A 72089-nucleotide genomic window follows, 5' to 3' on the forward strand; every position below is an offset into this window, starting at 1 on the left:
GTGCTCCCATGGGCAATGCCCCCAGTCCTTATTTTTTTTTTTTTTTGCCAGTCTTGGGCCTTGACCTGAAGGCCTGGGTACTGTTCTTAGACACTTTTTGCTCAAGGCTAGTGCTCTACCACTTGAGCCACAACACTACTTCTGGCTTTTTTCTGTGTATGTAGCACTAAGAAATAAGGCTTCATGAACAGTAGGAAAGCATTCTACCACTAGGCCATATTCCCAGCCCTTTCTGTTCTGTTTCTGAGACTGCGTCTCTTTAACTTTGCCCAAACTGAATTCAGACTCAGAATTTTCCTGTCTCTAGCTCCTGAGTCACGGGGATTGCAGGTATATACCAATGTGCCCATCTGGTCTCACCTTGAAGGTCTTCATAGGTAATAAACAACTCCCATTTTATAAGTGATAAAATGCAAACTCACTTGTCTTTCCTTACTCAAATAAATTTGTGAGTCTATGGCAGGAATACAATGAAGCATATCACTGTGCTGCCACTGTGATAATTCTCCTCTTTAATTCAAGTATGGGGGGAAGAATAATAACTTGTTGCTCTTCTTGCTTTTGAGAAAGGCTACATGACTATCTTTATTGAACTTACACTTTTTGAATTTTGGATACTTGTGTAAAAGTATATTCCAAATACCTTTAAAGCATAGTCAGTTTGTAAGGCTGGTTAATTTGAGGTAAGGGTCTCAAAGATTTGTCTCCCAGGGCTGGCTTCAAACTGAGTTCCTCAGACCTCAGGCACCTAAGTAGCTAGGATCGTAAGTGTGGGCTTCTTGAGCTCAGCCTCACCATGATTTTTAGTTGCTCAGATAAAGCATCTCACGAGGCTGGCGTTCCATGCAGGAAGGCAAGGCTCGACCTCTACAATCTCAGAATATGACACAAAGCAGTAAGTGTTCATATCATACAAATAAACAATAAATTAGTGAGCAAAGACTTAATTGTTTAAGCATATTTAAAAGGATGTACAGGTATTTTCTTGGTGGTACTGTGAGAAAACCTCACACTTGCTAAGCAGCACTCTACCTCTTCAGCTATGCACCCAATTCCTTCTCCAGTTTTTAGAATTAATTGAAATCTAACTTGAAAACAAATGTGAAGAATTCCTTCAAATTTGACTTTTAACGTTCTAATTTCATTCCAGCTATCCTTCTGTGTGCTAAATTCTCAGCTTTCCAGTGATCTGTGTAGAGATTTGATTGATCACTGGCCTAAAATCATGGAGTAAAGTGAGTTTAGCAATGAAAATCTCTGTGTCCATATTAGGATGGAACAATATTAAAACCGGTCATTTAAAAGCCTTTATATCTACTGCCTTTCCCTGACAAGAGGGAATTTAAAAATATTTTAATTAAATTAAAAATATTCTTATTCTCTAATATTTAGGTGATTGCCTTAGATAAAAATGCATAAAAAATCAGGTGCAGGTGGCTCACATCTATAATCCTAGCTACTCAGGAGGCTGAGATCTAAGGATGTGGTTTGATGTTAGCCCAGAAAAGGAAAATCCATGAGATTCTTTCCTTTTGTTGGTCAAGGGGCTTGAACTCTGAGCCTGGGCACTATCCCTGAGCTCTTCAGCACAAGGCTAGTGCTGTACCACTTTGTGCCACAGTGTTACTTCCAGCTTTCTGGTGGATAATTGAAGATAAGAGTCTCAAAGAATTTCAAGCCCGGGCTGGCTTTGAACCAAGATCCTCAGATCTCAGCCTCCTGAGTCACTAGGATCACAGCATGAGCCACCACACCTGACCATGAGATAAGATCTTATCTCTACTTAAAAAAAAAAAATCAGAAGTGGCACTGTGGCTCAAGTAGGAGAAAACTAACCTTGAACAAAAGAAGCGCAGGGACAGCACCCAGGCCCAAAGTTCAAGACCTAGGACTTTTTAAAAAAGAAAGCATAAAAGCTCAAAATTTAATATGGGCTTGAAAATATAGAAATTATGTTTCTTTTCCTTTTCATCTTAATGCATATTTTCAAAAATGAAACAAATAGTTACATTTATGTGTCAGGAGCCATTATTTAAATTAGTTTTGTTATTCTAATTTAATTAGATAAAATTGTCATTAAATAAAGCTCATTAATAAACTTTGATATTTGGTGGTCGATTTTGTAGAGTGTATTTTTCATTTGTTGCTAAAACTCACCTTTCAGTTCATAAATTCTTCTAATTGACATAAGTATGCATAATGAGAGTTATGCACTAATAGGATTATTTTAATACTCTTTTGCATTTGTTAAAAACATAACCACACTAATTATTAATAATTTTCTGTAATAATCCTTTTTAGATATTGTTTTTCAGAAATTTATGGATATTTGTGTGGAAAAAATTTCTGTTTTGCTATTTTCTCCATATTTTGTGCCTGTTTTGTGTCAAACTATGTCTAATAGGTAAAAAGGGAGGATGTTTCATAATGGCCTTGTGTTTAAACAAAAATATACCTTATAATTTAATTCATCTCATGATATTAATATCAGTCACTATGATTTGGGTAAAAAATCCATATAACTCTAAAAATATTTGAAAATCATTTATCCTTGAACAAACATACTAGGCAAATGGAATTCCACTTCAATGCAATAGCTACAGCATTGCGATTTCATACAGCCTTATCACAACTAGAATGATATGCCCATTGGTCCTCCCACTTTATTTATTTTTATTTTATTTTATTTTTTGTGGGTCATAGGGCTTGAGCTTGGCCTGGGCATTGTCCCTGAGCTCTTCAGCTCAAGGCTACCTCCCTACCTTTGAGCCAAGCCCACTTCCTGTTTTCTAGAGGTTAACTGGAGATAAAGTCTCAGATTCTTTTGTGCTCAGGGTGGCTTTGAACCTTGATCATCAGATCTCAGCCTCCTGAGTAGCTTGGATTACAGGCCTGAGCCACTGCTACCACTTTAAATACATAATGGTGATAGCTAACCAAATCAACAGCTCAATTGCCCTTGCCAAATGTGACTATTTTTAGAAGAATCATATGACATGATTTTCCTTGTGTTTGAGTATTGCTGTTTTACAGCAAAGACATTTGAGTCGCTTTTCAAAAATTACTTCCAATTCTTGTGTGCCAAACATCATTAGACTCTTTTAAATAAAGTTGACTTTAAATTTTTGTTTTTTTTCTTTAATATGTTGGGTAAAGAGTACTAATGATGGTGTACCTATTGAAATGTAGAAAGATCATGGTCCTAGCCTGGTGCAGTGGCTCATACCTATAATCTTAGCTACTCAGGAGGCTGAGATCTGAAGACTGCGGTTCAAAGCCAACCTGGGTACCAAAGACCAAAGACTGTGAGACTCTTATCTCCAATTAACCACTCACTAGAAAAAAAAACAGAAGTGATGCTGCAGCTCACGGGGTAGAGCAAGTAGCCTTGAGCTGAAGAGCTTAGGGACAGCGCCAAAGCCAGAGTTCAAGCCCCATAAACCAAAAAAAGAAAAAAGAATAAAGGAAGAAAGAAAGATCATGGTCCTGTGCAGTATATGTAATTCTCATTCTTCCCTTCCTTCCTTCACAAGTGTGTAGAATATTAATCATGCTTTTAAAACCTGGGCTTCTCTAAAAAATAAATAGCCAACATACTGTTCTGCAAATACGTTGGAAATGAACTTTACAACTTGGGAGGGGGTGGGGGGACAGAAAGTGGGAGAAAAACATGAGAAGGGCTAACAATGTACTTACTACCTTATGACTGTAACTGTAACCCCTTTGTAACATCATCCTGATAATAAAATTACTAAGGTAAATTAACAGCCACAGCTGGGCACTGGTGGCTCATTCCTATAATCTTAGCTACTCAGAAGGCTGAAATCTGAGGATCATGGTTCTTAGCTGGCCTGAGCAGGAAAGTCTGTGAGACTCTGATCTCCGATGGACTCAAAAAAGCCAGAAGTATAGCCATAGCTCAAGTGGTAGAGTGCTAGCTTTGCGCACAAAAGCTCAGGGATAGCATCCAGGCTCTGAGTTCAAGCCCCAAGACTGGCGCAAAACAAATAAACACCATGTGAGAGTCTACTGGGAGAGATACTTGAGAAATGCTTGAAGTTCCAGCTCTTACCTGTTGGTATCTTCATACTTTACATGGCCATCAGACTGTCCTAGTGGCTACAAAAGAAAAGACCCAGTTTTCTATGAGAGTACCACCCAACTGTAGTACATAAACACGTTGCTATTTTGATAAGTACTTGTGTTTAGGGTAGTTTCTTTTCTTTTCTTTTCTTTTTTTCCCAGTCCTGGGCTTGGGCTTGGGTCCCTTGGGTTTTCTTAAAGCTAGAGCTCTGCCACTTGAGCCACAGTGCCACTTTTGGCTTTTTTCTATGTATGTTATACCGAGGAATCAAACTCAGGTTTTCATGCATGCTAGGCAAGCACTCTACCACTAGGCCAAACTCCCAGCCCTAGAGTAGTTTCTTATATAGAAGTAGGTATCAGACTCATGATAAAGCCTCTGGATGCCTAGAATGGATATTTTAGCAGCTAAGATACATAATGTTTAAACAAGACTATATAATTTCAGCAGGTGGACTTCATGACCCATTTCTGAAAGTACTAGGTATATCATTTAATGACTACTTTGGAAATCCATTTCCCAGAGTTGAAAAGAACTGGGCTTTGAGTTGAATAGATGCTCCAGAGACCACAGGCCTAGATGGGAAGTCACCTTCACCATCCAGAGCAAAGTGGGTCTACTCATTGTTTCCACACATTTCAGAAGGAAAGAGAAGGCATCCTCAAGTTCCCATGAGCCAAAAGTGGGACACTAACCATGCTCTCTCCTGGAAAATGTGCCCTTGGCATCTGAGGACTAACCATTTACTGTTTCCTCCAAACTTTCCGACTGTCCACTGCTGCATTGCTCTGGGCTCAGAGACCTTGGTCCAGCTTAGGCCTTCAACTGACAGGAGAGGCCTCCTAGTACTATAGAAGACACCTGCTTTAGTCAAAGTCCCTAGCGTAAATGTTCATCTTTTTTAGGGGGACTTGAACTCTAGCCCGGGCGCTGTCCCTGAGCTCTTCAGCTCAAGGCTCTAGCCCTACCCTTGAGTCACAGCCCCACTTCCAGTATTCTAGTGATTAATTGGAGATAAGAGTTTCTCGGCTTTGTATTGCCCAGGCTGGCTTCGAACCTTGATCTTCAGATCCTCAGATTTCAGCCTCCTACGTAAGTAGGATTACAGGCGTGAGCCACAACATGCCTGGCTTAAATGTTAATCTTAACAAAAAAATTCATCCAAACTGAGCAATGGAGAAGTCTATTATTCCAGCTACTCAGAAGGCTGAGATCTGAGAATTGAGGTTCAAAGTTAGCCTTGAGACTTTTATCATTGGTTAACAGGAATGAGCTAGAAGTGGAAGCATGGGTTCAAGTGGTAGAACACTAGCTGAGAACATGAGGCCCTGAGTTCAAGCCTTAGTACAGATACAAAAAGAAGTCCATACAGAAATATGGAGAATAATATTGGACCAAAGATAAATATTATGATCCAGACAAAGTGACCTGTAACATTAGCTGTGATGTCTATGAGCAACTTTATGCTTATGAATTCAAAAACTTAAAAGATTTGGGCTTGGTGATACATATCTATAATCTCAACTACTTTAGAGGCATCAATAGATGGAATGAGGTTTGAGGCCAGCCCGTGCAAAAAGTTAACAAGATCCTATTTCAAAAGCAAGCCATATATTATGCTATACATGTATAATCCCAGCTACTAGGGAGGCAGAGATAGAAGGATCATAGTCAGAGATCAACCTTAGGCAAAAACACAAAGTATTATCTGAAAAACAAACTAAAAACTAAAGAACTGGAGGCATGACTCAGATGGATGAGGCACTAAATTCAAACCTCAATTCTGGATAAAGAAAAAATTAGTTCACTTCTAAAAATGAACTAATTCCTACCTGACTCCCCATTTCCCAACTACCTTAATTCAACAAAAACAAGAAAAATGTTAGCTGGGCGTGGTGGTAGCTCATGCTTGTAATCCTAGCTACTCAGGAGACTGAGATCTGAGGTTCAAGGTTTAAACCCAGCCCAGCACTAAAGACGGTGACACTCTTATCTCCAATTAATCACTAGAAAAGGGGAAATGGGGCTGTGACTCACGGGGTAGGGTAGTAGCCTTGAGCTGAAAAGTACCGGGACAGTGCCCAGGTCCAGAGTTCAAGCCTCAGGACCCACAAAAACAACAACAAACCCAAGAAAAATGTTGAATAGGAAGTAAAACCTTTAAGGAAATTGAATTTGTAATTGTAAAATCCTTAAACAAAGACATCATAGGTCCAATGCATTCTACCCATTTGAAGACTGACACCATTTTAATATTTTACAGAAAACAGAACACACCCCATCTAATCTTATAAGTCTGTTATACTGATATTAAAATTAAAAGATAAGGACAGTACCAAAACCAAACAAAAAGAAAACCAAAATCTACTGACCAATATCTATTTGTTTTCAAAGTTCATCTGGTTTATGACCAATATCTTAAACATAAAGTTCAGTCAAAATATTAGCAAGTTTGAATCTTTTCAGGCATGAAATAAATAATATTTCATAACCAAATGTAGTTAATCTCACATATTAAAAGCTGGTTCAAATCTTTTTTTCCATATATTTTTTATTGTAATTAATAGAAGGGTTACATGATATTTGCCAGATAGATGGTGCATTAATTCCCATACATTGATACCCTTTCACATGTCTTGGTCCCTATTTCCCTCCCCCCCACCCCCACCTCTCATGGTTCAAATCTTTTAAAATTTATTTTAATCTACTTTATCAACAAGCTAAAAAGAAAAAGCACATGATTCTATCAGTTAAAGCAGGAAAACCATTTGAAAAATACAATCCATTCATTTAAACACAACAAAGGCTGGATGTGTGGCCTTGTGTCTAGCATGCATAAAGCACTCAGTTTGATTCCTCTGTAATACATACACATAAAAAGCCAGAAGTGGTGCTATGATTCAAGTTGTAGAGCTCTAGCCTTGAGACAGCCCAAGAATAGTGCCCACACCCTGAGTTCAAGCCCTAGGACTGGCAATACATAAATTACTCAGAGAATAACTCAAATAGTAATGCATCTGCTTCATAAGCTTAAGTCTTGAGTTCAAATTCTAATACCATCCCAAATAAACAACAAAACTCTCAGCTAAGCAGGAATAGGGAAGTACTTCAACTTGATAAAAAGTATTTTTAAAAAGTTTTCACTGTAGTTCACAGTGAAATATATAGCAAATATATATGAAATGCAATGTATCATATATAATTCTATATTAATTATATATAAAATAAATGGATATATATATATATATTTGTCCTGAATCTGGACTCAGGCCCTAGGCATTGTCCCTGTACTTTTGATCTCAAAACTAGTGCTCTACCACTTGAGTCACAGCTCCACTTCTGGAGTTTTTGTGGTTAATTGGAGATAAGATTCTCACAAACATTCTTTCCCAGGCTATCTTTGAACCACAATCCTCAAATCCCTGCCTCCTGAGTACCTAAAATTTCAGGCTTGAGGCACCAGCATCTGACTAATCTATAAAATATTTTAGACATATTCATATATATATATATATATTTCTAACTCACTGGTTACAGTCAATCCACAGTATTCTAAAATATCCTATTGTAAAATAATTATCTTAGTAGACTCAAAATAGAAAAAGCAGTAACACATTTTAACTACGCTTAGAAAACAATGTGGACAGGTTTTGGGCTATTTTCCTTTATGTGTCTATACTATTGAATTTGGCAGCCTCACACTACCAAAGATTTCCATGTGGGAAAATGTCACAATGAACCCTCTTGTATTACTAATATATGCTATTAAAAATCTTTTAAAATACAAAAATAAGTTTCTTATGAGTAATTTATAAATCTTTTATTAGCATAATAAAATTGATATATTTATATCCAATTTACTTCTTAACTTACAAAGATAAGGTAAAAACATTAGCCATCAAATGTCATCTCTCATATATTGACAGCCTAGAACAAGGTAACTATATCTGAAATCCTGGAAAAAACTGCTAAGCTTTCAGCATTATCTTGTCAAAGGAATCATTGTGACTAACAAGCAGCAATAAATGACAAAAAACAGAAATAAGAGTAGTTGTTTTACATTATGTCAGTACTTACAATTGATCTTAGCCTCGGGTGATTTTAATTCTAAAGTGTCATTTTCTGGAAGAACGAAAGGAAAATGTACAGAAAGCCCTATCAAACTCCAAGTATTCTACATCGATCTTAGTTTTGAAAAGAAATGGGACATGACAAGTGTTAAATTATGTAACTGAAGTAATGAATCCTTAAAAATAGTCTAGTTATCTAAACAAAAAAATGACTCACCTGGGTTAACGTATAAGTGAAAAAAATTAAGAGATATCATGAATCTTCAAGATACTAGTGTATCACTGTAATCCTTATTCTGGTCAGATCGCTGCACCTTCTTTTAAAAATACAACTCTTGAGTAGCGCGCGCCTTTCCCGCGGATCTGTCTCTGGCTTCAACAGTGTTCGGGGATCCGGGGACTCCTCTTTCCCCCTAGCGACTACTTGGGATCTCCTCTCCACTCACAATCTCTGACCCTTATCTTCTTGCCCGCCTCCTGCTTGACCCGACCAGCGCTTTTCTGAGAGTGTGTGGTTAGCTCTACACCGACGACTAGCCATCAACTCCCAGATTTGTCCGCCTTATTCCACCCAGGTGGAGGCTGCTGTCAACCGCCTGTCAGCTTGCATTTGCGGGCCTCCATACCTACCTCTCTCTGGGCTACTATTTCGATCGGGATGATGTGGCCCTGGGTGGCATGGGCCACTCACTTCTTCTTGGTGGAGGAGAAGCAGGAGGGCGCCCACCATCTCAAGAAGATGCAGAAACCAGCAGGGCCGCCGAGCGTTTTTCCAGGATGTGCAGAAATCTTCTCAAGATGAATGGGGTAAAACCTTGGAAGCTATGGAAGCTGCCCTGGCCTTGGAGAAGAACCTGAACCAAGCCATTTTGGATCTTCATGCCTTGGATTCTGCTGGCACAGATCCCCATCTCAAAGAAGACTGCAGTTTATCCAGAAGATGGGTGACCACCTAAACAACCTCTCAAGTCTGCGGCCCCTCCAGAATCACATCCCTTCTTTTGATCTGAAATAGAGTAGCTTTTTCATTATTAAATTAGAAAAAATATACTGTCAGGCCTGGGGCTTGAACTCAGAGCATGGGTGCTGTACCCCAGCTTTTGTGCTCAAGAATATCACTCTACCCCTTTGAGACACAACTGTACTTCCAATTTTCTGTGGTTAACTGGAGATAAGAGCCTCATGGGTTTCCTGCCTAAGCTGGTTTTCCATCACACTCTTCAGACCTCAGTCTCCCAAGTAGCTAGGATTGAATGCATGAGCTACCAGTCCCCAGAGAAGACTTCTTTTGAGGAGCCAGACCTAAAGTCAAAATGATATAGTTATTTTTAGCCTTTCCTTGTCTAAACTGAGAATCTGTTATTTATATCAACTAAAATGTTGAATCACTTTTGTTTAAGGTAGTTAAGGGAAATAGATCAAAGGCTTTATATCCAATATCTACAGGGAACTTAAGAAGCAAATCCCACACACACACTTGAACCCAACAAACCAATCACTAAATGGGCAAGGGAATTAAAGAAAGACTTATCAGAGGAAGAGGTAAAAGTGGCAAAGAGACATATGTGAAAATGTTCCATTGTCCATGATCATAGAGGAAATGCAAATAAAAACAACCCCGAGATACCATCTTACCCCAATCAGAATAGCCAATGTTCTGAATTCAGACAGTAACAAGTGCTGGCAGGGATGTGGAGAAAAGGGACCCTACTGCACTGCTGGTGGAAATGACAACAGTACAACCACTCTGGAAGGCAGTTTGGAGGTTCCTCAAAAAGCTAAAAATAGACCTTCCCCATGACCCAGCCATACAACTCCAAGGCATCTACCCCGAGCATCATAACCCAGCATATGATAAGGACACCTGAAAAGCCATGTTCATTGCTGCACTGTTCACAATAACCTGGACTTTGACATAAATGAAATTCTAGTTCTCAGAAGACATTCCTGTTGCTGTGGAGGACAAAGTTTTGCTTAGCTCAGGTAAGAGAGACTATTGTCTAGCTCTTCTTCCTGGCCCCTTATTTGCTATGCTCCAGCCATACTTTACTTCTATCTCTTCAAAATGTAAAGTTCCTAACTTTGCAGCTTTGCCTTTATTATGTTTATTACCTAGAACATTGTGAGCATTCAAGCCTTATACTCTGCTTATTTTCTCCTCCTTGTAGACCTTAGTTTACTCCTCTGTTTTTCTACCTTTCAGAAATACACAGTAAGGAGAGAGACACGAATTAAATAGAGGTAGACTATTATTAGTTATTTTAAAGTGCTCAGTACTCATAGTTGAAAGTATTGTATCATCAAAAGGGCAGGGAAGAAGAAGAAAAATGAAAGTCAGATGGTGTTGCTTCATGCCTGCAATCCTACCTACTTGGGAAGATGACACAGGGAAGAGATCAATTTAAGGCCAATCCAGGCAAAAAAGGTTACAAGACCTCATCTTAACCAATAGCTGGCTGTGGTGGTACACATCAACAGATGATTGGACCAATCAAATGTGACATACACACACATGGAGTATCATTGAGTCTTAAAATGAAAGAAATTCAGACACATAACCTGGGTCAGTCTTAATGGGAACATTAAGCTAAATGAAATAAACTAGTCAGCCCTGAAACTGTGTGATTCCATTTGAAGCAAGGACTCAGAGCTGTTGAATAGTGGGATCTGGAGAACAGGAGGAAGGAGGATTGGGAGTCATGGTTAAATTTCACTTTCATAAAATGAAGACTGGTTAGTGGAGAAGGTTGAACTTGCCGCCACTGAACTGTATACCTCATCCCTGGGAAGTATATTCTAAGTCTTCCCAGTGTATGTACTCTGGGCAGTACTGTGTGTATGCTGCTTTTTCCAATATATAAATACCTATGATGAAACTTAATCCATAAATTAGACACAATAAAGGATTAGCAGTAAGAAGTAATGATAAAATGGAACAATTAAACATATTGTGATAAGAGTTTCATGAATGTGATCTAAGATGAACCTAATTACTAACAGATAGTTGGACCTTGTAGTTCAGCTACATTGGACATAGGCTGATTCATGTTCTGTACATGACAGTGTGTGTTTCATTCTACTTTGAATGAGGAAGTGTAATTGAAAGCTCATTTACATGGACATACTATAAATGGAAGAACTACTATGCTTAAAACGATAATTTTTAATTTATACATATTTTTGTGTATTTTACAATAAAAGGAGGAAAAACTAAAGATTTTAGGGCAAAAAAATCAAGCCAGGTGTGGTGGCTCACACCTGAAATCCTAGCTACTCAGGAGGCTGAGATCTGAGGATCATGGTTCAAAGATAGGCCGGGCACTAAAGTCTGTGAGACTCTTATCTCCAATTAACCATCAGAAGACCAGAAGTGGCACTGTAGCTCAAGTAGTAGGGAAGTAGCATTGAGCTGAAGAGCTTACGGACAACACCCAGGCCCAGAGTTCAAGTCCTACAACTGTCCAAAAAAGTAAAAAAAAAAAAATGGGGGGAGGGAAATGGGGATCAAGACATGAGAAAGGGTATCAATGTTTGTGAAGTAATGCACCTTCTGTCTGGTGAATATAATGTACCCTTCTATTAATTACAATAAAAAATATATGAAAAAAAGAAATACATGCCATGAATATACTGGGGGAAAAAAGGGAAAAAATCATATTAAGTAAGTCAGACCCAAAGAAACATAGGCTCCATGTTTTCCCTCATTTATAATAATTAGTATAATGCCTAGGGTAGTCCTAGCAGAGGATCACAACAGCCCAATAGCTATGTACAAATGACCATATTAAAATGATGCTAATTGAAATGAATTCCATGATATGGGAACAAGAGGGTTTTTCCTTTCTTTTCTTTTTTAGTGTATTCTTTGCAGTTATTTATTTTTTCTTTTTTTCCCTCTCTGATTTATTCCCTGTGGTCACTGTTTTTGATTTTGATATCCTTTGACTTTTACATAAGTATCTGTTTGGGAAAGGGGAAATCACAGAAATGGTGGGCAAAAGGGTGAACTAATGTAACAGCTATCCTCACTAGACACTATGTTGGAAATAAACTTTACAACTTGTGGGGAGGGGTGTTGGACAGGAGACGGAAAGGGAAAGAAAACAAAGGAGGGGTAACACTGTTTGAAAATAAATATACTCATTACCTTATGTATGTAACTGTAAGCCCTCTGTATATCACCTTTACAGTACTTTTTAATTTTTTTGGCCAGTTCTGTGGCTTGAACTCAGGGCCTGAGCATTCTACCAGTTGGGCCAAAGCACTACTTCCAGCCTTTTCTGTGTATGTGGTATGAGGAATTGAACTTAGGGCTTCATGCGTGCTAGGCAAGCATTCTACCACTAGGCCATACTCCTGGCCCTTAAAAGCCATTTGAAAATAAATTGCAGATATACATCGACTAGGAACACGCTTCAATATAATAACAGTATCCTTATTACATCTAAGAAATCTAACACTGATATAAGAATTTTGTCTAAAGAATGATTTATATTTTAAAAATTAAAAACAAAAATAATAAACAATTGAGAATGTAGTTCTGTGACAAAACACTTCTTACCAGGCTCAAGGTCCCGGGTTGAATTCCCAGCACCACAGATACACAAAAATAAAGAAATATTAGGTTAAAATAGTAACATTATTATATTAAATAAAACTTGTTAACATATTGTGATTTTTTAAAAAATATATTTACATCTTGACATAGTTGAATATAAATTATACATGATAACATTCTAGATTTAGAAATCTAGAATGCCAGTCCTGGGGCTTGAACTCAAGGCCTGAGTACTGTCCTTGGACTTTTTCCTCAAGGCTAGCACTCTGCCAGATTTACTATCTTTAAATTAGACATCATTTGCTCATTCATTCCTTTAACAGGTCAGAAACTTTGCTAGAAGTAGTGACTCATGCCTATAATCCCAGCACAAGGGAGGTGGCAGAGGCAGGAGGATCTTGAGTTCAAGGCCAACCACAGCTACATAATGACCTTGTTAAAAAAAAAAAAGAAAATTTTATTTTTAAAATTGTAATAACAGCATTCCAAACTAGCTCTCTGCTCATTTCAAGCTGGCCACTAAAGCTCTGATTGCCTACATGTGTAGGCCTCTGAAATTTTAATGTCTTCTTATTTAACATGAACAAATACTAGTCTTTATATTTTACTAATATTTATATTTTCTACTGGCCAAAAAGGACTTGGAACTCTAAATTAATGTAAGAGAATGTGATTCTTCACATTCTCATCTGCTCTAGGCAGTAGATGTACAACTTACTTCCTGACTACGCTTAAGTAAACAATGTTATAATATACATATAATATGTAATATAGTATAATATAATCAAACTTATTTGATTACAGTTTAAAATCTTTTTTTTTTCCAGAACACTAGAAAAAAAATAAAAAATTAATGTGATTGTCAGGTTGGATAAAATGTAAGACATATTCGTTATCCATAAAAAATCACTTTAAATATAAAGACATAAATATTACTACTAAGCAAAGTATACTTCAGAGGGTTACTGTGTAATAACAAAGGAATAAATTCTCTGAGAAACCATATCAAAATTAAGTGTGTACACCTAACAATACATCTTTAAGATACATGAAGCAAAAACTGGCATATCAGGGGCTGAGGAGCTGAACACATGCTAACATGTGAGAATCCCTGGGTCTGATACCTAACATACACGCAAAAATAAAATAAAAAACAAAAACCCAACAAAACATACCTGACAAAGATGATAATCCAGATTATTAAAACAACGTTGTCAGTCTAGTTGACATTTTTAGAACTACAACCCCAAATGGGAGAGGGAGAGGGAGAGGGAGAGGGAGAGGGAGAGGGAGAGGGAGAGGGAGAGGGAGAGGGAGAGAGAGAGAGAGAGAGAGAGAGAGAGAGAGAGAGAGAGAGAGAGAGAGAGAGAGAGAGAGAGAGAGAGAGAGAGAGAGAGAGAGGAGAGAGAGAGAGGGAGAGACAAAAGAACATAGTGCATGTGGCAGATTGCCTGCCTACTAAATAATAGTTCCTGAGTTCAAACCTTAATACTGTCCCTCCCTGCAAATTACACAAATTGGTTTTTATCCCATAATGATATTAAAACTGAAAAACCTACCAAAATATGAAAAAAGTTAAACAAGCAAGCTTTTAAGTGATTTTAAGGAAGTCACAAAGGAAACTTGAGCCTTATTTTATATGAAAATGAAAAACATGTAAATATTTGGTGTTTACCAGACATCAAATTTGCCAATGTGTTTATCTTGGACTTCCCAACCCCCCAAGAGTATAAGAAACAATTACCTATGGTTTACAAGCTACCTAGTTTATATTTTCTTATTCATAGTCACACGAAGTCTTGAATATGAATGTTTATAGCAGCAATACTTACAATCACAAAAAGCCATTAGTTTTTTTTTTCCATCAACAGATTGGCAGGTTAGCTATAACAGTTTGCTCATACATCATAGTGGACAATTTAGCAATAAAGAAAATAGACTAATAGTCATTCATCAACATGGATAAAGCCTAAATTCATTTTGCTACATAAAAGCAGTCAGTTGCCAAAGGTTACATATCATGTTTCTATTTCTGTGGCATTCTGGAAAAGACAAAACTCTTGAGGCAGAAAACAAATCTGTAAATTTCCATGACTTAGAAGTAGGGAGAGGCTTCAAGCAAAGTAAATATATATATTTACTTATATATATATAGCAATAATTCTTTCTATATAACAATAATTCAGATAGAAAAGATGGAATGTAGAGGACCACAGCTGAATTTAACTACTGTTAAGTGGGTGGCATAATCATATTTTTAAGGGGAATGAAAAAGAGGAACCTAAGTAACTTTGAAAACTTTTATTTTGGTATAGATAAAAATGCCCTCCTTAAAGATATCCACCCAACCTAATTCCTGGATCTGTGGATGTTACCCTTTATGGGGCTGGCTTGCTGCAATGCTGCTCTTAACATCTCATCAGTAGACTTTGCGTAAAGCAAATTAACCTCCATAATATGAGTGAGCCTGATCCAGTCAGTTGAAGGTGTTAGGGGAAAACTCTCAGTTTTCTCAAACAGGAAATTCTTCCCAAGAATCCAACATAAAAACCCTGAGTTACCAGCCTACTTTATCTGCACTATGGACTTTGCAATTGAGTGCAATATCAATTTTTACTGGCTAAATTTCCAGTCCACTGTCTTGCTATACAGATGTCAATTTTGCTCCCACTACAATCATGATCTCTTATTTAACATCAATCTAGCTGGCTGGCTGCTGGATGCAAGCACACATGCATGCTACATGTTCCATTTCTTTGAAGATCCCTCACTGCTTTAAAACACTGGCTCTTAAAATAAGTGACATGATTGAATTTCTTTCACCCCTGAGTGTTGTCAATTTAATCTTAGTCCTTTTTTCTTATCTAAAAAGTTTATCTAGAAGACTCTGTTTCCTTTACCAATTCAATCCTATTCAGAAATGTTTTATGAAATTATATTGAACATCAGCCATTAAGAGTTTGGCAATGTAAGGGTATCAATATTTGTGAAGTAATGTGCCTTCTATCTGGTGAATATAATGTAACCCTTCTATTAATTACAATAAAAATATATGAAAAAAAGAGTTTGTAAAGCATCAACTCAAGATTAGGGGTGCAGCTCAATAGTAGACCATGCTTTTAGCATGGTTGAGGCTCTGCATTCCTCAGTGCCAGAAAGATATACAAAAATGCGTCCATCTTATAGTGGAGAATTTTATGGTCTGCATATCTTGAAAGAGTCTTAAAATTTTTCCTGTTCAGTGACTTCTAAGCTTTTCTTTTCCTATATGTTGAAGCAACTGGTATGTTTTCAATCACAGATCAAGTTATAATTCATAGAAACAATTACATTTTATTGTAATGGTTATTTTGCCTCTTAAGTTCTAAGTGCCTTAAGTGTAATAATACCACATTGAGACCTTTTATATGTTGTCAAGAAGCCATATATATAATTTTTTTTTCTTTTTTGACAGTATTGGGGTTTGAACTCAGAACCTTGCACTTGCTAGGCCAGCACTCTACAACCTGAGCCATGCCTCCAACACTTTATCCTTTTATTATTTTTCAAATTGGGGCTTAGTTTTTGTCAGAACTGACATAGACCAGATGGCACATATGTCAGACACAAATCATCATGCTTAGCATTTTATTATTTGAGATGTGGTCTTGGGAACTTTTGCCAGTCTTCAACTGTGATCTCCCTGATCTCAGTTTCCTGAGTATCTAGAAACATATTGAACTACTGTGCTCGGCCACTGTAGATACTTTAAAATATTTTCCTCATTTATTGGTATACAGTAAGTTTAAATCCTAATAAAGTACAAAAATCATGACTCTGAAATATCAATTACAATTTTACTCCTTATACTCTCTCCCTCTTTTACAGGACTTGGGCTTGAACTCTGGGCCTGGGTGCTGTACTGAGGCTCCTTTAGTCCAAGGCTAGAATTCTACCACTTGAGCCACAGTGCCACTTCCAGTTTTGTGGTGCTCAAATGGAGATAAGGGTCTTGGAGACTTGCCTGTCCCAGGAGGCTTTTACCCACAATCTTCAGATCTCACCCTCCTGAGTAGCTAAGATTATAGGAGTGATCCACCAGCTCCCAAGTCTTTTTTTGTTGTCAGTCGTGGGACTTGACCTCTGGGCCTGGGAACTGTCCCTGACCTTAGTTCACCGCTATTGCTCTTATCACTTGAGCCACAGTGCCACTTCCTCTCTATTTTTTATACATCAAGACTACTAATTTAATTTAGTCATGGAGTCATAAAATACCTGGTATGAAAAGTTTTTGACTGGAATTGTTTTCACCCAGTTATTAAATGTTTTGTTTAACGGTCTAAGTTTTGTCATAAATCCTGTCATTAGTCAGATCAGTCTTCTTAAAAGCCTTTGGAAAGGCTTCATTTTATATAATTCTAATTCATTGTAAATACTCTGAAAAAGCACATAGACTCTCACATAGGTTTGTGTATTCAGACTTATAAGGGACATGCACACACACACAAAAATATCACAAAGTTTGTTGTTTCTTAATGTAGTGTTATTTTTCCTCTCTTTTTTTTCCCTTTGGTTAATCTCATATTGTTACAGTATCTGACTTTGTTACCTGGCATATTGTACATATGTTTATTTGAAATAGGAAAGGGAAGGGGGAAAACAAGAGGATTGGGAGGGGGTGGGGGGAAGGAAATGGGGACAAAAACATGAGAAGGGATATCAATGTGTGAGCAGTAATGCATCTACTACCTGGTGAATATAACTGTAACCCTGCTATACAATAAAAAAATAAGAAAAAAATCACTAAGTAATTTCATATTCACGTAAAAGGGTTTTCTGGGGGACAGGAAAACAGGTCTCGTAAACTGTGATGAAAATGGTTGAGAAATCAAGAGTAAGGTGAGTGGATTTGAGTTTTTATAATGGCTGTGGGGTCAGGATTCTCCCACTTGCTTTGAATTTCCTGCTGGGGCTAAAAGACCCAACCTTTTTGACCAGATGAGAAGCAGAAGTAGAAACAATGAGGCTTAAAAAAGTATTTATACATCAAAATATGAAATCATATTTTATTGCTTGATAAATCAATACAACTAAAATGCAGATGCTGAAGAATGCATATGATTTTATTAAAATTTAAAGATATTAATCTGTGTAACATATAATCAAACAAAATATACAATATAAACGTGTCAATACTAAATGAAATGTTTGTTGTTGAAGACATGAATCATAAACTTAAGTCTTATTCAAAATAAATTTTGCCAAAAACATTGGACCACTGGAAAAATTTCCAAAGTTATCTTTCACATTTAATGTTAGTCCATTAAAGACATTCTAATATCACTAGTACAATTAGAACTTTACCAACCATTCATTGTATTTTTGAAGAAAATATTGACAGACTTAACTATTAATATAAACTTTTAAATTATATTATTATCATGTATACCACAACAGTAAAGTATAAGTGAATCTTAGTGGTGTGTGTGTGTGTGTGTGTGTGTGTGTGTGTGTTCACGTGCGTGTTTGCTTTGTTTTGAGGCTTGAACTCAGGGCCTGGGTGCTGTTCTGGGCTTTTATGCTCAGGGCTAGAATTCTATCACTTAAGCCACAGATCTACTTTTGGCTTTTTTGTCATTAACTAGAGTTAAGAATCTCACAAACTTTCCTGTCTAGGCTGGGATTGAACTGCAATCCTCATACGTCACCCTCCCGAGAAGCTAGGACTATAGTTGTCAGCCACAGACACCTGGCTCCCAGTGACTCTTAGAGGATTTTTTTGGTTGCTAAAATATTCCTAAGTCCTGTATAACACAGTTATCATTCAACGGTCTTTTAATAGTCTGAATTTAAACTCTTATTAACACAACTGAAATAATTCAAGAACAGAACCTAGGTTCTATTAATGGGAAAAGTATTGAATTCTATTAAGATTGATGGAAGTTCTTTCTTTTATATGGCATCTAAAGTCAAAATGAAAATAAATGATTAGCTAATGCCACAATAAAAAAGAAAATATTTGAATATTTAAGTATAATTAAATGTAAATATAGAAATTAACCTATTATTTTAATCAACAAAAATATCTTTGTTTTCAGTATTAATGTAAAGTTATAACCTAGAAGATTAGAGAGCAGGGGGCTGGTATGTAGCTCAGTGGCAAAACGCTTGCCTAGCAAGTGCAATATCCAAGGTTCAATCCCCAGTACCAAAAAAAAAGATTAAGGAGAAATAAAAATTTAAAAATTAATAACTAGTTCAAAAAAATGTAAATTGCGTTGTATTTTGTGAGGGTGAAAAATCTTTTAAAGAGGAAGGCTGTGGGTTTTGACTTTTTTCAAAAGAAAATGGAAAACTAAAATCATCTTTTCCAGCTCCAAATGTATGAGTTGAAGTGTCTGATGGAAAAGAAAATGTAAAGGCATCTTCTCCTTCTGGTTTCCCAAATATGTTTCCTGAAGAAGATAAATATAATGAGAACATGCTATTCGACATGTGAAATTTATGTAACTTAATATATATTGATTATAGTATACTATATACATAAATATAGTAACATCCAATCATGTTTCTATTTAGCAGATATTTAAATATATTTCTTTTTTATGCAAGGCAATTGGTACTATAGAAGATTACAAAAGACATAAACTTAAGCCAACTTGCAAGTAATATGGAACTTGTGTACATGGTAAAAAAAAAAATGGAGTAGAAATGAAGAGCACAAAGGCCCAGAAATAGGCATGCATAGAAGACTGGGATAACAACAATCAATTCAATTTGGCAGGGACACTGAGAAATAAAAAAGATACATTAAATCAGAATTAATAATTGTTGAATGTCCCACTACTGAAAATGGGCTTTATTTAATGGATTAACAGAAAATTACTAAGCATTTATGACATGAGTTGAACTGTTTCATAAAGTTTACTCAACAGAGAATGTAAAAAGGTTAGAACAGGAGAGCCTAGAAATAGATAAGAGGGAAAAAAATCTATGGCCCAGCAAAGATGTAGCAAAAATCTTATCTCACCTAACTATCATAGCAATGAAAATGGAAGACAAACAAACAAACAAACAAACATGTTGGATCCTGAGAACTACTGCTTAAGTAAAGTTAACTAATATTTATTAAGTAGCACAATGTATGTTTATGATACTAATAATAGAAACAGACATTACAGTGGAACTATGTCTACGGTTCTAAAAAGAGAATTTAACTTTACATATACAATTATTTGGTTGTTGCCTCTCCAAATAGTCAGTGAAGAAAAATATTGTTTTTTATTCATTATATTATTTTAAAATATAAATGCATTTTCAACATCTTAAATTTAGTTGAAAATCGATCATTACTAAACAATTTAAAACTAACAGTAAATAAAGCCTTACTTGAAATAAGTCATCTATCTAAAGCACCTATATTTTTTTTCTATTTACAAAAGGAAACCAAAGGAGGATATTTTCAGTAGAGGATCGCAAAGGCTCAATGTCTATGTGCATATGCTTATATAAAATGATGTTTATTGGGATGAACTCTCCAAGAAATGGAAACAGGAGGTTTTTGTCATTTTGCTTTTTGTTTCTGTTTGTTTTTCACCTTTGTCGCTGTTTTTGATTTCTGTACCTTTTTTTTTTTGCCAGTCCTGGGCTTGAGCTCAGGGCCTGAGCACTGTCCTTGGACTTTCTCAAGGCTAAAACTCTACCACTTGAGCCTCAGCACCACTTCCGGCTTTTTTCTATGTATGTGGTACCAAGGAATCGAACCCGGGTCTTTATGCATGCTAGGCAAGCACTTTAACCACTAGGCCAAACTCCCGGCCCTGTACCTTTTTTCTTTTATGTAAGTTTGCTGGTTTTGGTGAGGGTAAAGGGAAGCACAGAAATGGTGGGACAAAGGGTAAACAAATGAAGCTGATACTTACTAAACATATACTGAAAATAAACTATATAACTTGGAGAGGAGGAGAGTCAGGAGGGGAAAACTGGGAGAAAAGAGGGAAGAGATGACACTATGCAAAAAGAAATGTAGTTAATATCTGACTTATGTAACTATAATCTCTCCATACAACCCCTTTGCAATAACAGTAAAAAAAATTAAAAATTCCTATATGAACACTGGTATCTCAATAAAGCTGAAACACATTTTATACTAAAAAAATTCAAAACCTTTACTCCATCCCATCTAAGTCCAGATTCATGTGAACAATTTCCTAGTTTATTTTTTGTTTGTTTTAAACTGTATTTTTTGTCATTTCTTTTTTGGTACTGAGGATCAAAACCAGGACGTTGCACTTGCTAGGCAAGCTCTTTGCCACTGAGCTACAGCCCAGCCCTCCTAGTTTATTTTCACTCAGGTATCTGATAAGTCAGTGTTTCAATAATACCTTCAAAACTAAACCCTCAGTCTTCTCACATTTCAACCAATCACATTTCAGGAAATGTCAGCTCTAGTCTTAGACCGCTGACATCAAAACACTGTTTCTTTCCTTTAGTCTTTATATAAACAAATGTTTTCAGCTCTACCTTCAGGAAATTTTGTAACTCCAATTAAGTATTTTCTTTCCACTTCTACTGTCACTGTCTCAGCCATCATTTCTCACCTGCATTATTTTAATAGCTTCCTAATCTCTTTCTGTTTCTACTCTATTTCCATAGTTTATTCTCCCTGTGGCATCCAGAGTAATTCTTTAAAACCTGTCAGATCTTTTCAGTCTTTTGCTTAAAACCTAATATATTCCCATCTCACTCAAAGAAAACTAAAAAAATTAACAGTCTATAGATCCATATAACTTGCTTCCTCTCGAATCTCTCTAATTGAACTTTTCTGTGTTATTTCTGTTTCCATATACAAAGAAAGAAGAAGGGGAAGGGGAGAAGGAAGGTAAAAAGGGGAAGGGTAGAGAAAGAGGAAAGTAAAGAAATTGGTGAGTAGGAGAGAAGGAGGGAGGGGAAAAGGTGGGAAGAGGAGGAGGAGGGGAAGTGAAGGGAGAAAGGAAAGATCAGTGAAGGTTATGAGAGTAGGGAAATTATTATGTTCTTATATATAGCAAACTTCAAATCACTTACCAATCTCTTGTGATGAGGAAGGATTTAGATTTACAGCAGAATAATGCTCATTAAACTGGAAAATAATTTCCACAAACTATTACTTGTGAAATAAGTACAACAGTATATACAGTATTTCATATACAGAATTAAAGTAAGTCATATTTCTTATATAACATAGAATTTCACTTAAAGTAAGTTCTGTCTTACTTGATTCTGTGGCACGCCTTGTCTAGCTACATGATGACCTAGGTTCAATATCCAGAGTTCTACCATCAAAATCTCTTTATTTACATTAAAACAAGGCATATTCCAGAACTTGAGAGAAGGATCACCAGTTTTAGGTCAGCCTGAACTACACAGACATACATTTTTTCAAACTAACTTTTTTTTTTTTTCAAGACTAGGGCTCTACACTTGGGGAACAGCTCTACTTCTGGCTTTTTGATGGTTAATTGGAGATAAGAGTCTCATGGACTTTTCCTGACTGGACTGGCTCTAAACTCAGATCCTCAGATCTCAACCTCCTGAGTAGCTAGATTATATAGGCATGAGTCATTAGTACCAGGTTCCAGATATTTGTTTAATCCATACTAGAATCTTTGGTCCTCCTTCCTATCACTCTCTATCCCCCACCCCCTGCTTTTTTCTTTTGCCAATAACAGGGTTTGAACTTTGGGCCTTCCATTTGCTCAGCTTGCTTATTCAGCTGGCACTCTACCACCATGCCTCTAGCCCAGCATTTCTTTCTGGTTATTTTGGAGATGGAATCTTAAAAAATCACTGGTTTCAAGACCACTGTTTTCGGATCTCAATCTTCTGAGTAGCTAGGATTGCAAGCATGAGCAGGAGTGCCTAGTTCTATCTTTGCCTTTTAATAGAGTACTTAACTCATTCATATTGATGGAATTACTATAAAGTTTCATTTTTCTATGACATTTTACTATTTATGTTGGTTCTTTTGTTTTATTACTCTTTTCCTTTTTTTCTCCCTTAAAAAAAAAAACAACACACCACCTTTTGGTGATACCAGAGTTTGGACTCAGGGCTTTATACTTGCTAGGTTGATATACTTACCTGAGCCATATGCCTCAGCTCTTTTTACTTTCATTATTTAGTAAGTTCCCACTTTTTGCCTGGGCTAGCCTGAAGTTTTCCATTTATGCTGGGATAATTTCATATATGTATTTATGTAGTTTTTTTAAATTGAGGGAAAAGTTGAAGATATGTAATACATGGAATATACATCTCTTGAAATAAATTGAAATAAATATCATCTCTTGAAAAAAATTTAACCATTTACTATAGGAGGACACAACAATTAAAACTTCTAATTCACAGAAAAATGCTTAAATGAATAATAATAAGAATATTGCTACTCCCATAACATTAATAAGTGATTGGTACTTTCCAAGATATTTTGTGTATATAAATGAATTTAATAATCACAAACCCTACTGTAAAATTATTTCTATTTTACAGATAAGGAAACTGAGAGTTTCTCTACTTTAAAATCTAAATGCAAAACATATCCAAGTTATTATCTGACCTCAGAGTCCAGTTTTAACCACTATACAGTATTTCTCTGCTGTTACTAAAAGCATATCTTAACTTTCTTTCTTTCTTTTTTTCCTTGCCAATTATTGGGTTTGAAGTCAGGGCTTGGGGGGAGCACTCTGCCACTTGAGCCATAGTACCACTTCCAGCTTTTTCTGAATATGTGGTACTGAGGAATTGAATCCAGGGTTTTGTGCAGGCTAGGCACGCGCTCTACCGTTAGACTATGCTCCTGGCCCTTAACTTTTCAACGTAATTACTAAAGACAGAAATAATCAGCAGGACTCAGTGGCTCACAGTGGCTCACGCCTGTAATCCTAGCTACTCAGGAGGCTGAGATATGAGGATCAAGGTTCAAAGCCAGCCTGGCACAAAAGGACCTGAGACTCTCCAATTAACCTCTAGAAAGGGGAAGAGGGACTTGGCTTAAGAGTAGGGCTATAGCCTTGAGCTGAAGAGCTCAGGTACAATGCCCAGGTCAAGTTCAAGCCCTATGACCCACAGAAAGAAAAATAAATATCTATCAAGATTTATGTCAATGAACAATAGAAATATTAGGAGGAAATCGTTTTCTGGGGAAGGGGCAATACTGAGGTATGAACTAAGGACCTTGTGGTTGTTAGAGTAGTGTTCAGTCTACCATAAGGGCCATACTTCAGGCCAGGAAATTTTTTATCTTTTAAAACTAAGAAATGATAGTGCTGTAAAGTACACATATATAGACCAACTTATAACAGCATTTTAAGTTAATTGATAATATGTACTTTGCTTGGGAGTTAAATACATTAATTATAAGGTCAAATTAATTTTAAACTACAAATTAAATCATCCCTATTTTAGCTAGGTGACAGTGGCTCACACCAATAGTCCTACTCCAAAGGCTGAGATCTGAGGGTCACATTTCAAAGCCAAACCAGACAAAAAAGTTCCCATGAGACTCCAATTATCCACTCAAAAACAAGAATGGATGGCCAGGAGTTTGGACTAGCAGTAGAGTGCTTGCCTAGTATGCACGAAACCTTGGGTTTCATTCTTTGGTTACCACATACATAGAAAAAGCTGGAACTGGTGCTGTGGTTTAAGTGTTAGGGCACTAGCCTTGAGAAAGCTCAAGCACAGTGCCCAGGCCCTGAGTTCAAGTTCCAGGACTAGCAAAACAAAACACACACATACATATACACACACACACACACACACACACACACACACACACACACACACACACACAATAAAAAAACAAAACCAGAAGGGGCACCATTACTCAGTGGTAGAAAGCTAGTCTTGAGCAAAAGAGCTTAAGGACAACACCCAAGCCCTGAACAAGCCCCATGACCACTACCAACAACAAAAAAAAAATCCCTATTTTAAGGATTTTTGTTGCTTTATTTTCACAGTGTTAAGATCAAATCCAGGGCCTCATTCACGCTAGACAAGCTCTCTACCACTAATCTATATTCTAGGTCTAATATTCAGAACTTTTTAACAATTGATTTTATTTTAGTTCCCAAATAGTTTTGGTACTGAACAATTAAAATTATCCAAAGTACAATTTTTAGGGGCTGAGAGTTTAGCCTAGTGGTAGAATGCTTGCCTAGCATGCACCGAAGACCCAGGTTTGATTCCTCGGTATCACATACAAAGAAAAAAAGCCGGAAATGGTGCTGAGGGTCAAGTGGTAGAGCTCTAGCTTTGAGAAAGTCCAAGGACAGAGCTCAGAGCTCAGGCCCTGAGCTCAAGCCCAGGACTGGCAAAAAAACAAAAAAAACAAAACAAAACAAAAAAACCCAAAAACTAAACAAAGTACAATTTTTAGAAATAAAACTTTGGCCAGGTGAGGTGGCTCACACCTGTAATCCTACCTATTCAGGAGGCCGAGATCTAAGGATCCCGATTCAAAGCCAGCCCAGAAACTAAAAAACATGAGACTCTTATCTCCAATTAACCACTAGGAAAAAAAAAGGGAAGTGGGGCTGTGGCTTGAGGAGTAGGGTGGTAGCCTTGAGCTGAAGAGCTCAGGGACAGCACTCAGGCCTAGAGTTCAAGCCCCATGACCCACAGAAAGAAAGAAAGAAAGAAAGAAAAAAAGGAAGGAAGGAAGGAAGAAAAGAAGAAAAGAAAGAAAGAAAGACTTATACTTTTACCTGATCTGATGGGTTTTCTGAATCAAATACAGAGGAATCAAATAAATTCAATCCTGGTGATCTAGAAGCAAAACTTGTAATAAATGAAAATCCAGGAGATTTCTGTGTTTGGCCTTCAGGTACTGTATTTCTATTTCTGTTATAGAAAAATTAAGAAGTCATTAGATTATCATAAGGCTCTTGTGGGAACAATGCAGACTGTTAAGTACCATAAGCAGCAGCATAGAGATAAAAATGAACGCAGCAAACAAGATGAGGTTGGGGGTGGGAGGGAGGGAAATGGGGATCAAGACATATGAAAGGGTATCAATGTATGTGAATTAATGCACCTTCTATCTGGCAAATATCATGTAACCCTTCTATTAATTACAATAAAAATATGAAAAAAATGAACGCAGCAGAAAACATAGGAAGAAGCTACTAAAGTGAAAAACCTATGTAGAAAAGATGGTTTTAGTGGAAAATAATGTACAAAAATCAATCTGAGGATAATAAGAATACTTCCTGAGTGTATACTATCAGGCATACTATCACGTTCTTTCATAAGAATAACTTACTCCACATAATAACCCAATGAGATAGGTAGGTACTACTGCTGTAACTTTCATTTTACAGTACAAGAATTTAGAGCAAATAAAAAAGCTGTACAATTTAACATAAAATAAATTATGATGAGCCATTAAAACAAACACTTTGGAAGAAAATGATATACTGAGAAGGGTTAGAGTTGAAATTTGAATGCAACAATTCAGATTCAAAGTTGAAGCGCTTTACCTTGACATTGTCTTCCAGATCTCAAAAGCTAGCTACAAGATTTGTCTTACAGAGAAGCCAGCCATTAAAGAGTGCTATATAAAGGAATTTAGCTATAAAATGATCTGAGAAAAATTACACAAGACCATATATAACAGAGTAGTTAGAAATAAGGATTTTATGTCCAGAATTGTCTCAACTACCAGGCCGGGAGTTTGCCCTAGTGGTAAGAGTGCCACATATACAGAAGAAGCCGAAGTGGTGCTGTGGCTCAAGTGGTAGAGCTCTAGACTTGAAAAAGCCCAGGGACAGTGCTTAGGCCCTGAATTCAAGCCCAGGGCCTGGCAAAACAAACAAACAAACAAAAAAACCCTCAACAACAACGACTAGTTTTATCACAGTAGATTCTATTCTCACATCTAGGTGAAGATAATAGCATGCCTACATTATTTATGAAGTGCCTAGAATAATTATTTGCACACACTACTGCATAAGTGTTTTTTAAAATATAGTAAGAACTGAGATTGTAGTACAAGAGTGGAGTGTTTGGCATACATGAGGCTTGGATTCAATATCCAGCACCTAATATATTTATATGTATGTTGTATACATATATAGTGACTTTCCAGATTATAATTTTCTCATCGATGGAGAGAGAGGTTTTAGCATATGACATTCAGTTCTCAACTTTGAACATGCTGTGCATGTCAACACACCATGATATTCATATATAAAACTCTTACCAGTAGTTCAGAACACAGATAAAGAACACTGGTAAGTGACTCCTAATGACGTGTCTTAGAAGAAACTCATGAGAAAGTCAGGGGTGGTGGCTCACACCTGTAATCCTAGCTACACAGGAGGCTGAGATCTGAGGATTGTGGTGCAAAGCCAGCTCAGGCACTAAAGATCATGAGATTCTTATCTCCAATTAACCACTAGAAAACAGAAGTGGCACTTTAGCTCAAAGTGTAGGGCAGTTGCCTTCAGTTGAAGAGCTCAGGTATAGCATCTAGGCCCAGAGTTCAAGCCCCATGACCAAAAAAAAAAAATGTTAGAGACTTAACTAAATAAAAAGGATAATTGCAGCACTACTTTCTTGGCTGAAAATCACAAATTTGTATTTTACAGTTAAATATTCATTAGAGAGGTATTTATGCCTAAAGAAGTAATATAACAGGACAGCAATTCTTGCTTAAGCCACCACAACATATGGAAAAATAACTGCAAGAATATTAATGAACATTAAATACTTAATCTACTATAAATAACGTTAGCTCTTTAGCTTGACCTTTTTAATTTTTTCATCATTTTTTATCCTTTGGAAAATCTTATATCTACATACTACCATATGGAGTAAATACTCATGATCTATATACCTTCCGCAAACCCAGTTGTAGGGCTTGAACTCAGGGCTTGCACACTATCCCTGAGCTCTTCAGTTTAAGGCTACTGCTCTACCACTTGAGCCACAGAACCACTTCTAGTTTTCTGGTGGTTAATTGGAGATAAGAGTTCACAGACTTTCATGTCTGGGCTAGCTTTGAACCTCGATCCTCATATCTCAGCCTCCTGAATAGCTAGGATTATAGGTATGAGCCATCAGCGCCCAGCCTTAAGTTAAATAAATGCTTCAGGAAAAAAATGTTTTGTTATGAAACAGAAACATTAAAAACTGTTCACAGGAATTGATATATAGAATTTCATTATACTAGCTTCTCTAGAATTTATATAACCCAGTGAAGAGATAATTTAATCATAAGTAGTATTTTAAACCCTACATTTCAAACAAAGGACTTTTTGGAAACTGTATTTTCTCCAAAGATTCAGGCGTCTTCACTGCTTCAGTTCTTAAAAATATAGGAGTTTCAGGATTTCGTGAAAAAATTTCAGCCCTTTCTTCTACTTCATCACTAGTATTTTCTGTTAACTTTCCAAAGTGTTCTGTACATGTAGCCTGCAAATTCAAAGTAACAGAAAAATTTTAATAAATGTTACTATATTAATAAAATGGCATAAAATGTACAAGGTAGGAAATCATCAGGTTAATGTTATTTCACAAATACAATAAGTAAATTATAAATAGTGAACTGGTACTAAATTTACACTCAAAATATAAAAAGCTAAGCTGGGCGCTGTGGCTGACACCTGTAATTCTAGCTACTCAGGAGGCTGGGATCTGAGGATCAAGGTACAAAGCCAGCCCCAGCACAAAAGGACCTGAGACTCTTATCTCCAATTAACCTCTAGAAAACAGGAAGTGTGGCCTGGTTCATGGGATAGGTCAGTAGCTGAAGAACTCAGGGACAGTGTACAGGCAGAGTTCAAGCTCCATAAGCCACGAAATAAATAAATAAATAAATAAATAGCTATTTTAAATTTTTCTGCTTTTTTTTCCTGGTTCCCATCTTCTTTACTCCCATTTAACAACAGTCAGTGACAACTTGAACATACTGAAATTGAAATAAAATATTTAGGAGTAATTTTCTTTAAAATTACAACATTATATGCTGGATGAAGAACTGTCTATGAACTTGAAAGATGAAATTATTGAAGCAATTTTGCTCTCATTGGCTTCATATTAAGAGTCTGGATCTGGAATGTTCTTCCTCAAAGACCCAAGTGTTAAAGGCTTGAGTCCCAGCTTAGGACTATTTGCAGGTAATGGAAACTTTTAAGCAGCAAAGTCTAATTAAGATTATCTAAGTGGAGCTAAGAGTTTGGCCTACTGGTAGAGTGCTTGTCTATCATGCAAGAAGACCCAGGTTAGATTCCTTGGTACCATGTACATAGAAAAAGCTGGAAATAGTGCTGTGGCTCAGTGAAAGAGCTCTAGACTTGAGAAAGCCCAAAAACAGTACTCAGGCCCTGAGTTTAAACCCCTGGTCTGGCAAAAATAAATGAAGAAAGAAAGAAAGAAAGAGAGAGAGAGAGGGAGGGAAGAAGGGAGGGAGGGAGGGAGAGAGGGAGGGAAGAAGGGAGGGAGGGAGGGAGGGAGGGGAAGGTATATAGGCCATTGGGGTCAAGGGGAAGCATGCCCTGGAAGGGGTTGATTGTGAAACCTTAGTCCTTTCCTCTTTTTATTCATTTCCTAGCTATGATGTGAGCAGATTTGCCACATATCTGCCACAATGTGCTGCCACAGGCACAAAGCAATGATCAGTGTCTGGAATCCCTAACAATATGGAACTAAGACAAATCTTTTATCTTCATAGTTGGTCATCTCAGACACCTACTATTTCAGATAACTGTTAACAGAAAGCTGCAAACATAAATTACATTCTTGTCCTTTTCTATAAATATTGAGAACCTAAATACCAATTTTCCTGCTTATGATTTTTTAGGTCAGAGATGTTATTTCTCAGATATATAATTACTACAACAAATTCTTTTACAAAAGTAATTTGTCAAAAAAAAATTAAAATGTGCCTCTTACCTCTATTTCCTTACAGCAAAATTTAACTATGCAATTGTCCTTATTTTAACCCTTATTAGCGATGGTAAACTTGATATACATTGTCAGATGTAGCATCATTAATGTTTTATAATATTCAAAAATACGTTTTGGGGGCTGGGAGTTTGGCCTAATGGTAGAGTGCTTGCCTAGCATGCCTGAAGACCCAGGTTCGATTCCTTGGTACCACGTACATAGAAAAAAGCCAGAAGTGGTGCTGAGCTCTACCACTTGAGCAGTAGTAGAGCTCGAGCCCTGAGAAAGTTCAAGGACAGTGCTCAGGCCCTGAGTTCAAGCCCAGGACTGGTGAAAAAACATTTTTTTTTCAAGACACTTCTATAGCAACAACTGGTCTTGAACTGCAGTAGCAAGTCATTCAATCTTAGTAAATTTTTTTCTTTCAATTATAATATAGTTATGGTATCAATATATGATATTTTTTGCATTTTTAATGTAAACCTTTTTGTTTTTTGGTTGGTCATGAGACTTGAACACTGAGCTTGGGCACTGTCCCTAAGCTCTTCAGCTCAAGGCTGAGGCTCTACCACTTCAGCCACAGTGTCACTTCCAATTTTCTGGTGGTTAATTAGAGATAAGAGTCTCATGAACTTTTGTTCCCAAGCTAACTTGGAACTGCAATCCTCAAATTTTAGACTCCTGAGTAGCTAGAATTCAAGGCACCCAACTAATGTAAACTTCTGTGGCTTCATTTTTAAGTCTGAAAAATACAATCTGTATCTCTCTAGAACTCTGATTATTAACCAGATAACAGCTCACACAAATCTCATTGTACTAAATGTAAGCTTAAAATGGAAACAGAATATAAAATTAGAATGTTTTACTTAGAAATCAAATTAGAAATCAAATGACTTACTTGTGAAGTACAGTTTGATTCTCTCAACTGTTGTATTGCCCCTTTATTTCCACATTCTGTATCTATTTGTTATATAAGAAAAAACTATTATTCTTTTTCAATTTTATTGAAAATAAAATATCAGTTTAAGTTGCCATATTTAACGTTTAATCTACAAAAAAGGCAATTTCATATGACTCAATACAATGAATACAAATAAGAAAACAAAACACAGTATTTATAGCTAAGTAAATGGAATTATAAAAAGAACACTCATGTGACCACCACTCAGGTGAAAAAAACCAAACATCATGAACACTACAAAAGTTCTCATATGGGCCAGGAGTTTGGCCTAGTGGTAGAGTTCTTGCTTAGCATGCACAAAGTCCTGGGTTTGATTCCTCAGTACCACGTACATAGAAAAAATCTGGAAGTGGTGGCTGTGGCTCAAGTGGTACAGTACTAGCTTTGAGGAAAGCCCAAGCCAAGGACAGTGCTCAGGCCCTGAGTTCAAGCCTCAGGACCGGCAAGAAAGAAAGAAAGAAAGAGAGAGAGACAGAGAGAGAGAGAGACAGAGAGAGAGAGAGAGAGAGAGAGAGAGAGAGAGAGAGAGAGAGAGAGAAAGAAAGAGAGAAAGAAAGAGAGAAAGAAAGAGAGAGAGACAGAGAGAGGGGGGGGAGGGAGGGAGGGAGGGAGGGAGGGAGGGAGGGAGGGAGAGAGAGAGAGAGAGAATTTTACTAATCTGGTAGATTACACTAGTAAAATCTGGTATAAGAACATTTCACTGTAATTTTTACAGTTCCATGAGTTCTAAGCATCTTTTCACATTTATCTACCACAAAAAAAATTCTTTTTAAAGTGCTTATTCATATATTTTACACATTGCTTCAAATTGGAAATTGGGATTTTTTTTCCTTTTTTGTATTATCCTTTAAAAAACATGGAATGTTTCATCAATACACATAATTCTCCTGTAGGGTCTATGTTAATCTTCTCTGTATCATCTCAATTTTAGTCTATGTGCTGCTAAAGTGAGTATATATTTTTTTCTTCTTGATTTATAGAAGTCCTCTTGAGCTCTAGGACTGGGCGCTATCCTTGAGCTCTTCGGCTCAAGGCTACCACTGTACCACTTGAGCCACAACACCACTTCCAATTTTCAGTAGTTAATTGGAGATAAGAATCTCAATCCTCAGATCTCAGCTTCCAGAACAGTTAGGATTACAGGCGTGAGCCACTGCCAGGCTGCAGACTGCTCTTTTTGACAGGTTTTTTTTTTTTTGTTTGTTTGTTTTTTTGGTGGTGGTCATTGGGCTTGAACTCTGGGCCTGGGTGCTATCCCTGAGCTCTTCAGCACAAGGCTACTGCCCTACCCCTTGAGCAACAGTGCCACTTGTGGTATTCTAGTGGTTAACTGGAAATAAGAGTCTCAAGGACTTTAGTGCCCAGGCTGGCTTTGAACTGTGATCCTCAAATCTCAGCCTCCTAAGTATCTAGGATTACAGGCGTGAGCCATTGTGACCAGTAAAATTTCTTAATTTCAATATAGTTGAATTTATCACTTTTTAAAATCCTTTAAAATTTCAAAGGATTGGGAAAGAAAAAACTGGCAAGAATGAAGGAAAGGGGGACACTGACCAAGATGCATTTTAGTCATAACCTGATTTATGGTTATGTTAAATCTTTCTACAATTACTTCATAAATTTTTTTTTACCAGTCCTGGGGCTTGAACTCAGGGCCTGAGCACTGTCCTTGGGCTTCCTCAAGGCTAGAGCTCTACCACTTGAGCCACAGCACCATTTCTGGCTTTTCCTATGAATATGTGGTTACCAAGGAATCAAACTCAGGTCTTCGTGCAGGCTAAGCAAGCACTTTACCACTGAGCCAAACTCCGGGCCAAAACTTTTTTTAAAACTTCAAAGGATTCTAAAAATCCTTTCATATATTGAAGTCTGTTTCTCTGTAATCTTCTAAAAAGCTTTGTATTTTTTGCCTTTTGCATTTTAGCCACAATGATCACTTTTCACCACATATTTTTGTCACACTGTATACAGAGGTTGCTAAGTAATTTTTTGTCTTCTAAAGCAATTATATGTCTTCATCACATGTGTTCAACGATAAGCCAAGCTATATCAGTTATATGCATTTCCAACATTTTATTTCAAGGGTGTATGTTCCTTAATATTAGATATTGCTCCTGTCTAGTACTTTCAGCTTGGCATATAGAAAATATATAAACAGGTGGAATATACAGGCAGCACTATACATCTTACGTATAAAGGTGATATTAAGGTATAGAGGAATATACAGATAAGATTAGTTTTACTAGAAAAAAGCAGACAGATTATGTAAAAAAGCATGATTTGTTGGGTGAATCCTATAGGAAAAAAATATTTATAGAATATGGCCATTCTATCAGATACTTGTAGCTCATGCATGTAATCCTAGCTAGACAGGAGGCTGTGATATGAGGGTTATGGTTTGAAGTCAGTCCAGGCAGAAATATCTGTGATTCACCTCTGATCTGCCACCAAAAGAAGCCAGAGGTGGTGGTATGCCTCAAGTAGTAAAATGACAAACTTGACCAAAAAAGCCAAGTGAGAGCTAGAGGCCTTGAGTTCAAGTTTTAGTACCAGAAAAAAAAAACACCTGACCATTCTGAAAGTGCATATATCTATAAAATGCTTATGTCTTCAGAATGTGGCTTTCCAAAATAAGGGTCAGTAATCAAACAAGGAGATTTGAGATATTTATATAGCATAATGTGCTAGATAATTTTTATGTACTAATGCATTTACAAAATGTGTGTGATATGACACACATACATACTCTTACATGTATTTATATAGATACATACGTGTACACATGAGATATATGAGAGAAAACACATATTTTCAAAGATGTATCAGAATCTAATAGGTAGTTGATTTGGGAATAAATGTACACACATATTCTGTGAGTGCACTATGATTTTATCCAGAGAAAATGATCCAAGATGGTAAAACATTAGTGCAAAAGAATATAGCATTGTCGGGGCCGGGAGTTTAGCCTAGTAGTAGAGTGCTTGCCTAGCATGCATGAAGACCCGGGTTCAATTCCTCGGTACCATGTACATAGAAAAAAGCCGGAAGTGGTTCTGAGGCTCAAGTGGTAGTGTTCTAGCCTTGAGAAAAGTCCAAGGACAGTGCTCAGCCACTGAACGCTAGCCCAGGACTGGCAAAAAAAGAAAAAAAAGAACATAGCATTGTTTACAATAGCAAAAAGACACCCCTAGAAACAACGAAGCATTCAATGTGAGAAAATAACTAAATTATGGTAGAGTCATAGACCCATTATATAGTTATTATAAATAAAACTAATGACTTAGACAAAAAGCTCACTAGTGTATCAAATAGGAACACAAAGGATGTAAATTTATGTGAGACATAATTCAAATGCAGACTGAAAATATATATACGCATATACTAAAAGAATATGCAACAGTAAGTATGGGCATCCATTATGTCTCTGATGGCATTTTTGTTTCCTTTCTCATAGAGTTGTTTTCCAAATTTCCTAAAAGTGAATGTATTTGGATTATATTTAGGAGAAAATGTACTTAAATTCTCGGCCTATATAATTATAATATAATCCAAACAATTTATTAGAATAATAAAAACATATATAATGTGTTACTCTTACTCAGGAAAAATAAAGCAAATACCTGAAATGCCTGTATTTTCTTTTTCAAACCACTGATTACAGCTTGCTTTTTTCTGTAAAGTTAATCTAAAATACAGTAAGTATAACTTTATATTATTTTATTAGTTGATATTTATTAGCCATTTCAGAATCAAAGCTCTTTCTTCCTTCCTCTCCCTGCTTTCTTCCCCTCCCCTCTCTTTTCCCTTCTCCTTTTTCTGCTTCCCTACCTGCTCTTTTCCTTGCTTTTCCCTTTCCTCTCCCCCTCCTTCCCTCTTTTGCTCCTTCCTTCCTTTTCTTTCTTTCTTTATTTTTATTTTTATTTTTTTTTTTGCCAGTCCTGGGCTTGAGCTCAGGGCCTGAGCACTGTCCTTGGACTTTCTCAAGGCTAGAGCTCTACCACTTGAGCCTCAGCACCACTTCCGACTTTTTTCTATGTATGTGGTACCGAGGAATCGAACCCGGGTCTTCATGCATGCTAGGCAAGCACTTTAACCACTAGGCCAAACTCCCAGCCCTCCTTCCTTTTCTTTATTTTCTTTCTCTCTCTCTCTCTCTCTCTCTCTCTCTCTCTCTCTCTCTCTCTCTCTCTCTCTCTCTCTCTCTCTCCCTCCCTCCCTCCCTCCCTCCCTCCCTCCTTCTCTCTCTCTCTCTCCCTCTCGTTTGCTTTACACCACTGAGGTACATCCCTAGTCCCTCAATAATTTTATTTTAAAAAGTTACCTGAGTTGCAAACAGTTCTGTGAACTTTTCATAGCTGTACTATCGTTCATACGACAGTCATTAGATATCTGCAATAAATTAAGTATTATAACTGGCTATATAAAAAGCACATGCCATAGTTGTTCAGAGCTCTCTCGTTATATTAATGTCTAATTCCCCCATCATCATGACTTATCAACATACAACAACTATACATATTTACTAAAACTACTACACTCAAAACAAAGTCAGGCCAGGAGTTTGGCCTAATGGCAGAGTGCTTGCCTAGCATGCACAAAATCCCAGTTTCAATTCCTCGGTACCAGAAGTGGTGCTGTGGCTCAAGTAGTAGAGCTCTAGTTTTGCAAAAGCCCAAGGACCGTGCTCAGGCCCTGAGTTCAAGCCCAGGACTGGCAAAAAAAGAAAAAAAGTCAAGGCCGGGAATTTGGCCTAGTGGTAGAGTGCTTGCCTAGCATGCACAAAGACCGGGGTTCGATTTCTTGGTACTACATACATTAAAAAAAGAAAAGCCAGAAGTGGTGCTGTGGCTCAAGTGGTAGAGTTCTAGCCTTGAGAAAGCCCAAGGTCAGTTGGTCAGGCCCTGACTGCAAAAAAAGTCCCAGGACTGGGGGAGGGGGCGAAGTCAAATACTGAGAAAAAAAAAAAAGAGACTTTCAGGTTAGCTGGGAATAGAAGTATATATCTGTAATTCTACCTACTTGGAAGGTAGAGATTGAGAACTGTCATAAGAGGTCAGTCCAAAAAGTTACTTAGCAAGACACCCAACTCAACCAACAGACTGGATATAATGGCATGTACCCACAGTTTTACCTATATGAGATGTACAGATAAGAGTGTCAAGCTACAGCCTGGCTCCAGGTAAAAATAGAAGAGTATCTTAAAAAAAAATTAAAAATAGCTGGGGCCTGGGCACTATCCCTGAGCTCTTTTGCTCAAGGCTATTGTTTTATCATTTTGAGCCACAGTACCACTTTAGTTTTCTGGCAGTTAACTGGAGATAAAGAATCTCAGAGACTTTCCTGCCCTAGCTACCTTTGAATGGTGATTCTTGTAACTCAGCCTTCTGAATAGCCAGAATTATAGGTGTGGGCTACTGGTGTCAGACTAGAATTGGCATTTTTAAAAATACAATAAATGTTTTAAATTTCTTATCCTGTCTATATTCATGACTAATCAAGTAGATGTTACTGTTTTCTCCAATGATTACTTGATTTCATTTTTCAGAATAGTTTTTGTTCAGGTGAACCTAGACCTAAATCTTCCTATTTATGCCTTCTAAATAAATGGGATTACAGGTATGCTCCACAATTAATGACTTCTTTTGTTGCTGAAATGAGGTCTTGCTAACTCTTTCCTGAGGGTGACCTCCAACTACAATCTTTATCTCTACCTCCCAGAAAATTGGAAAAGATTTGATTTCTATGTTCTTCCTTCCTTTATAATCTCTCAAGCTGAACACAGAAAAAGAAAACAAAGCCTGTACATATGAAAGAACTAGAATTTGACTTTTAACCTCAGTTTAATATTGTCTAAACCACTGCTTTATTGTTTTAAGCCTTTCATTTTTCCTGAGTGACTCATTTTGCACAATCCCCAGGTTTTTTGTTATTAGACTCAAAATGAAAGTGTCTTTGTTTTAAAAGTTCATCTTTATTTTTATTAAGCAGATTAATGCAAACTATCATTTTATTGTGCTTTTAGAATAAGTAGCAGCATCCCTTAAAGGGTAAATGCACTTATTGTATTTAGAACTAAGAAGCAATCTTGTGTGTTGTCTACATTTTATTACTAATAAACCTTGTGAATCAGTCCTACAAAACTGTTGTAACAAATTATGCTCCCACAAATCTTAACCTCACAAAGTTGTACTGAGATTTTTTGAATGTTTGTTAATCTGATAGATGAAAGTAGGTATATTCCTGTGGCCAAGAATCTTATTTCAAGACTTCATTTCTTTTCTGTTAATTGCCTTCTTATAAACTCTGTATTTCTCAACTTCTCAAGATAGAGGGAGTCTTCTGACTAAGTTCTGGAGGATGAAATAATATACATTGTTTAAAAGTTTCTAGCTTCATTTTTATTGTCTCTATAAATTTTTAAGAATTGAGTTTATGTATTATGTAGTTTGCCCGTTCTGTCATATTTTAACATTTGCTTGTGTCTTTTGTTATATAGGTTGTTTATTTTGATACAGCCAGTTTTCCAGAACCACAATGTGTTTTGATAATATTTATAAACATATGGGAAGCCTCTCAGGAGGCTGAGATCTGAAGATCATGGCTCAAAGCCAGCCCATAAGACTTATCTCTAATTAATCACCAGAAAACTGGAAGTGGCTCCGTGACTCAAAGTGGTAGAACACTAACCTTGAGCAAAGAATTAAAGGACAACACCAAGGCCCCTAGTTCAAGCCCTACAACTGGCAAAAATATTTTTAATAATAAATAAAAATACACGGGGGACCGGGAGTTTGGCCTAGTGGTTAAAGTGCTTGCCTAGCATGCATGAAGACCCGGGTTCGATTCCTCAGTACCACATACATAGAAAAAAGCCGGAAGTGGTGCTGAAGCTCAAGTGATAGAGCTCTAGCCTTGACAAAGTCCAAGGACAGTGCTCAGGCCCTGAGCTCAAGCCCAGGACTGGCAAAAATAAAATAAAATAAAATAAAATAAAATAATAAAAATACACGGGAGCTGAGCATCAATGACTCATACATGTAATCTTAGCTACTCAGCTCAAGTGGTAGAGTGCCAGCCTTAAGTGAAAAAGTTAAGGATATTTTAAAGATGGCACTAACTGAATCATATGCTTATGATTCAGAAATATATCTAGTTTTTTATTTAAATGCTTTGTGGCTGCTCTATCTTTCATTTTCTCTTTTTTTCCATTCATTTTCTCTCTTATTGACCTAATTTGTTTTATCTTTTTTTACTGTCTTAAATTTTATCCCTTCCATTTTTAGATATTTAAACATGTCCAAATATTTTCATTTTTCACTAGTGTATAAAACTGATCAGTATTCATGTGGTCTTCCTGTCTCCATTCCCAGCTCTATCCTACACAACCCAAAAAAATTTGAATAAATTCTTTTATTCATTTATCTACCTTTCCTCATTCTAGACTGATGTAAACAGGACTTACAGTACCAGAATTTTAGATTTTATACTTAATATTTATTTAGACTTAAGCTTCATTATTTTAATTACCTTTACCATGTAGTTAATATTATTAAGTGTAAACTGGGGGGTGGAAATTATATTTTTCATCAAATATTTCCCTCTGGACTGTTTTCAGGAAGGATGAAGAAAAACAAAGATGTGCAAAATCAGCCGTCAGCTTTCTGTTGGTATATTACTTGCAGTTCCCAAGTATCATCAACTACCCACTTGCCTTTCTCACTCAAACTCCTGTGTCATTGCTTCCACCTGAAGAAAGTCATCCCAGACTAAAAGCAGAATGGATATGGAAGAAACACTGATCAACTAGCCTACTGAAGTCACCCAACCAATTACCCTAATCATTGTCCCGGGATCTCTCCCTTGTGAAATATGCATAGCCCAGATATTAATTTCCTTCTTCAAATCAACCCTCCTTTTTATTTCAGAGATTTCCCTGGGTGTTTGGTCTACTATGCATAAGGCCCGGTATTTTTAAAATATTATCTTACTGCTGTTATTAAGGTGTTATACAGTAGAGTTACCATTTCCCAATTCAGGTAATGTGTGCATTTCTACTTCAAATAACATCACCCCTTCCTATTTTCCCCCAGTTTTGCCCTCCTGTCCCTGTCCACAAGTCGAATAGTTCATTTTCCACCTAGTGTATAATGAATACCATGACTGCCACGATTGCATTTGTTCACCTTTCCTCCCTCCCTTTCTGCATCCCACATCCCCCCAACCCCCCCCCAAAAAAAGCAGAATGGGCAGGGAGTGTGGCCTAGTGGTAGACTGGTTACCTAGCATGCACAAAACCCTGGATTTGATTCCTTGGTACCACATACACTGAAAACGCTGGAAGTGGCACTGTGGCTCAAGTGGCAGAGCACTAGTCTTGAACAGAAAGTGTCCAAGGACAGTGCCTACATCCTGAGTTCAAGCACCAGGACTGGCAAAAAAGGGGGGAAAAAGCCACTACTAACATAAATAACCCATGTTTCCATTTCTTGGAGTTTGTTTCAATAAATAGTATTTTAATTGTCAGGGGTTCCTTACCTACTGGTATCCTCTGATATGACTGTGTATGAATACCCAGAGTGTATATAGGTTATCATGTCAGGGTGGTTTTCTTTTTTTGTAGGTTGTGGGGCTTGAACTCTGGGCCCAGGCACTGATCTTGAGCACTTCAGCTCAAAGCTACTGCTCTACCACTTGAGCCACAATGCCACTTAGGGTTTGGTATTTTAAAGTATCTTTTCTCTTCACTTTAAGGGGTAATAGATGAGTTACAGTGTATGTTTAAAATTCCATACTAAAGAATTAAATTTTTAGATTCTGAGGTTATAGTAATGATTTATTTATTTATTTTTATTTTTTTGCCAGTCCTAGGGCCTGGAGTCAGGGCCTGAGCACTGTCCTTGCACTTTCCTCAAGGCTGGCGTTCTAGCGCTTGAGCCACAACACCACTTCCAGCTTTTTCTGTGTATGTGGTACCTAGGAATCAAACCCAGGACTTCATGTATGCTAACTAAGCACTCTACTAGCCCGCACTTCCTGCCCCCTAATGACTAAGATATGCACAACCTCTGTATCCCAGATAAAGAATATTCATTATGTCACTTAATGAAAGCAAATATTTGTTTTAATACTTACCTGTATATCATTTTCTTTTTGTCTGAAGTTAACACTGGCAATCTGTGACTGTTTGATGGAACTTTCTTCTTCATCTAATTCTGAAGACAGAATCAAACATGATCTCCAATCACCCTTCCACCTTTCCTTCCAATTTTTCCCTTCCTCCCTTTTTCTTTTTCTTTCTTCAGTTTTGGTGGTGATAATAAAATGCTAAGCTTGCATTCTTCTACTGAGCCTATATTTCAGCCTTTACCTCTAACATTTAACCTAAATTTGTGCCTTAGAAAATCAGGTCTAAATGAATACCTAAGATTCAGAATTATAAAATTATTTTAAAATTTTAATTCATATGTGGTACATATATATATATGTGCATATATATACAATGGAATTCTACATAGCTGACAGACAAGATAAAATAATAGCATCGAATCATGTTGAGTGAGACAAGTCAAGACCAAAGGAACAGAAGGCGCATAGTATCCTTAATATGTGACTATTAGAGCCAAACAGTACAAGAGCAAGGACTCAATATTTGTATACCCAATGCTATGGACATGGTACTGGAAATATAAACACAACTACATAGACATAAAAACCTATGACTCTATAGATATAATGGTTTATTTCATAAATTAATATGTATCTAAGATATATAAACCCTTGGCCTAATTTTGATTATGTTCTAAAATCTAAGTGCCAGTGATTGTATATAGATTCCCTTCTTGAACACTTGTTAAACATGTCATTTGAAATACGATGTAAAAATCAATGTTAATAAATTCTTTATAAAAATTTTAATTCATAACCACATGTTAGTTATAATAAATATCAAAAGAAAAGACTAAATGTAAAACCTACATCCTTTTAATGAATAACTGAAGAAGGTAATAGTAGTGATACCAATGATATGGAACAAACAAACCAGCCAATGTAGTCAGTCTAACACAATGTATCTAAATCTCCAGACTAACTGGAATGAAATATTCTCACATTTTGGTGACCAAGTTACAAATACTATTAACACAAGTCTTCTCCCACTTAAGTCATACATACTGACAATATATAGTATCTTAACTAAAAATATGTATCTATCTATCCTCCTCTGACAGCTGACTATCAAACCAGAACACTTTTTAAAATTCTTTAAGTCACTGTACAAAGCAGTTTATAAATACAACGCATCTTGGTCAGTGTCACTCCTTCAACATTCTCAGCCCCATTTCAACCCACTTCTTCCCTTACTTTTCTTAAATTTGGGGTATATATACAATAAATTATTGACTATGTTTTAATATATCGTGCAAATCATTTCTTTCTCAAAAAAGACAGATGTGAAGTTCAGATCTTATTTGCTTTCAGAATGATTCAAAATAGTACTTTCCTTAGTCTACAGATCCCCAGAGCTGTTTCCTTGCTTATACCAAATGATCATGAAAACTCCTTTTTATTTCTCTTGTGTTTGCAAAGGAAAACCGTTTTTAAATAAGAAACAATTCTGTACCTGTAACTCTTGATCTTGAAGAATGCATCTTTATTGGTCTTAGTAATTTCTGAGATTCATAGGGGAGAAATAATTGACTGCTTTGTGGAGGGTTATTCAATACAAGCACATGTTCATCTTTTTCAAAAACTCTAAAGAGAAAAGTGGATTGCATTCAGTATCAGCCAAGTAAATATTAACATATTTTAAATCTAGAAGGAATATTTAGATTCCATATAGTTAAAAACCCTTTATATCTGCAGATAATGAACTGAGTTCCAGAGAATTTAACAGACCTGCTCAGTATTATTTTTTATTTTTTAATTTTTTTTGCCAGTCCTGGGCTTGAGCCCAGGGCCTGAGCACTGTCCTTGGACTTTCTCAAGGCTAGAACTCTACACCACTTGAGCCTCAGCACCACTTCCGGCTTTTTTCTATGTATGTGGTACCGAGGAATTGAACCCGGGTCTTCATGCATGCTAGGCAAGCACTTTAACCACTAGGCCAAACTCCCAGCCCTTGCTCAGTATTATTAAATTACTTGGTAATAGTGTCAGTTTAAAAACACTTTATTTTTAGAATATAACCATTTTTTCAAATGTTTTAAACAGATCAAAAACATGTTGAGTGAAAATGTTAATCAGAAGCTGGGCACAGTGATTCATGCCTGTAATCCTACCTACTCAGGATGCTGAGATGTGAGGATTACGACTGCGATTGCGAGGATTGCAGATTGCGTTTCAAAGCCAGCCAGGCACTAAAGACCATGAGACTCTGATCTTATTAACCACTAGAAAACCGGAATTGGCACTATGGCTCAAGGGGTAGGGTGGTAGCCTTGAGCTGAAGAGCTCAGGGACAGTGCCCAGGCCCAGAGTTCAAGCCCCATGACTGACCAAAAAAAAAAAAAGAAAAAGAAAAAAGAAAAAAAAAGTTAATCATAAATAGCATGTCTTAGGTTTCAGATTCCTTCAATCCTAATAAATATTACTATTAAGATACATCATAACTCTCTATCAGCAGGGGATATATTCCAAGATCCCTAGTAGATAGCTGTAACCACAACTGTACCTCCTTTCATCACTCTCCCCTTTCCTCCCCACTTCCTCATTCCTTCCTTCTCTCTTTCTCACTTTCTTCCTCCTCACCATATATGTTTATTCTTATTTTAAAAATTTTATTGTTACAACTGCATAAGTCAGGTAATGGGTACATGTCTTTTTGGACAATGTCTCCCCTTCCCTTGCTCTCTTCCATGTACGTTTTTTGCATGTATTTTTCTTATACATAATTCACAAATTCAATGTCTCCTCCTTCTTAACAACATACTTAGTATACACTGTGCCACAACTTTTGCAATGTGAAGTGAAAAATAGTTTTGGGGGGCAGGGGTTATGGGGCTTGAACTCAAGGCCTAGGCACTGTCCCTGAACTTTTTTGCTTAGGGCTAAAACTCTACCACTTTAAACTACAGCACCACTTCCAGTTTCCTGGTGGCTAATTGAAGATAAGAGTCTCATTTTCTGCCTGGGCTGGCTTCAAACTGGGATGCTCAGATCTTAGCCTCCTCAGTAGCTAGGAGTACATATGAGCCACTGGCAGCTGGCCATGAAATTTCTTTTTCCTTCTTCACAACGGGGCAGACAGAAGATTCATTCTTATTGAAGTATTTTAGCAACCTAAGAATATGACTATTTTCTTTCCTTAAGTGAAAACTCTGATCTCTCTAAAGAAAGTACTTTATCGCTTTCTAATAAATGCATCTAAATTGTAAGTATCACTATTTCTGTACTTCTGGTCATCTTTAAATATGTTACTTGAACACAGCACAATGGTCCATTTAATACAAAGTGATTAAAAGGCAAGTGGTATAAACAACATAGATACACTAGACAAACAGAAGATTCACATCCCAGGTGGGACAGATCAAGATGACCCTAAATTTTATCATACTACTGTGTGAATTTATTTCTGAAGTTTCCCATTTAATATTTTTGGACCATAGTTTACCACAGGTAGATGAAATAATATAAAACTATGGATAAAGGGACACTACTGTTTATTAATTTTAAAATGACCAGGTATTTAAATCAATTCTTTTCAATACAGAGTTTATATATTAAAATGTGAGTAAAGTAAAATTCTGTATATTTGCCCTTTTTTGCTTGTCCTGGGGCTTGAACTTAGAGCCTGGACACTGTCCAGATTGTCCTTGGACACTTTTTGCTAAAGGCTAGCACTCTGCCACTTGAACCGTAGTGCCACTTCCAGCTTTTTCTGTGTATGTGATTCTGGGGGATCGAATCTATGGCTTCATGCACGCTAGGCGAGCAAGCTATCACTAGGCCATGCTCCAGCCTATATTTGCTTATTTTTCCAACCAATTTCATTATAAATTAAAATCACCCTATTGTGATGTGATATGTGGATTGGGGAACCAAGAACAGAACAAATCCAAACAAGAGATCCAGACATTAACTCAAGAAGGAAATGTGTTGAAATATCAGAATAAAGGCAGTGGAGTCTAAGAAAGGAATTTAAGAACAAGAAAAAGGATATGGGCAGAAGAGCTAGGAGTGTGGCCTAGTGGTAGAATACTTGCCTAGTATGCATCAAGCCCTGGGTTCTATTCCTTGGTACCACATACATTAAAAAAAAAGACGAAGTGGTACTGTGGCTCAAGTGGTAAAGCATTAGTCTTTAGAAAGCTCAAGGACAGTGCCCAGGCCCTGAGTTTAAGCCCTAGGACTGGCCAAAAAAAAAATAACATGGACAGAAAAAAACCCAGAATATTGATTATGAATAATAGTAATACATCTCTTTTTCTTTCTTTCTTTGTTTTTTTTTTGGGTTGGTCATAGGGCTTGAAGAACTCTGGGCCTGGGTGCTGTCACTGACCTTTTCAGCTTAACTCTAGCACTCACCCACTTGAGCCACAATGTCACTTCTAATATATCTATTTTCTGTCGCACAATAATAGGTTAAAAAGAATCAATTTTTTTTCTTAATGCCTTCATCAATGATGTCTACAGTATTCAAAGGATAAGAAAAAAAATGATGCCAAATACACAGCAGTGTATTGGAAGCTCATCTTTATTCTGTGTGTCAAGTGGTGACAGGGTGATAAACAGGCATATACATTACTGTTCCTACCATTGTTTTTTGTTTTCTGCTACTGATGTGTCAAGGAAAACTAGATAAATTATATAGCTGATAGGTACATAGAATACAGAAATGTTCCTGCTTCTACCCTATTTCTCCCAACTTAATATCCTTGCAGTAGTAGAATGCTTGCCTAGCATGCATGAAAAACCTGAGTTCGATTCCTCAGTACCACATACATAGAAAAAAAGCCAAAAGTGGTGCTGTGGCTCAAGTAGTAGCGTTCTAGCCTTCAGAAAGCACAAGAACAGTACTCACGCCCTGAGCTCAAGGCCCAGGACTGGCAAGAAAAAAATATTCTGCACAAAATATTTGAATAGATTTACAGAAAGATACTTTTAGATGTATAATATCCAAATATAATAATGTCCATGGGATCCAAAGATCCATACCTTTCTTTCAATTCTTTTCTCTTTTCTGTATTTTTGTTATTTTCTTCCAAAGTTTCTGAAAGATTCTTAGTTTCATAAAGTTGTGCAATTTGCTAAAAAGAAAAATGGGAAAACAAAGTAATTACCTACAAAGCAACAGAGTAGATGTTTTTCTTAACTAGTGAATATTATTTTTCCTATAGAATCAGATTTGCATTTTTGTTCTATTCACTTTTACTGAAAGTTAATAGTCAAAATAAATATTAAACAACACCTCTACCTCTGTACATGTAGTTTAAATTTTTACTTTTGTGCCATCCTGGGTCTTGAATTCAAGGCTTGGGTGCTGTCTTTGATATTTTTTCCCCCCAAGGCTAGCACTCTATCACTTGAGCCACAGCCAAAGCTTCCAGCTTTTTCTGAGTTCTTTAGTGGAGATAGGTGTGACATGTACTTTTCTGCCTGGGCAGGCTTCAAACCATGATCCTCAGATCTCAGCCTTCTCTGAAGCTAGGATTACACCAACTCCAAGGCCTCTTTATATTTTCCTTAATACTAAGTTGGCACATACTAGATTTCAAGTGCTAGGTGCCAATGGCTCATGTCTATAATCCTGATTACTCATTAGCTTCAATAATAGTACTCATCACTATGCTCAGGCGGGGGTCTCATGAATATTTTCCCCAGGCTGCCACTGAACTGCAATGCTGATCTCAGCCTCACTAGTAGCTAGGACAGAGTATGAATCAACAAGCCTGGTTAATGTATATTAACTTTATGTTCAAAAAAATAACAAATGAGGTATTATACTCAAATTTTCCTCAAGATTTAGAACTGGCTTTAATGGGTTCTTGAACCTCAGTGAATTAAAGCCACAATACATAAATGACACAAAACATTCCAAACAAATCTGATAGGCTAAACTATCCTAGCTCTTTAAACATTATAAATGCATAATCGTAATTTTGTAAGATTAATTTTTTTTTTGCCAGTCCTGGGCTTGAGCTCAGGGCCTGAGCACTGTCCTTGGACTTTCTCAAGGCTAGAGCTCTACCACTTGAGCCTCAGCACCATTTCTGGCTTTTTTCTATGTATATGGTACCGAGGAATCGAACCCAGGTCTTCGTGCATGCTAGGCAAGCACGCTACCACTAGGCCAAACTCCCGACCCAATTTTTCCCTTTTTGTACTGGTAGTGGGGCTTGAACTCAGGGCCTTGAAGCTTTCACCTCAAGGCTCACATACTTACCACTTGAACAAGACCTCCTTTTTCTGGGTTTTAAGTGGTTAGAGTCTCACAGACTTGTGGGGGTGGGGGGAAGAGGGAGTCGGTGGCTTGCGTGTGTAATCCTAGCTACTCAGGAGGCTGAGATGTGAGGATCAAGGTTCAAAGCCAGCCCAGGCACAAGAGAACCTGAGACCTTTATCTTCAATTAACCTCTAGAAAATGGGAAGTGGGGCTTGGCTCAAGGGTAGGGGGTAGCCTTGAGCTGAAGAGCTCAGGGACAATGCCCAGGCCAAGTTCAAGCCCCATGACCCACAGAAATAAAAAAGTCTCACAGACTTTTCTACCCAGACTGACACTGAACCACAATCCTCAAACATCAACCTCCTGAGTAGGTACAATTATAGGTGTGTGAGCCACCTCACCCAGCACTTGGTTTTTTGACATGAAACCCTTTTGTATACCTAAAAATAATAAAAATAAATAAACTACAGTTGCCTTTTTGATGCCTTTAAATTTGTATTGTAGGTCTGAAACTATTCTGAAACTATACTGTCAGTGGAACTATTCTCAGGACTTATCTAATATGCAAGAAGATCCTAGATTTCACACTGTACAAAAATATTCCTGTACATAATTTATTTTGTTTTTCTGTCTTCATCTTCTTTCCTCAGACACTAGAGAAAGCCATACTATTCCTTAAAACTCAAGAGTTAAAATATATTCAATAACTTCTAGGTCAGGTAGCTTATGCCTATAATCCTAGATACTCAGGAGGATAATATATGAGGATATGAAGCTTAGCCTGGGCAGGAGAGTCCATGAGACTCTTATCTCCATAAGCCAGAAGTAGAGCTGTGGTTCAAGGTATAAAGTGCTAGCATTAAGCAAAAGAAGCTCAAGGACAGCACTCAGGCCCTGAGTTCAAGCCCCAGGGACAAAATAAAATATATAGATTTTTATAATATATATAATATTGAGTATTGACTATATTTATACATCAAAAGTAATTTGAGACAAACTGACCTTTCTCCATATTTGTAACTCCTTGCAAATAGGGTTTTTAACATTTTAACATAAACTAGTACATGCATTAGAAATGTATAACAAAGTACCTTGTTTAAAGAATTAATTTCCATTTCCACTTCATCTATTTCTTTCTTCAATTCAGATGAACTTTTGTTAATATTTTTGACTCTTTTAAGAATATCTTCTGTTTCCCTTCTCAAATTAACTCTGTTTATGTTAAGGAACTATGTCATTCAAATAAAATTTACATTTACAATATAATTAGCTGATATTATGTTTCCATATTACTTACATGTACATTTAATATAAGTAATAAACAACAGTAAGAACATTTGTAACAAGAGCAAAACTAATGTAAATATCTAGCATGCTGATAAGAAGATATGCTGTTTACATGTTATTTATTAAATTCATTTATTTATTCGCTTTTTTTTTTTGACCAGTCCTAGGGCTTGAACTCTAGGCCTGGGCACTTTGCCTGAGCTTCTTTGGCTCAAAGCTAGCACTCTATCACTTGAGCCACAACACCACTTCCGGCTTTTTGTGTGTAGTTTATTGGAGATAAAAGTCTCACAGAATTTCTTGTATGCCTGGCTTTGAAACACAGTCCTCAGATCTCAGCTTCCTGAGTAGATAAGATTACAGGTGTTAGCCATCAGCACTAGGATTTTTTTCTTTCACATAAATATTTTCACAGCATTGTTCGTTCCTTCCTTCCTTCCTTCCTTCCTTCCTTCCTTCCTTTCTTTTTTCTTTCTTTCTTTTCCATTTGTGGTACTTGAACTCAGGATCTGGTCCTGAGCTCCTTTACTCAAGACTAGCACTCTAAAATCAACATCAAAAATGTATCTAATTTCCTACAGAAAATGTGGTACATATATACAATGGAATTCTACATAGCCAACAGATAAGATAAAATAATGGGGCCGGGAGTTTGGCCTAGTGGTTAAAGTGCTTGCCTAGCATGCATGAAGACCTGGGTTCGATTCCTGGCACCACATACATAGAAAAAAAAAGCCGGAAGTGGTGCTGAGGCTCAAGTGATAGAGCTCTAGCCTTGAGAAAGTCCAAGGACAGTGCTCAGGCTCTGAGCTCAAGCCCAGGACTGGCAAAAAAAAAAAATAATAATAATGGCATTTGCAGGGAAGTGGATGAATCTAGAGCGAATCATGTTAAGTGAGACAAGTCAAGACCAAAGGAACAAAAGGCACATAGTATCCTTAATATGTGGCTATTAGATCCAAATAGTACAAGAGCAAAGACTCAATATTTGGTTACCCAATGCTATAGACATGGTATTGAAAATATAAACACAACTACATAGACATAAAAATCTATGACTCTATAGACATAATGTTTTATTACATAGATTAATATGTAGCTATGACATACAAACCCTCAGCCTAATTTTAATTATGTTCTAAAATCTAAGTGCCAGTGATTGTATATAAGAGATTCCCTTCTTGAATATTTGTTTGTTAAATACATCATTTGAAATATGATGTAAAAATCAATGTTAATAAATTCTTTAATAAAAATGCAAAAAAATGTATCCAATTTTCCCTTTTCTGTTCTACAAACTTCATCAATGTACCTTGCAGAGCTCAGAAGAGCTTCCTCCTGGGCTTTGTGCTCAAACTGGTTTCATACTGCATTTCAACTAATGAATGTCTTAGCTATTAATAGATATTCTGCACGATTATTAGATAATGCGACTTTCTAAGTTACTATACAATCTACATGGGAGAATTTTTTTTTTGTGGATCATGGGGCTTGAACTGGTCTGGGGTGCTGTCCCTGAGCTCTTCAGACCAAGGCTACCTACCACCCTATCCTTGAGCCAAGCCCCATTTCCCATTTTCTAGAGGTTAATTGAAGATAAGAGTCTCCTTTTGTGCCTGGGCTGGCTATGAACCTTGGTCCTCAGATCTCAGCCTCCTGAGTAGCTAGGATTATAGGCGAACTTAAGAGATTTTTTTCAATACTCAAAAGTGGTCAAAACTAGTGAGAATTTATCATACTTTCCAAATCCTGCTTTAAAAATGTGATTTACGGGGCCGGGAGTTTGGCCTAGTGGTAGAGTGCTTGCCTAGCATGCACAAAGACCCAGGTTTGATTCCTCGGTACCATATACATAGAAAAAAGCCAGAAGTGGTGCTGAGACTCAAGAGCTAGAGCTCTAGGATTGAGAAAGCCCAAGGACAGTACTCAGGCCCTGAGCTCAAGCCCAGGACTGGCAAAATAAATAAATAAATAAAAATAAAAATGTGATTTACATGCTAGGTGAATATAGTTCATCTGAACCACATAAAGCTATGTTACTATCAAATTGGTTCAATTTAAAGTTTCAATTATAGATTCAGATCCTAAATTCCAATTCTTTCTGTCTGTACCTATGTCTCTTATTGCCTGTCATGCAACTTACTATCTCATCCTAACTCACATACTATTCCCTAAATCCTTGTTATATCTCCCCCTACCCACTGAGAGTACTCAAATGGGCAGCAATGAAGAGCTGATGCCCTCCCACATAAAAACAAAACAACAACAACAACAAAAAAAAAAGAGGCAGGATTTGGCCTAATGGCAGAGTGCTTGCCTAGCATGCATGAAGACCCGGGTTCAATTCCTTGGTACCACACACATAGAAAAGCTGGAAGTGGTGTTGTGGCTCAAGTGGTAGAGCACTAGCCTTGAGAAAAGCCCAAGGACAGTGCTCAGGCCCTGAGTTAGGCCCCAGGACTGGCAAAAAAAAAAAAAAGCATATAAAGGATTGTGGAGGTTAAAAGAAGACTGAATTTCAAGTTCATTATTAGTGAAGATCTCTTACAAATAAGAGAGGCTTAGGAAAATAAAGAATTAAATATTAATTTCTAATTAATATTTAAGTATTAAATATTATTAAGTATTAATAGTTTAGTATTAAATATACTTAATACTTATTAAGTATAAATATTAAGTATTATTTAAATGATAATTAGAATTATTTCTATGTCTGTTTCCCATGCGAAACTGTGAGCTTAAAAGAGCTTTGTATTTCTTTAGTATTGCCTGGTATAAGATAGGTAGCTCAAATTTCTGAAGATTAATTATTGTTATATATCTATCCTAAAGGTTAATCAAGTAATCTGATGGGAGTTTTCTTAATGTTAAGACACAGCAACATGCCTTTCTCACTGGAATGGCTGCTAAGACATGCTACTTTAAAGGCAGATACAGGTATCATTTTATTCTCCCTAAGACTGCTTGTTTTTGATCATATGGACATATATGAAAACTACAGTTTCTACTATTTAAATAAAATTCAAAATTTAAATGACCTTTAAAGTATGAATTAAACACAAAAAACAAAGCCATGAGATTCTCATAAAAACATGGTATACAATTGAAATATAGAAATTATACTTATCAAATAAAAATTATAAAGAAAAATACTACTGTAGATACATATATAACGTCCATTTGGTAAGTGATGAGAAGGGAGCAGGTACTGCAAAACAAAATCATAGTTGAGAGTGAGCTATTATTCTTTTCATTACTAGCATACTATAATTAAAGTAATATATAACAAATTGTTAATACCTAGAAATTCCATGAGAATAGATTCATGCATTTTTAGTTGTTCACTACAAGCCAACACTCTGTTTTGAATTTCTTCGTGTTCTCTTTTCTTTGCATAATATTCACATGAAATATGGTTCTCTGAGTATTTTAGCTGGTATTGCTTCAAAACATCTTTATACTGACAGATATAATCATGATACATTTTTCTATTAAAATTAAAAGAAATCTATTTTAAAACTTTATAAATATCACTTGCTAATATTCACTACATTAAGCACAAAAAGCAAGTTAAACATCTACTTATCTCTATTGTTTTTAGTATTGTCTTCCCTTCAAACTTTCCCTTAACCTATCATACTTTTCAACTATACTTTTTTTTGGGGGGGGCAGTCCTGGGGCTTGGACTCAGGGTCTGAGTACTGTGCTTGAGCACTCTTCAAGCCTAGCACTCTACCACCTGAACCATAACACCACTTCTGGCCTTTTCTGTTATGTGGTACCAAGGAATCGAACCCAGGTCTTCATGTATACTAAGCAAGCACTCTACCACTAGGCCACGCTCCCAGCCCCTCAACTATACTTTCTAAATAATTTACTCCTTAATCTTCTTCAAATTAACTTGCTATTTTAATAACACCATTCTTTAAAAAAAATATTGTAAAGGTGATATACAGAGGTGTTGCAGTTACTTAAGTCAGGTAGTAAGAACATTTCTCTTTGACCAATATCACCTCTTCCTTCATTTTCACCCATTATTTTTTCTGCCAACCCTCTCCCCTACAAGTTGTACAAATCACTTTCTTTTCTTTTTTACAGTTCATTTTCAACATGTCTAGTGAGTATCACTGCTTTACTAATTTACCCTTTGTCCCACCATTTCCAAAAGTAAATTCTACAAATAATTATTCCTATAGGCGTTCGCATATAACTCAGGGCAATCAATAACTGAAGAACTATGCTATCAGTACTGCTAAGAAAAGATTTATATCTTAGGTACTGTCTAAACAAATTCAGGATTACATAGAGTTTCACAATAAGTAAATGGTACTCAAAGCCCAAATTACTATACTTCCCTAAAAAAGAACCTCTTTCAGAACATAAACTTTCTATATTTTTAATTACTATTCTTACAAAGCAAGTCCTAGTAATAATAACTTATGAACTGATATACTTAAATTAACATATGTATTATACTTGTCATTTTCAATAGTTTCTTGATAAACAGTAAACTGGTCCTGCATATAATCTTCATGTTTATGAAAAACATCACATGTTGGCTTCCAACTATAAAAAAAAAGTATACTTACAGTAAGCATTCCAGAATAAGCAAATTGACAAAGATAATTTTTAAATAAATTGTTTTTAAATGAATGTCTCTACTTAGGGAAAATAAATTTACATCAAGAAATATATTCTCATATCCTAAAATAATCACTATTAGCATTCATACACTCATATGCCCAAATGCTAATATTTTTACATAAAATTTTTTCCAATGACTAGAGAACAAGTATGGCACAGCAATGACATTTCAATTATGCATTATAGTAATATTTTTCAATTATTTTCTCTAACACCAGTCTTTTTCTCTCGTAGATTTTTTTTTTTTTTTTGCCAGTCCTGGGCTTGGGCTCAGGGCCTGAGCACTGTCCCTGGATTTTCTCAAGGCTAGGGCACTTGAGCCACAGCACCACTTCTGGCTTTTTGCTATGTATGTGGTACCGAGGAATTGAACCTGGGTCTTCGTGCATGCTAGGCAAGCACTCTACCACTAGGCCAAACTCCCGGCCCTCTCTCATAGATTTTTTTAAAAAGATATTGATGAAGAAATTCTTTTGGAGTGAGCATTGGAAGAGCAAGGATAAGGATTAAAGAGTTTTTTCCTCATTTTACATTTAGGTTATTGTACTCTCTTGAGCTAAAACAAAACAAAACAAACTAGGCTAAACTGAGTCATAAAAGCAGACAGAAAGAATAAAATGTCCATCATATGTATTTTTGTTTTATTGTATAATTTGAACAAATACTATCAATATGAAAAGTGTCAAACCATGGTAGTTTCTACTCCAAGGATTACTTCAATGTATTTTCTATTTTTCCTAATATTTTTTCAATTGAAAAAGTATACTCACTTTGGAAACACAGAAAATACATATCAAAAATAATTATCATGGCCGGGAGTTTGGCTTAGTGGTAGAGTGCTTGCCTAGCATGCACGAAGACCCGGGTTCGATTCCTCGGTACCACATACATAGCAAAAAGCCGGAAGTGGTGTTGAGGCTCAAGTGGTAGAATGCTAGCCTTGAGAAAGTCCAAGGACAGTGCTCAGGCCCTGAGCTCAAGCCCAGGACTGGCAAAAAATAATAATAATAATTATCAACATTTTCCATGTTAAAAAATTACTGTTATTATTTTAATAAATTATCTTCAGGTCTTGCTATATTTATATAATTTAATATAATTATAACCATATTCAAATAATGAATTTATTTGCCTTTATTTACTGATCAAAACTTAAATATTTGTCTTAATTTCTTAGAAAATATCCTTCAAAATAGAATTAGAAGTCCAAAGATCATTACCAACATATATTCTGAGCATTTAATGATTATGTAAAAAATACAGGTTCACTGAGAAGAAAATTTTACTACATGCAATTTAATGTACATCTTTCTAGATTCTTTCAATCTATATAGGTATGAATTGACTTCTTACTATGCTTTATACTTCACTTTAATTTGTAATGTATCATTCACCTCTCATGTCAAACACATCTGCCATAATTTCATTGCTTACTGAGTATTCAGCAATATGGATATTTTAGTCAGTCATTTACCCAATTAATGTTGACCAGTAAGAGTTATAGCCAGCCAAGCATGGTGGCTCACACCTGTAATTCAAGCTACTAGGAGGCAGAGATCTGAGGATCAAGGTTCAAAACCAGCCCTAGCACAAAAGGACCTGAGACTCTTATCTCCAATTAACCTCTAGAAAATGGGAAATGGGGCTTGGGTCAAGGGTAGGGTGGTAGCCTTGACCTGAAAAAAGACAAGTTCAAGCCCCATGACCCACAAAAAAAAGTTATAGCCAATGTTTTCATATTATAAAGAGGTCCAAGTAGAACTAAAGCAATTCAATAGTAAGAAGACTAAAATAAATAGGCAAAGTACTTTAAATGACATTCTTCAGTCGTCTTTTATCTTGAAATATTTTAGATTAGATTTTCTTACATAAAACTTAAGCTCTTGAAAAGTCAAATCTCAAAACAATTTCAAATTTATCTAATAAAATTTTTATATCCTGAGCTTAGATTATTTTCAAAATTCTGTACTTAAGACTGACTAGATTTAAATTACTAAGATACTGCAGTTCCTCCACTTTTCTTTTGAGCCTTCAATGATCTTTCTACAGTGGCATATAACAAAGCAACTGATTTACCCGCTAGAGGTCTGTTTCAAGTGATAGAGTGCCTGCCTAGCCTAGAGGCTTTGAATTCAAATACTAGTATTGCCAAGCATAAACATGTGATGATTTTAAAAAAGCAAAAAATAAAAAATAAAAAACCAAAACTGGGCACTGTGGCTCACTCCTGTAATCCTAGCTACTCAGGAGGCTGAGATCTGAGGATCAAGGTTCAAAGCCAGCCTAGGCACAAAAAAGGATCTGAGACTCTTATCTCCAGTTACCCTCTAGAAAAATGGGAAGTGGAGCTTGGCTCAAGTGTAGGTCAGTAGCTTTGAGATGAAGAACTCAGGGACAGCGCCCAGGTCCACAGTTCAAGCCCCATGACGCACAAAAAAAAAATTGTAAAAAGACCATTTGATATTTTGCTTATATATATACTATTCAAAGACTAGATCAGTGGTAAGGAAGTATGCAAAGGTCTTATCCACAAAATGAAACAAACCATGAATAGACCTTGTGCACCAATCCCAAGCAACAAAAATATTTTAAAGCAACAATGCTTTCAACGTTGAGCAAAAGAATCAAATCACAATTATTGAAAGTTCATTTCTTTCAAATACTCACTTACTACAGCTGTCTTTGATTTCCTTACTATGTTTACAGTAATGAGCAATTTCCTCATCTGTTGTACTTATGGTTTCATGTATCTTACGAATAGTTTCTTTTTTTTCTTTAATATCTTCAAAACATTCTGAAAGGGAAATGTTTACTTTTAATGTAGAAATTATAAAATCAAGATAAAGAAACCAGAAAAAATTATAAGGCAACTTTCCTACAAGGAGGTAAGCAAGAGAATGTAAAGAACATGGAAAAGTTCTAACACTAAAAAGCAGAAAACCACAACCAGGCCTAATACTCAACCCAGGAGCAAAGAAGGATTTATGTTTTCAGAATGAAGAGAAATAAATGTGCTTTACCCTCATTTTTATAAGAAGATGGCTAGATTACATAACATTTAACATCAGCCAATCTTTTGATACTATGAATTCATGTAAACATTTATTCACTACTGGTAATTAGGCTTTCAGTTTTGATATCTGTGAAATTTCTATAATCAGTTCCACATAATTATTAGATACACCTTCAACTAACTTGTTACTAGTGATCAAATATAAAGATTGTTTTGGAAAATATTAAAACAATTTCTTAATAGAATACATTCAATTCCAGATAATCAAATTCAAGCCAGGAGCCAGTGGCACATGCCTGTAATGGAGATGGCTGAGATATGAGGATTGCAGTTCAAAGCCAGTCTGGCAGGGAAGTCAGTGAGACATTTATCTCCAATTAAGCAGTAGAAAACTGGAAGTGGCACTGTGGCTCAGCATGACAGTGTGCTAACCTGAGCTGAAAAGCTTAGGGACAGTGCCCAGACCCAGAATTCAAGCCCCATGACCACCCCCCCAAAACCCTCCCTCCAAAAAAAGGATCAAAGAAGTTAACAGTCCTGTTCTGAAAGTTAAAATTAGGTTTAGTGTATTTAAGAACTTTAAATGTTTGACTAACCTTTCAATTCTACATATACTGTGATTTTTTTTTCAGAATTATTATTACTATTATGTGCAAAAAAGTGAATTTATTTGGGGAAGCAGACAGTGATAGGCCAGGGACACACTGCAGACTTGGGAGCTAGGCACTGTGACCCAAACTGGTTTTTCAAGCTGGGTTTTTAAGGGCAAAAACCACGTGGTCAAGCCTGGCCACACACAGATGGCCAAAGGGATTGCAGCATACACAGAGAAACTGAATAGTCATGTTAAGCTCCACATAGGTGGCCAATGGAGTTAACAGTCTGCCTCACAGTAACTGAACTAACCTATCATTTTGTTTGAATTGGCCCTCAGATTTGGCAGCGGATCCCCACACAAAGCAGGCAGATATTCTCTCATGGGTGCAGGGATAAGCCTATTCCTTCCTGGAAGAGCAAGGGAGAGTGGTGGCCTGTTTTACTATTGTTAACTTTCAACATTTCAGGACAGGGCAGGGAAGCTCTTACTGCATTCAAGATGGAGTCAGTTTTTGCTCCTCTTACACTTTTTCTTTTTCAACCTAGTCAAATCCTTGACTCATTTACCTCAGTACAAAGGGGTTATATTGGGTGTTTAGGATCATCAGTTTTATAGTTCTGTTCCTTCTGTACAAATGACATCATTGCAGTCATTACACATGGGTTAATTAACAGTAATAATATTAAAATAATCACCAGTGGGCCAATTGTGGCTGAGATTAGGGAAGTTGCCCACAGAGACCAGTTGCACAGCCTCTCATACCATCCTTGGGACCCCTGTCTCTCCATTTCTCATTTATGAAGTCTCCTTTTTACATCTGCAAGGCTAGCTTTTATTACTCCAGTGTGGTTTGCCCCAAAGCAATATTCTTCTGGTCTTCTTCTAGGAACAAAATATCTAGTCCTCCTTGCTCTTGGAGGACAACTTCAGCTAGGGTTTCAGAATTATTTCTGAAAATATTCCATCTATCTCAGTTTTGCTTCTTGATTTTTGGTGACTTCTGAGAAAAAAAATTCTCTTGCATTTGAAACTATCTTGTTATTTGATAAAAATAATAGCTTTTCAATTGCACATAAGAAATCATTTATGAAAGAAAATCCATAAGTAATTAAATCTTGAATAAACTAATTCATTGTTGAAAAACTAGTTAAGTCACATGTACAATGCCAACTATTACTTATCCTTCACAGGGAAGTCATGCATTATGCCGTATGCCATAAATATTAGAAGACTAAAGTATCTTTGCTATGTGAAACTACTTACTATTAATTCTTTGGACCATATCTTCTTTAGTACTTCTGTCTTGCTCATACTGGAAAACTAAATTAAAAAACAATTATTGTAAATTTTTTGCTTCATTGTTACAGCCCAATAATAATACAAATAGTTACCTATTTTGTTTTCATTTTTTACCTACCAAATTCTAACAGAAGCTTGTCCAAACTGGCAAACAGGCCGTCATTCATCTTGGATACTATATGTAAAATATAAATATGCATATCAAGTTTATATGTAATATAGAATATTAAAGTTTACCTAAGTCAGACACAGAGCAGCGGATGTAAACGTCAGCACCTTTCTGATACAACACACCTCACAAAGAAACGTGGTGGGGAAGACAAGTGTGGTTTGTCTCTGGCCTAGTGTTAAACAGTTGTTGGACATGTCTGCTTGTCTGACACTTGCAGAAGGGGTGGGCAACCTTTCTACCTGTCCATGCGTGGAAACCTAATAAGTTTGAATCCACTGGTTTCTCAAAATAGCTTTCTTGTACATGACAGGAAAGATCATCAACGTCTACCCTTTCCAGAACTTTCCGGAACATAGGCCTCCCGCTCCCCACCTCCACCACACACATTTTCTTTTCTTTTTCTTTTTTTTTTTTGCCAGTCCTGGGCTTGAGCTCAGGGCCTGAGCATTGTCCTTGGACTTTCTCAAGGCTAGAGCTCTACCACTTGAGTCTCAGCACCACTTCTGGCTTTTTTCTATGTATGTGGTACCAAGGAATCGAACCCGGGTCTTCATGCATGCTAGGCAAGCACTTTAACCACTAGGCCAAACTCCCGGCCCCACCACACACATTTTTAAGTCTTCATTGAACCCTTGGGGCCTCGTCTCAAGCCTCCCCGCGGCCCGGCCGCCCACCCGTGTGACCCCCAAGGCCCAGGCCTCGAATGACGCAGGCCTTGCTCCCCTCGGCGTCACGGCCGCGGAGGCCTCCCCGCCACACGGTGCCCTTTCCCACCCACCTTCCATGGCCCTTCTGGACACAAACTTCCGCTCCCACTCCTCAGAGGGTCCCCAACTCCACGACGCACAGGACTCACCTGAACCACCAGCTCCAAGAACCCAGCACTGAGCCTCGCCTTCGCCTTCTAACGCCAGCCTCGCGAGACCACGCCGCTGAGGCGAGCAAGACGGCGCGCGCTGGAGCGACACGCACACCGCCACGTGAGACCGGCAAGACCTCGCGAGAACACAGCCTTGCACCCGCTCCAGCTTCCGGCTTCCGCTGCAAGCCTGGTTCGTGCCCTTTAACCCGGCGGCGAAAAAATAAAATCATAATAATATAATCATAATAATATAATAATGCTGTTTAGACTGTGCTTGTCCAAAGTGAAATAAGAGTGGAGGAGAAATGTAATTGAAGCATCCCCCAAATTGCCAATCTTCTTGAGTTCTGTTTGTTGTCTTTTTTTTCTTTCCTTTTTTTTTGCCAGTCCTGGGCTTGAGCTCAGGGCCTGAGCACTGTCCTTGGACTTTCTCAAGGCTAGAGCTCTACCACTTGAGCCTCAGCACCACTTCCGGCTTTTTTCTATGTATGTGGTACCGAGGAATCGAACCCGGGTCTTCATGCATGCTAGGCAAGCACTTTAACCACTAGGCCAAACTCCCGGCCCTGTTGTCTTTTTGTTGTTGTTTGGGTTTGGGGTTGTTTTTTTTTTAATTAGTGGTGGTGTTGGTGTTCGTTTGTTTGTTTGACTTTGGTTTGGGACTGGGGACCGAACCTAGGGCCTCCTGCATTCTAAGCCTAAACTAGATCTATATCCTTTCTTTGAATTTTGTTTATTTCTAGTAGAAACGGTTTTAATCCTAAATGATCTCAATAATTACCTCCAATCACCACATCCTAAATGGTTTCATAGCATGAAAAGCAAATGTGCATAAGTTCTTTCTGTTTAGCCCAATTTACCTACCCATAATCAATTTTATTTTAATGTTGTATTGTTGTTTAATGTTGTAATGTTGTAAAATATTAATCATAGAAAACCAAAGCTAGTTTGTTTGGATGATATAAGAACTTAAACTAGATTTATGATTTTGTCTCCCTGTATGAAAATCCTTTTCCAGCTTTATTGAGATATTATTGACAACATTGCATGTATTTAGAGTATATTTGATATGTACACTATTGTACATTATTACCTATTAATAACATCAGAATACCACAGACTGGATAAATTATATAAGGAAAATAAATTTGTTTTGACTTACAGATCTTGAGATCTAAAGTTGAGAGGCCAGATGTGTTGATAAACTTCTGATTAGTAAGTCCCAAAGCAGCTCAAGGAGACAGAGGGTACCATGGGTATGTGTTTCTCTAGTCTTCTGCCCTTCTGTTACATAGCCACCAGGATTCCATTGGAGGGCTCCATCCTAATGACCTTATCTAATGCTTATCCTCTCCCCAAATCCCCACCTAAACACTTTCTAAACCCCCATGCTAAACCCCATACTCATATTGTCTTCACCTTTGTTAATACCTCACAGTGGGGAGGGGTTAATTTTTTAACACATGAAGCCTTGAGGGACACACTTAAACTATATTCAAGCCAAATCAATTATGAAATAGTGATAGTTTGGGGCCAGGAGCATGGCCTAGTGGTAGAGTGCTTGCCTAGCATGCACAAAGCTCTGGGTTTGATTCCTCAGTACTGTATGCACTGAAAAAAAAGCCCAAAATGGTGCTGTGGCTCAAGTGGTAGAGTGCTGGCCTTGAGCAAAGCCCAGGGTCAGTACTCAGGCCCTGAGTTCAAGCCTCAGGACTGGCAAAAAAAATAGTTATCATTACTGTATGTGCTGAAAATGTTTAAGATCCATGTAAGTTGAAAGCTGATGGCTCATGCCTATAATCCTAGCTATTCAAGAAGCTGAAATCTGAGTATCAAGGTTCAAAGGTAACCCAGGCAGACAAATCTGTGAAACTTTTATTGCCAATTAGCCAGCAAAATACCAAAAGTGATCATCTCATTCTTATTTTGGTTTCTATCTCCTTGGTGATTAGTGATACTGGACATTTTTTTATTGTTGTTATTTATAGGTCTTCTTTTGAAAATTGTCTATTGTAGGTCCTTTGTTTATTAATAAGTTTGTTTTCTGAGTTATTTTAGATCTTTATATATTTTAGGTATTAACCTTATTTTATTCTCATAATGATTTGTCCTATATGAATTAACTACTCCCTTTAGGAACGAATAAGGAAATACATATGACAAATAAAGGTACTTAGTTCTATTGGTTTTACATTGTGATGGCTACCAAGAAAATTTTACTTGGTAGGTCAAAAGAGATTATTTAGGAAGGACCATGGCAAGCCTACATATTTAAATTTGTTGGCTCTAGAAGTAGAGTTTAAAGGCAGTTCCTCTTTAACACGTCTTTGTTAAGCATCTCAAAGTATAATGGCAGTGGGCATGGCAGCAACAGTAAAATTGGCAAGATAGATAGCAAGGAGAACTGCCTGAAAACATTTTTTCTAACCCCAAATGGTTTTCTTTTTTTCTGGTATCATAAGTCTACACATTCTTCTCTTCCAGATGTCTATAACTACAAAGCAGAGCTTACTTCGGCATCTGATAGATGGCAGAATTATATCATATATTACATATAATATTGCATATTATATTATACTACTCTTCTCTGAACATTCTACCTGAGCACAAAAACTCTATTCTTTGACCAGAGTACTGTGCAGAATAATAAAGAAAAATGCATGATCAACTGCTGAAAACTAGATTAGAAGAAAAAGATGAATGCTTTGACCAAAGACCCCTGATGGAACAATCTACAAAATATTCTTATTACTATGTAATAAAAATGTTGGTATCCTCATGAAGTGTCACTGGCATCATAGTGAGGTGAAACCTGTGCCTCCTTTGCCATTTGAGATAATGAACTTGTGTTTACCTTCCTCTTAACAGATAATGACTCTCTCAGTGCTGTGTTGCCTGTAGTTGGGGGATGGATGAGCTATGCAGTTAGTTCCATGAGCACCAGTCTTGCAACATGTGTTGTGCCTGGACCCCGCAGCCCACCAAGACCAACACAGTTAAGAGACAGGATCAAAATCCACAATGTTATGTTCTACTGGCTGCTGTGATGTACTCATGGCCTAAGAGTGGTGCAGCCCGCTGGAGATAATGCTACCTAGAATTAAAGTCAGACTCACTGGAACTGTAAGTATCTGTCTACATAAGAACTCAGTAGGAACTGGTTAAGCAAGTTATGACATTCTTGTGGTGGGAAACACGGCAACCATTCAAGAGCGATAAACATGTTTACAATAAAAAAAAGTTCAAGATGTGTTATGATGACAAGAACTGCAAAATACTATGCATATCATTATAGTATTCCTGTTACATGGAGAAAGTGCACATCTCTAAACCTAGAGGAAAAAACTCTGTCTGATATAGCTTAGTAATAATAGTTGTTGGTTAGCTCTGTCATCTCTGCAGGAAGCTTTCACATTTGATTCCATGTAAACTTAGTGCTTGATTTTTATTTCAATAAGAACATAGTTTTTACAAGAAACTAAAAATGTATTTCTAGTAAGAAAAAAAAAACTAGTATCCCAGATGAGGAAAAACATGAGAAAAAAAACCCCTAAATATCAACACATGAAGTAGAGCAAAAGAAAGAACAAAAGTAGGGGTAGGGGGCAGAGGGAAGGAGGAAGGGAGAGAATATGCATGCATGCATGTATGTATGTATGTATGTATGTATGTATGCATGTATGTATGCATGTATGTATGAGTATGTGTAATAAGAATAGATGGCAGGAGATATGTGATATAATTATTACAAAAATATTTTTAAACAAGGACACACTAAAAGGAAACCTGGGATATAAGATGAGAGGAATAGGCAAATAAGAGCACTGTAAAAGAAAAAATAATAAAACCTGATGGGGGACATATTAAGTGTCTTGGTTATAGATAATAGCTGTGACACATCTATCATTAAGAGAGCAGAAAAAAATGAAAAACTATATACATGATGAAAATAACTCAACTGTCTTAATTATGCCTAGAAGGTACTCCATAGAATCCAGTAGATAGCTTTAAAACATGCATTTTTGACATCTTGTTTTCCACATGATCAGACCTAAATAGAAGCATTATTGCTATAATAATTATGAATTATTCCCTTTTGCTTCAAATGGAAAAGAAAGACTAAGTAAAATAAAATAAAACCTTAGCAAACTTGGATTTTTATTAAACCTAAATAAACATCTCACTGTCATATAGTAATTAAGTAAATTATATTGAAGAAGCAAATCATAAGATTTATCATAAGATTTTCCTGACTCCTCTTTCCTGTGACAACAAAGATTACTTTTGTACATTTCTACTAAGGAAAAATGGAAGACTTCTTTTCAATTCTCTAAAACAAACAAAAGCAACACATTTCTTCTTATATTTGTGAATTGGGGCTAAATCAAGGCCTGGACAGTGTCCCTTAGCTTTTTCTGCTCAATGCTGATATTCTACCCCTTGAACCATAATTTCATTTTTGGCTTTTTGGTGGTTAATTGGGGATACAATCTCACAGACTTCCTTCTTGGACTAGCTTTGAACCACAGTCCTTAGATCTCAGTTCCCGAACATCTAGCATTATAAGTTGAATCACTAGAGACTGGCTTATCATTTTTATAATACCAAAAAGATTATGTTCTAACATCTGCATTGACCTCTTACTATGTTTATTCTTTCAACTTAACTGGGCATGGTTATAATGAGTGAATAAGGCCTCTGAAGATATATTCACTGCACAATCTCCAGAATCTGGAAATATTTTCTTTGTCAAAAGGAATGATTGTGCTGCGAACAGTGGCTCATGCCTGTAATCCTACCTACTCAGGAGGCTGAGATCTGAGGATCAAGGTTCAAAGCCATCCCAGGCACAAAAGGACCTGAGATTCTTATCTCCAATTAACTTCTAGAAAACAGGAAATGGGGCTGTGGCTCCAGGGTAGGGTGCCCAGGGGTAGGGCAATAACCTTGAGCTGAAGGCTCAAGGACATCACCCAGGCCAAGTTCAAGCCCCAGGACAGAAAAAAAAAAAAGGAATGATTGTGTTAAGGATCTTGTGAGGATGAACCCATTCAGGTAGCCCAGGAGATTCCTAATGAGGTGGTTACCAAGCTCTTATAAAATGCAAGCACAGAGAATGTTTACATACACTAGTGAAGAAGTGGATGTGGGGGAGGTAGAGATAAGACTAAGAAAGTCATACATTGGACATAGTAACAACCACCCTAATCTGGAAAATGGAAAAAACATTCTTCTGCAGAGACTCTCTGGAAAGAGCATGTCCTGGCCAACATTTCAGTTCAGATTTTTGGCCTCTGGCTTTGTAAAAGAGTAAGCTTTCATTTTTTTATACTACCCAGCATTTGGTAATTTATTACAACTGCCACCAGAAGCAAACACAACAATCATTTGAGGAATGCCATAATGCTCTCTATTGATTAATCTGTTGCACCCATAGTGTTCCATGGAGTAAGAATGCCTACTTCAAAATAACCTATTACTTGAAAACTTTCAAGAGGCCCAAGGAGAATACCAAAGGTTGATGAAAACACAAAGACAAGATGGCAGGTCAGATCTCACATAGAAGACCTGATAGATCAAGCAACTGGTTGCACACAAGAGGGGAATTAATACTCATCAATTTTACTATGTGTAGCTGGGCACGGTGGCTCACATTTGTAATCCTAGCTACTCAGAAGGCTGAGATCTGAGGAACAAGATTCAAAGCCACCCTGAGCACAAAACGACCTGATTCTGTCTGTCTGTCTGTCTGTCTGTCTGTCTGTCTGTCTGTCTGTCTGTCTCTCTCTCTCTCTCTCTCTCTCTGTCTCTGTCTCTCTCTCTCCTTCTCTCTGTCTCTCTGTCTCTCTGCCTCTCTCTCTCTTGCCAGTCATAGGCCTTGAACTCAGGGCCTGAGCACTGTCCTTGGGCTTTCTCAAGGCTAGAGCTCTACCACTTGAGCCACAGCACCATTTCTGGCTTTTTCTATGTATGTGTAGTACCGAGGAATGGAACCTGGGTCTTCATGCATGCTAGGCAAGCACTCTACCACTAGGCCAAATCCTGGCCCAGACCTGAGACTCTTATCTCCAATTAACCTACAGAAAATGGGAAGTGGGGTTTGGATCAAGAGTGGTAGCCTTGGGCTGAAAAGCTCAGGGACAGCACCCAGGCCAAGTTCAAGCCCCATGACCCACCAAAAAAAGAAAAAAAAATTTTTTTTACTATGTGTGAGGTATTATGTAAGGAATAGCCATTTGTAATTTCATTAAACACCTATAACTACTTTATAAGTATTATATTGTTTATCAGATAAGGAAAACTGAAGCCTAAAATTATGTAGTCAGTACAATGGTTTAAACATAAACTATCTGAAGTCTTCTCTGTGATTTACTACTTTATCTGCTTCTATAAAGTTTAGTTTGAGAAGCATCAGTGCTCTAAAATATAATTAAAATGATTATACTTCCCTTCTCTGATAGCCACTTCTTACTCCCCCCTCACACAATCTGTCACCAGTTAAGCATTTGTCTTTGTTTACTTCCCAATTTTAGGAAGGCTTAGGCTACTTAGAAGGTAGTTGGTAATGGAGACCAGTAAGCAGAAGGAAGGAGTCATGAGTCAGAATAACTAGAAAGGAAAGAATATAAATACAAATTATTACAATATAGAGAGATACAGTCACTAGGAAATAAGATAATTGTCCAAGACCACAAAATGGATTGGTAAGGATTTTTTTTTAAGTTAACAAAAAGAAAGGAGACAAAGGGGTAGAAGAAACCCTTAACTAAATGATGAGCAAAAATAAAACATTAAAATTCTAAAAATTCAGTTCAGCTCCAAATACTAATAGTTGTGACAAATTCATTTGCATTAATTTCACCAAAACCTAGGCACAACCTAGTAATAACATACAATACATAAAAATGGTAAAAAATTGCAATATAGAGGACATGAAAGAAAAAAATTGTAATATAGATGACATGCGAGAAAAAAATATCTGCTGGTAAAGCAAATGTGAGTGCACTTCTCTGTCCCTTAATTTTTTCTAAATCTATTCCCCCTGTCTGCCTATATAACTCTCTGCCAGGGCTTTGCAGCTGGTCCCCACTGTGGCTTAAGCAGCCTTCTCTCTGTGTTTCCATTTAAAAATCTTTATTTCAATAGGTGGGCCCAGAGCATCTGCACTTCCAAAATTACCACACAACTGATCCAAAATGATTGAAACAAAATTGGTTTCAAAAATTGCCCTTAGGCTGAAAAGAAGATGAAGGCTAACATTTCAGACCTAAAGAAACATTTATCACAATTCTGAGGTCTGTAATAGACTTCTGTAGTGGTAATAGAAATGTTGACAGCTTGTTAATTATAGAAATGCTTGTGAGCATCACTGTTTTTCTTTTGAAAGACCTGACAAAACAGTTCAGAGTTTTTTCACTTAAACCCAGCCTTACAACACCTCAAATCCAATCTCTTCTCCCCTAGATGCTGCATTCGCTTCCATTTCCTTGTTAGTAGACAGTGTGCTGACTCAGGAGAGGGTCTTCAATAGCTCTACACTCTTAACAGTTTTCACTCCCCAAAGAAGACAATGAATGTCCCACAGCCACATTTTGATTCAGGGGCTCTTGAGGGCCTGTAAGGGTTCCATCACCTGACAAGGGTTGAAAATTTCTCTTGGGATCTTTGAACAAGAGTGTTTCCAAACTCTAAAGTCATAGCAGCATGCAACAATACTGAGGCTTACATGTGACAGGCATCAGCAAACACCTTTATGTGATTAACATCTTCTGCCCTTAATCTCAACTAAAATTAGCTCGAGTTCCTTAGTGAAGAAAGGAAGATGCATGATGATAGAGGTTTGCATCTGTTTTACCCTCTTTCTCTACCACTAACTAGTTGAGTCAAGTTGGCAAAGTCTTGAATCTTCATATTCTATTCATTTGTAAATTGGAGAAAGTCTCTCAAAGCTACCAATGACTTAAAAGAACATAGATTCCACCATGAGAGAAACAAAATCCTACCCTATCCACTGATATTAATATACTTACAAGTATTGCTACTAATATCACATTAAATTTTAGGGAAAAATTAAACAAAACTGTATAGTATGTTCCTACCAACTGATTTTATTAGCATGGCTTAGATTTAGGTGAAATTGAAAGTAGGGTGATTTAAATGTTTCAATTCCAGAATAAATTTTTTGTCAAATGTCTTGCTATTTGTTTTAAGACTCTGATTCAGGGTTTTTTAACAGTAATATTATTGGCTTTGGTTGTGGGCTGTTTCAGTGTAATATTTTTAGCAGCATCTCTGCTTGAACCTTCTAAATGTCTCCAGAGATTGCCATATCTCCTAAGGAGTGGTAGGGACTCAAAATTTCCCTCAACTGAGAATGCCTGTTTGGAAGGATAAAATGTCATGTATATATATATATATATATATATATTTTTTTTTTTTTTTTTTTGCCAGTCCTGGGCTTGAGCTCAGGGCCTGAGCACTGTCCTTGGACTTTCTCAAGGCTAGAGCTCTACCACTTGAGCCTCAGCACCACTTCCAGCTTTTTTCTATGTATGCGGTACCAAGGAATCATACCCGGGTCTTCAAGTGCATGCTGGGCAAGCACTCAACCACTAAGCCAAACACCCAGCCATTAATATATTTTTTACAATGCAATTTTAAGTCTGCCAACTGGCTGTATCAACTCAAAGAATTTAAGGTATTTATTAAAGGTTAATGACCTTATTTGATTTAACAGTGTATGGAAAGGAAAATAATAATAAAATAACAATGCATACTTAATACATATAATTTTTATATATATGACATGATTTAATGAGACTAGTATTTGCCTAATCCCAAAGAACATTAAGCAAACTTACACTAAACACATGTACAGTCATTTATGCCATGCAATTTTAAAGTTTCTGTGCATATTTTAGAAAGATAATTTGGTCTTGTATTTTGAAATGGTAAAAATAATAACTCATTGGTGGGAAAAATAAGGTTACACTAGAGAACTATTATTTAATCATTGTTCACTCATAATTAATGGTTCATTATTGATAATAATGTGTTTATAAGTTACAGGCCACTCACATTGTTAAGCATTAATCCTCAGACAAGGGTGTGTTGATACACTGCACTGAACAAGTGATGCTGTAGTGTGGTTAGACCTGTGTACATGCAGACTTGCCCTAAAGAAGAAGGATGGGAAAGTGCAAATTAAAGTCTACAGCCTATATTATAAGGATTATAACTCATAGTATACTTTTTACAAATGCAAATTTTCATTCAGAGGTTTTGGACTCACCACCAACTAGAAGTCAAAACAGAGTTGCATAATCAGGTTAACATTAAAACAAAACAAAACAACAACAACAACAACAACAAAAACTTTACTACTGAATAACTACTACTTTGAAAAAGCACATTTCCTACACTTAAATTTTGAATTTCCCCCATTTACCCAGCAGAAGTAATTTTGTATCATTTTTAAATATTGTTTTTTAAAAATAAAAATAAAATCACCTCAAAATATCCTGATCCCTTAAAATTATGTCAATATTTTCATTGGAATGTTTTATTTGCCAGTTAATTCATAGTACCAGGATGTTTGTAAAACATTTCTCAAATGATGTTCATTCTCATGTGCCTCCCATAACTCTTACACAGGATATACCCAGGAAGTAAGTCATAAAATACAGAACTCTATCTAAATTCATTCTATAATCTGAAGATATTATCCACCACATTCATAAATAAATATGCTGCTTTATGTACAAAATATCATCTGAAAATTAGGTTACTGAATTAATGGATAAGTATTTGAAAGTATGAAATTTCTATTACTGTTATTTTAAGCCTCAAATATTTTAAATTGTCACTATTTTTAAAATAATTTTTAAATTAGAGGTTACATTTTTAAGAAAAAAAAAGCAACTGTTACCATCAACACTGGGTTTTAATCACAGGAAAGGAAAACGAACCTCTCAAAAGTTCAGATGTACCCACAAAATACAGAAGCCTCCTTAATTTCCTATCACACCCAGACACAGTGCCAATGTCTTTATCAAGGCGTTCAGATAGATTCAATTGTGACATCCTTAAAATCCTGACTGCAAAATCATTTGGGAAGAACAGATTAATTTTTAAGGCATTTGATGCAAAGTCCATTCTTTTAAAAAGTAAAGCAAGAAAAGAATAGAATCCTGACTCCTAAGCCCTGCACTCCTCAGACAGAAGTAAGCTACAGTTAAGCAGTCATCCGAGAGAAAAATTAGGAACTTCCGAACCATGGGCATGATTCCCCTAAGAACAGGAGTGCACCACTGGTCTCTGAAAATATCACAACTCTGATGTGAGGGATGAATGGGATTCGGACTAAAGCACCAAACCATGTAGAATCTGCCTTAGGGCATTGTCCCCTTTCTCTGTTCTTTCCCTCTTTCCTGACTCCACCAGCCAAGCATTTGCCCAAGTCTTTGCTTCTGAATCTCGAAGCAGCAGACCACCCTTAGAAAGTGGTGGAGCCTTCCAGACAGGTCTGTGGCCAAAGGTGGCAGCACTTTCTCCATTTTTCTAGTTAAGAGCAAAGAGCGGGGGAGGGGGGAAAGAATAGGGGAATGAAGTGTGAGGAGTGGAGGGTTGCCTAGAGGGTTGGCACAAAGCCTTCAAATTGGATTTTCTTAAAAATCTATCCTGCCCTACTACAACCAAAAACTCACCTTAAGGGGCTCCTTTTGACTGGCCAACCCACAGTAAATGCACTCTGAGGGCAGCTTTAGGGTCACTGCCCTTTCCTCAATATGTTATTTCTGAGGATTCCAATGGACCCTTTGAGTTGATTTAAAAAAAAAATTCCTTTAAGTCAATAAAATTAAATCAAATTCCAAGCGACGGGGAAGATAGGATGTCTGTGCAGGTTCAGGCCCCTCCCTCAGGGAACTTGAAGCTTTGAGGCTGCTGCTAACCCATACCTCGTCATCCCAGTTACACATGAGCCTCAACTACACAAAAGCTAAAGCAATCGGGACATTCATGAATTGACACAGTAGGCTAAATATTTCATTTTCCCAGATGAGGCTCCCAGAATTGGAAAAATAAAGGTAAAAGCCAGGCTTTCCAAATCCTTCTGGTTTAAACCTTGCACTTGCAGCAAAAGAGCATTGGAGAGATAAGCAGGGACCAGCCTCCTTTTCTCCTCTGGCAGTGCTGGGATTGGGATCTGCTTGGGACTTGTGGTAGGGTCCTGGGAATAAAGAAAACCTTGGAGACTGGAGGGCGGGTTTTCCTTCCCTGGCCGGCAGGCTCGGAGAATGCAATTGGCTTGGTCCTCAGGGGTCTTTACAGCACAAATTCTCTCCTGTTTCTTTATTCTAAGACCTATGTGCTACTTTTCTCGCTCAAACTTGTCCTGTGGGCCCATTCTGAAGTCCCTCCGAGCTAGGGAAGATTTATGCTTTGTCATTATTCCCAATGTCCTCTTTATTTGCCCCTACCCTGTCACAGTTCAAGAAAATGAACTCTTGAAAAGAAAGCCTCTCTATGGAGGCGGCTGGTGATCTTGAAGAATGATGCAAATGGTTGCAGGGCTTCTTCTTCTTTTTTTTTATTCCTCTGCTTTTTTTTTTTGAGTGAACTATGAAGGTCTGTGAAAATAATATCAGAGTTTGCTGTCAGAACGAGCTTCGCCTTGCACTCAGGCGTAGCGTGATCTGACCCGACACCTCCAACCATCTGTGATATCTATCTGCCTTCTGATTTACCAGATCTGTACAAGCTGCATTCAGATTGTATTTGATACTAAAGAAAAAGGAGCCTGGCGCAGTCCAGTTCAGTGGTGAACTTTCACATCTGATTTTTGGTTGGATGAGCCTCCCCCAAACTTTCCTGGCATTTTTGTTGGATACCCCATCAATCAAGTGATTTTCTTCCAATTATATAACTCTCCCCCCTCCCCTTATCAAAGGCTCAGATGAGAGTTGCTTTGGTTTCTGTGACTAAGGCCTCAGAAGATGGTCTGATGTGGATGTCAATTGTGAATCAATAAAAGTTGCCAGTTCAGTCCACTGGCCGGAATGTAGAGCTGCTGACAAGGCCTTTGCTCCCTGCAGGAGAGAGTCAGTGGCCAGAGGCTTAGGAAGTGTTTTGTTTTAGCCACCACTACCACCACCTCCCTCCAACACATTGTTGTGAATCTCTCTACTTTTATTGAATTGCTTTTGGGTTAACAAGACAACATTCCTATCTCTAGCTTAAGAGTTGTATATTCTAATGGGGGGGCGCAAAATTAGCCTCTCAGAAGAGACATGAATCAATATTGTCTAAAAGATCTTTGAAATGAGCCTTTAAGTCTCTGTCCTGACCTAGCAATGACTTCTCACTCTAAATGTGGCAAGGCTGTGCATTTATTCAAGTCCATTAAACTGGGGAAGAAGGGATTAAAGGTGTATTTATTTGAGTGAGACCTCTACAGCCCACCTGGCTTCAGGTATTTGATTTTGTGTTGCTATTACCAGCATGTCCCTGCTTTCATTTTAAAATGTTTTGGAAAGTTTTTTGAAGGGAGTGGGAATAGAATCGAAGTGACCTCTTCTACAAATCCCGCTGTAGATCCTGATCCTTCTGCTGTAGATTAGCTTCTCAACTGCTTTGGCAGCTAGAAGGGCAGGAGGGGGCAGGGAGCCGGAATGGATGCTTAGAAGACTTGGCAAAATCCATTTCTCTTTCCCCTCTCTTGGTGGTGCGTGAGCTCCCCAAAGGTTTTCAGTTTTCTTACGACAAAAATAGAGCGTTCTTTGAGGATTTTGGGTTTGGCCACATCTCTTTGTCTTCTGGAGACCTGTCCATCTATCGATCAAAAAGCATAGCATCGCCCTCCCCTCCCCCAAATCGAATTCCCATAGCACCCCTGCCTCTTTGGTGGGAAAACAAGAGGTGGGGGAGGCAGAGGAGGAAAGGAAAGAGAGTGAAACGCCACAGTCCTCGCTTGTGTTCTCTCCCCGGCCACTCGACCGATCTTTTCATCCTCCAGCTTCTGCAAAATACTGAGGATAAGTCCACCCACAAACGGCGGGCGCTGTCGGGTACGGGGAGGTGCTGAAATGGCCCAGGCGCTCTGGTCGCAGCCTTGATTGGCAGAGTTGGCCAGTGACTGACAGGGGGTCTCCATGGCGCCGGCGCTGCCAATCCTCCCACCCCAGTAGCAGCGCCTGCTAGCTTGCCTGTGTGCGGGAAGAGAGCCGCGCCGAAGGCTCGCCTAGCCGCCCCACACCGCGTCCAGTTGGAGACTCTCCCTCCTGGCAGTGGAGCCCCCCGCCCCGCCCCAGCCACCACACCCAGGAGAGCCTGGCGCGTCCCGCTAGGCCTGCAAACGTCTGCTGCGCGTCGGGTCCGGGCCTCAGTGTCCCCTGGCTGCCGCCGGCGCTTCCTCGATGTTCCATCTGCCGATCTTGAATTTCAGCCCCCAGCAAGTGGCCGGGGTATGCGAGACCCTGGAGGAGAGTGGCGATGTGGAGCGGCTGGGTCGCTTCCTGTGGTCGCTGCCCGTGGCCCCTGCGGCCTGCGAGGCCCTCAACAAAAATGAATCGGTGCTGCGCGCACGAGCCATCGTGGCCTTTCACGCTGGCAACTACCGCGAGCTCTACCATATCCTAGAGAACCACAAGTTCACCAAGGAGTCGCACGCCAAGCTGCAGGCGCTGTGGCTAGAAGCGCACTACCAGGAGGCCGAGAAGCTTCGTGGACGGCCCCTGGGGCCGGTAGACAAGTACCGCGTGAGGAAGAAGTTCCCTCTGCCCCGCACCATTTGGGACGGAGAACAGAAGACGCACTGCTTCAAGGAGCGCACGCGGCACCTGCTCCGAGAGTGGTACCTGCAGGACCCCTACCCCAACCCCAGCAAAAAGCGGGAGCTCGCCCAGGCCACCGGACTCACCCCCACACAGGTGGGCAACTGGTTCAAAAATCGCCGACAAAGGGACCGGGCCGCTGCAGCCAAGAACAGGTTGGTACCTAGAGGCCTTTGTGTGCCCTCGAGAGGGCTTGGGGAGGCGTCCCGGGCGCCCTGACCGGGCAGGAGTTGCGAGTGTGGACTCCAGTGTGAGGCTTCCCGTCCCCGCTCCTTGCTTTTGCACCCTCTCTGGGTCTCACGCTCACCTGGCTCTGGGGGTCAGGCTTCACTGGGGATAGGAGAGAAACAAGGAGTCAAATCCCAGAAGCCATTAGCTTGACTGCAACACCTGAAGCTCCTTCCCGCGAGCCTGGGCCCAGTCTC

General features: G+C 37.5%; 2 protein-coding genes and 1 non-coding gene across 3 annotated transcripts in view; 1 reads left to right on the plus strand and 2 right to left on the minus strand.

Annotated features, from left to right (window-relative positions):
• Nucleotides 1-17729: 17729 nt before the first annotated feature.
• Nucleotides 17730-57813, minus strand: C14H14orf39 (chromosome 14 C14orf39 homolog). Its single transcript, XM_090344230.1, has 18 exons — nucleotides 57749-57813; nucleotides 56917-56973; nucleotides 56763-56819; nucleotides 54556-54682; nucleotides 51721-51810; nucleotides 50545-50732; nucleotides 50410-50452; nucleotides 47049-47169; nucleotides 44730-44821; nucleotides 41197-41327; nucleotides 39711-39790; nucleotides 34900-34967; nucleotides 34199-34263; nucleotides 30516-30577; nucleotides 27969-28144; nucleotides 25435-25570; nucleotides 21758-21812; nucleotides 17730-19146 (listed from the first exon to the last, which is right to left on the minus strand). The coding sequence occupies exons 1-18, from the start codon at nucleotides 57753-57755 to the stop codon at nucleotides 18950-18952; spliced, it is 1752 nt and encodes a 583-aa protein (XP_090200356.1). The 5' UTR covers nucleotides 57756-57813; the 3' UTR covers nucleotides 17730-18949.
• LOC150054518 (U6 spliceosomal RNA) lies at nucleotides 31429-31533 on the minus strand. Its single transcript, XR_016537700.1, has one exon. It is a non-coding gene; the product is annotated as a U6 spliceosomal RNA (small nuclear RNA).
• Nucleotides 57814-71247: 13434 nt separating the features above from the next.
• The window catches only part of Six6 (SIX homeobox 6), a 1721-nt gene continuing 879 nt past the window's right edge, over nucleotides 71248-72089 (plus strand). Inside the window, exon 1 of the mRNA XM_090345372.1 lies at nucleotides 71248-71819. Within this exon, the coding sequence (XP_090201498.1) occupies nucleotides 71248-71819 (572 nt within the window). The remainder of the gene's footprint in view (nucleotides 71820-72089) is intronic.

The sequence above is a fragment of the Megascapheus bottae genome, chromosome 14, assembly GCF_031878675.1.
Source record: "Megascapheus bottae isolate mThoBot1 chromosome 14, mThoBot2.hap1, whole genome shotgun sequence".
NCBI lineage: Eukaryota > Metazoa > Chordata > Mammalia > Rodentia > Geomyidae > Megascapheus > Megascapheus bottae.

Excerpts from the sequence above, each read along its gene's own strand:
- C14H14orf39 (XM_090344230.1), bottom strand. Across the intron at positions 51,811-54,555 it reads ATCAAAGACAGCTGTAGTAA|TTGGAAGCCAACATGTGATG; the intron begins GTGAGTATTTGA and ends TTTTTTTTATAG. Across the intron at positions 50,733-51,720 it reads GAAACTATTGAAAATGACAA|AAAAATGTATCATGATTATA; the intron begins GTATAATACATA and ends TAATTTTAATAG.